This window comes from Bidens hawaiensis, unplaced genomic scaffold (assembly GCF_021521415.1).
Source record: "Bidens hawaiensis isolate Kalapana, Puna unplaced genomic scaffold, B.hawaiensis_p1.1 tig00002935_1, whole genome shotgun sequence".
Classification (NCBI taxonomy): Eukaryota; Viridiplantae; Streptophyta; class Magnoliopsida; order Asterales; family Asteraceae; genus Bidens; species Bidens hawaiensis.
The window spans coordinates 473,031-545,119 of record NW_027491158.1 but is presented as its reverse complement, the minus strand read 5'-3'; the positions used below and the strand labels follow the sequence as shown (position 1 = coordinate 545,119).

Sequence of the window (72,089 nt, the reverse complement as noted above, 5' to 3'; positions counted from 1 at the left end):
AATTCTGATAGCATCATTAAAACACGTGCTTAGTAAAACATAGTTCTGATAACATATTCTGATAAAAATCGTTCCGCGGGCTACGCGCGAACATTTCTGGGAACCGTGCTCGTCTGTGTAAGTGGCGCTGCCACTACGAGCGAAATAAGTAATACCGTCCCGCGGGTTACGCGCGGACACTTCTGAAAAACCGTGCTCGTCTGTGTAAGTGGCGCTGCCACTACGAGCGAAATAATACCGTCCCGCGGGTTACGCGCGGACGTTGTGCCGAAAAACAAGGCGCTCGTCTGCGTAAGAGGAGCGACCTCTACGAGCGGGCTCAATCCCATAGTACTGCCCCGTGACATGCTAGGCACTCGTCTGTGTAAGAGGTGCGACCCCTACGAGTGGGTGGATCAAACCAGCATTCCCTACCCTTAGAGTTCCAATGGTAAAGTGATCACTTACTCGTATCGCACTCTCATCGAAAACCATAGATAACCGTTTGCATTGCTCGTAAGTATACCATAATGAAACATTATTTAAACACATAATTGCTTGCATTGCTTGTAAGAGTATCATGATAAAACATAATTTATGTACGTGTCCCTTGCCCCGAAAACAGTTTAAAAATAGTGAAAACAGTGAAAATAGGGGCTGTGAGACTCACCTGTGGTTCTTGTTAAGGGATTAATCGAGATTCGGGTTTTCTTGGTGTTGGCCTCGGAATTGAAGGTCTAGAATACGATTAAATAACAAGTATATATATTAAGATCAAGAAATAGGTGAATATAAGGGTTGGAAAGTAGATCTCAGGGTTATAATCTCGGCTTACCTAGTAACAGGAACGGAATTGAAAATCAAACGGATGCTTGGACGATGATTAGTGCAATTTGCAGTTTGAAGTGTGTTTGGGTGATAATTTGGGGTTACATATTTATAGGCAAGATTTAGGGAACACAATCCCTTGCTTTAGGGGGTTGTAATCTTTTCATATCTAGGTATAATGATGATAAAGTATGGAAATTATTATTATTTATTTAAAAGTGGAGGAGTGGATAAAAGATTCTGATTTGATTTGGACAGGACATGCAGGTCTGTGGTTGGTGAGAGTAGGGTGGCTGACAGTTGACTTTTCATGTTACAGTAAGCTTTTTCAGGTGCTTTTGTCAGTGTACAGTTAAAAAGTAGAAATCTCTGAAACACGCAACTGTTTCCTTTTTGGGCGGGAATAATCCCCTTATATCTGGAGATTAGGCTAAGTGTTCTGCGCGTATAGCTTTGTGCGCATAGCTTTCTGCGTGAAGGACATTTCTTTGCTGCGGGTAGGTACGTAACCTTCTCGCAGTCAGGGACATTGAGTTTCATTTGTAGATTCTCCAGGTGGTCTTGGTATTTCAACATAGTGATCAGTTATGTTGAAGTCAATTCCATCTTGGAGCTTCAGACAAACTAACTCTCAATGTTCCCGCCATGCGGGGAGGTTAGTTCTCCTTCCGCACGCGCATAAACGATTTAGGATGCACCCGCCTTAGCATCATGCGGGACGGTCAACCCATTAGACAACATAAAGTTAAGTTACATGAAAACATAAAGCCAAAACATTCGCGCATGGCGCATATAACATATGCCCACGCTGGTTCTTACATCGCGCGCTCGCGCAGGGCGCACATAACGTGCCCGCGCTGATTCTAACATAGCGCGCTCGCGCAGGGCGCACATAACGTGCCCGCGCTGATTCTAATTTAGCGCGCATAATATTCACAATCACCTAATTATTAGGTTGATTACTTAGTTTATAGGATTGGGAAATTACCGGGTGTCACACCAAAGCTTAAAAGCTGCTTTATCATAAGCCAAAGCTGCTTCCTCTGGTGTATCACAAGTCCCCAACCATATTCTCTTTCGTTTCTTCACCGGGTCAGTTACTTCAGCCGCAAACCTGCCCCAAGGCCGCCGCCTCACCCCTCGGTACCTTCTCCACTCCACGGGATGGTCCGGTGCCGGTTTTTTCCTTTTGTTAGCATGTTGAAAAACCATATTTGTTGGTGAAAGAAAAGAGTGGTTTACTTTGAGATATAGGACAAAGTAGCTAGGTGTAATTAACCCAATCATAAAGTTTGATATATGATTAAATACTTAACATGATTTAAACCTCATGGTTGCATCTAATAATATTTTATGTGCTTTTAGTCATAAAATATTATAAATTTGTCACTTAGGAAGAAGGTATGATGTGGTTAAGTGTTACTAGAAGGACCACGGATAAGAACCACAATTTAAGAGATGGACCACGTACCCTTTGTCTTGTATATCGAAATAAAGCCGTAAAACGCCATACAAGGTCGTTAGAAGGGGTCTAAGGCTATGAACATCCAAACCTCGGATTCATTTGTTCCTAGGCAGTCCGCTAATGGGACAAGCGAACTTTAGCTGTATCAGATACCAGCTCAATATTAAAAAATGTGTACAAATTATTATGTTAATAATAAACGTTTATAAAATAAACATTCTTGTAGATGAGCAGATCGTACCAATTTCAATATTTATGATTTATTTACATTTTTATTGTTGTGTAAAAATTTTGATTAAATGTGGTTGATTCAATAACTTTTAGAATGTCCGGAAATTATTGAACATATACATCCTACACAACATATTTACGGACTATATTTACACAACATTCAACCCTACACAACCTACACAATATTTTACATCACATACAACACTATTTACAAACTATATATTTACACAACATTCAATCCTACACAATTTTTCAAATGTTGTGTAGGATGTATATATATGTGTAGGAAGTGCAGGATTGAATATTGTGTGAATATGTGTTTAAATATGTTGTGTATGGTTAAATGTTTTGTAAATATGTTATGTAAGATACAAAAATTCTGTGTAGAATGTAAATAGATTGATTCTAAATAATAAATGAAGGAAAGAAAAGTACTATTTATTTTAAATAATACATTATAAATTTTAAGATACCAACTCAATTTAAAAATATGTGTACAAATTATTATGTTAATAATAAACGTTTATAAATTAAACATTCTTGTAGATGAGCAGATCGTACCAATTTCAATATTTATGATTTATTCACATTTGTATTGTTGTGTAAAAATTTTGATTAAATGTGTAAGTTGATTCAATAACTTTTAGAATGTCCAAAAATTATCGACTATATATTTACATTTTACACAACATATTTACTCACTATATTTTCACAACATTCAACCCTACACAACCTAAACAATATATTTTACATCACACACAACATTATTTACAAACTATATGTTCACACAACATTCAATCCTACACAACTTTTTAAATGTTGTGTAGGATGTATATATATGTGTAGGAAGTGTATGATTGAATATTGTGTGAATATAGTGCGTAAATATGTTGTGTATGATGTAATTAAATATATTGTATAGGTTGTGTATAGTTAAATGTTTTGTAAATATGTTGTGTAGGATAAAATATTCTGTGTAGGATATAAATAGATTGATTCTAAATAATATATGTAGAAAAGAAAAGTACTATTTATTTTAAATAATACATTATAAATTTTAAGATACCAGCTCAATTTAAAATATGTGTACAAATATTATGTTAATAATAAACGTTTATAAAATAACATGCTTGTAGATAACTTGAAATAAAATAACATACAAAAATTTAATGCAATATATAATTTGACAAATTAAAATATCAACTTAAAGTTAAAAAAAGTGACGAAGCAAATAAAATAAAGTGATAAATAAGTAAAGAATGTATATATTAGAAGATTGATTTCCATTATCTCAATTAGAAAATGGGTAACTCCTGGGATGATGAGAATGTGAACTGGGCAATATTTCAACATTTAATGTATGGGTAAATTTCCAACATTACCCCTTTTTTATTGAAAACATTAAAATCATAAACCAATAATTACAATAATTGAATAATTAATTTAGTCCATAGATCAATCCAAATCAAGAGTTATATAATTTCTCGTACTTCTCGCAATAAAATGATTTCTCTCCTGAATCACCATTTATATATATATATATATATATATATATATATATATATATATATCACATATATAATATAATAATAACAATAATAAACAAAAAAAACACTCCGACAACAAAATAAGTCACCCCTCCTGTCGCCCCTATTATCGTGGGTGGGGGTGTTCCATGAAAAAATAGCCTCTCGTCGCTACTAATTGTTGCCCACTACGCATGTCCTTATGAGTAATTTTAACATCTTTACAGGAAATTAGGAGTTGCTTTTCACTATTTACAACCTTTAAAACTTAATACGGATCACCAAATCTAATTCATTACAAGTTTTATTAAAATATACTTTATTTCTGAATTTTTGGAATAATCCATTAAAAGTTGAAAGTTACGTTTATAACTTTATATGATTCATCATGGTAGGGGACTCCTTTGCGAATTATTGTTTATTTATCCATTTATCGACTATTATTAAACAATTAATTAGAAAGTTATTTATCACAAGCGTATTACTTCGAAAAATAACAATAAACTTTAGAAATATCATATTCGATCTAATATCCATGCTGCCACATGAATTAAGGATCATAACATATGTTAGGAAAAGATATAAAATATCCTTGATTCATACGAAACCAATCAACCCGCACAAGATAAGATCTATTATTTACTTAAGAAATAAATAATTGACTTAGAAAGCAACCTTCGGGCAAGACCACCAGTCAGATGTTAATTGAGTTTCAAATGGGACCCCATTAGCCCAACACTAAAAAGTAATTATCGGTCAAGTTAAAGTTGAATATATTGTTATCAACATTAAATGAAAAAAAACCTCAACAGCAGCAATATTTGACGTATTTGATGACCATCATTATGATGCTAACATAACATGATGATATATACAAGTTTAGGTTTCTCCTTAGTGTCATGTCACATGTGCTGTAAAAACAAGAATGGCAACAACTAAAACGTACGGGTCTAAATACCTAATTGTGATTTGCGACCATCAAACTGGTCCCAATTGGCTATTGGCCGCTACCGTTTCATTAGTCACTCTACATTTGTTGTTAACGAACACCAGAGAAATTGTGAATCGAATAACGAAATCAAATGATCGTTATTAAATCGAACATGAAACTTAACTACAAGGGTACTTCAGGCTTTTATTTTGCCTAATTTGTATTAATTGCTATGCAAATATTCAGTTCAGCTTCAGAGACTCGTAACACTAGGCGATGAAGAAAATGTCGTTGTGGAGTAGAGTTTGATAGATAGTAGGAATACTTTTTTGGTTTTTTCATCTTTAGAGAATGTTTAAAATACACATATAATGTGAAGAAGATCTTATGTTATTGTGTTTCCCATATCAACAATGTTTCACGGTTGTGCTGTTTCTTGGTGGCAGTATATTCTTGTTTAGAAACGTAATAAACCAATTTGATGTCTTCACTTAAGAAGTTCTCACCATCAAGTTTAACTAATTGTATGCCGACTTCTTTGGTTATGTTTGTGATGTGCACACATTCTTTATGTTGTTGTGAATGACGCATGATCTTATAGATGAAGAAGATCAAAAGGTTTTGTTATTGAGTTTTTCGGATAATCAACTTTCCATGTTTGATTACATACAGGAAGCAATAAACCTAGTTAGCCTAATGTATAGAGATTGTAAGCAATATATATATATATATATATATATAACTTAGTGTATAGGGATTGAAATAAACTATCATACACATGATAAAGAGAGAAACATAGTGAAGAAACACTAGGTGAACCCTGGACAGATTATAGATAATCTGGGGGTTAAGTAATGTTTCCCACGGATGAGATCTAGCAGAGAAGGTTGTTCTTCAGGGGACCTGCAAAACAGACACCGTAAGCTCGTCACTGAGAAGGGGGGGGGTTCCTCCTTGTGACCACCCTCCGGCGTGAGAATCAGACTAGATTGCTCTTGAATATAAGTGTATATTAAGAGATTGCTAGATAAGATTGAGATATCAGATGATGTCCTTACCATTCCAAGGTGTTGGAGTATTTATAGCCGAGGGTAGGTTTCCAAGCAGGTACAGCCGGCTGAATAGTATTCCTGTTCTACCAACAGTGGACTATGCACAGGCCATGCTGGTTGGTGGATAGGTTACGGCCAACAGTAATAAAGTCGGCTGTATACTGTTCCTTTACTGCCGGCTACGCACTGTTCCACCAACTGTAGGCTGCGCACGTCCCCTCGTAAGGGTTGGTGAGTAGGCAGCGGCTAATAGTGACAAACAGTACTAGAGGGTGCTCCTCCTCGTATTGTTGTCGGTGAGCTGTCACCCTGTGATTGGTTCATGGGCTGCTCTGGTCAATTTGTCTGTTCCGCCCATACCTTAGTAGGTATAGTACGAAAGACCTTCCAGAAGCATACGGACTGGCTCACATGGGCGGGAGTATTCCCGCCTTGCTCATTCCTTCATGTGACTACTGAAGTAGCTAACACCCTGTGCGTGTAGCCTTGCTGTTAGTGCGGGTAGCCTTCCCTGATGGCTTGCATCCGCAGCTGCGGGAACAGGCGGGGTACTTCACCATTGGGAGGCTTTCCCTGCGGGTACAGCTGGCGTACTGCGCGTAAGGTTCTTTGAGCATGGTGGGTCCTGCTGGAGCAGTTGGTCACTGCGCAGACGTCCCTGTTTTAGGTGAGTCTTGCGGGTCCAACTGGGCTCTGCTGGGACCTACCTCTTCAAGTCCCCCCAGTCCAATGTTCTTCTCATGAATTATTAATAAGTGAGGTGAACTTTTGGACTTAGCTAAGGGTTTTGAAAGGGGTTTAGTTTTTAGGTTTTCCGTGGTGATTCTTCCCGCGGTTTTCCTGATGTCACGCAGAAATTCCCGACTTTTCTGCTTAATCTTTGGGTATGAAGCGGGTAGGTTTGTAACCTCCTCGCACATCAGGAGCGTTGAGTCCCATTTGTGTGGATTCTCCATGGGGTCTTGGTAGTTTTCAACATAGTGATCAATTATGCTAAAACCACCAATTCCATCTTGGAGTTTCAAACAAAATAGTTCTCGACGTTCCCGTCATGCGGGGATGTTATTCCCGTTTCCGCAAGCATTGCCCAGAAGATCCTTCTTGGTTTGGATTCCCTGCAGAGTGCCACGTATGTGAAGGGTTTTGCCTTGACACTGTACCCCCACTTGTCTTACGGTTACTTTATTTCCAAGGTATTCCTGGCGTCAATTCCCTGCGGGTGCTAAGTATGTGAAGGGTTTTGCCTTGACACTGTACCCGCACCCGTCTTATGGTTACTTGGTTGCCAAGGTAAGGGGTATTTTCCCGCTCACTTGAATCTTTTTGAATTTTGAATTTTGAAATTCGAAGAGTTGGTGGAAAGATAGGAACAGTCCAAACATCTGAAATGTCGTGCGACGGTTTCTTCTGACTGTGTCAGGACGTGCAGGAAGTTATGGTGACGTGACAGTACATGGTCATTCCAGACGCTTTTTCAGGCGCGTGGGCGCGATTTTTCGGGCGCGTGGCCGCGAAATTAATGGTATGCGTCCTGTCAACAGCTGTTGCCAGCTTGCTTTTTGCCACGTGTCGTGGTTTCATTGCACCTTCGTTTTCTCTCTCTTCCGCATTAAATTCATCGCATTAATTGCGATTAGTATATAAAGGGGGAGAGGGCTCTTTGTAATCCACACTTTCACCCTTCTCTTCTTCTTCTTAGCGATTTCCGGCAAATACTCACCTTTTCAGGCAAGCATTTTCCCGAAATCGTTTTCTTCTTTCTGCAAGATGTCTTCACGTGATCTCGAGTCTGCAGCCGATGACAAGAGTACTGCTGGCGAGTGCCAGTGTGCTCTGCCCGGCGATCTGTACCGGTATGTTGTCAGGAAGTTCATGCTCGATCCTCTCGAGCCTGAGTTTCCTGAACCCCATCAGACTGTGTACGATGCCCCCAGAGGCAAGATCGGGGTTTATGCAGCATTCTTTGTCTATGGGAATCTTAGGTTCCCATTGACAAAGTTTGTTTACCGTGTCCTTGAGAGGCACGGTGTTCATCTGACCGAGCTGCACCCCATGGCGATCGCCAAGATTCGCCACTTCGAGTGGGTGTGCCGGATTTTGGGCATCGAGCCCCATGTTGACCGCCTGATGACCTTCTACACTTGGAGGTGCATCTAGGGGTGGTATACCCTGACAACCCGTATTAAGGGTTTAAGGATTTGCGCGACCGAACGCAGTCTTCGCGCGTGGAAGCGGGAGTTCTTCTTTATCTCCGCTCGCGCCATTCCCTTTGCCATGAAGTTTAAGAATGGGCAAGCTCTCCCAAGCCTTCACGCCTCCAACTACCAGGAGGCGGAATGGTTTTCGAGGATATCTCGGATCCAATCTCCGGTTTACCGGTTTGCGGAGTCCGGGATGGTCATGTTGGGGATGAGCCGGGTCTGGAAGGCGGCGGACGAGCAGAAGGTTCCGATCGTCCTCGAATACGGTTCGAACTCTGTTCCTTACGGTATGCTTTCTTTCCTTTTGTTGATTTTAAATTTCTTCTAACTTTTTCTCTGTTTATTTCAGAGGGGAACGACCTGAAGTCGCTCCTTAACCCGCGGGAGGCTGACGGTCCCGTACGGATGGGTACTCGCGCTCTTGACGAGAACGAGTTGCCCATCCTCGAACAAACTGCGGATCGGTTCGTGGAGGTCTATCCGCTAGGCCATGAGATTCTTAGCGCCAGGCGGCCAGGTAAGGCGCTCTTCAACCCTCGACCCCTCAATGTTGAAACCTCTGCTGGAATTCCTCTAATCGTCTGTTCTGATGAGGAATCCGCAGATGGTCCTCCGTTGGTGCGGAAGAAGAAGGCTGCCGGCGGGAAGGGAAAGGAGAAGGTGGCCTCCACTGCCGATCCGGTGCCTCTATCTGACTCGGAGACTGAGAGCGAGGAGGTGGCGGGGAATCCCGGTGGTGATAAGACCACGGCTCCGGAGGTTGCGACTGTCACCTCCGGAGAGCCCAAGAAGACGACGGTGACCGGCGCAAAGAGGCCGGCTCCATCGGGTTCATTCCCACCCGTTCGTACTTTCAGGCTCAAGAAAACCCGTAAGTACAACTTCCTTCAGCTTTTATCTTCATAGCTTTATCCTTTTTAACACTTTTCTTCTTTACGCAGGCGTGGATGTTGACGCATTCCAGGGTGGAGCGCAGAGGAGTACCTCTCCGCCGATGACGGTAGGCTTGGTCAGCCTACCTGAGGCGTCGACCCAGGCGTCTGCGCCTGCTCCCGCTGGTTCAGTTGCTCACTCCTTTGAGCCGACTGTTCCAGCCGAGATGACGTCACCGCCGGCCGTGAGTGCGATTTTTACAGCATCCTTCACCGAGCCGGCGGTTACTATAGCTGCGGATTCTGCGGCAGCGACTGCGGCGGCTGCTACCATGCCCCCGCCACCGGCAACGATGGCCGGTCCATCAGGTACGCATGGGGGTTCTCTCCAATCTTTGCCACCTTCCCATCTGCCTGACCTTTTGGATGGGTTTCCTTTGGGTTCAGGTGATGGGTTCGGCGGCTATCGGCCTGTTATAGACCCTGCAGGTGCGTAGGGTTCCTTTGGCCCTTTTTCACTTATATATTTTTATCATCTTTTCCTAACTGCTTTTTGTTTTCTGCAGTGTCGGATTCCAATGAAGTGTATGTTCCGCGATGGAACATACGCCGAGGAACAACCCTTCGTACCCCTGTGGAGTGCGTGGAATGGGCTCGTCACGCTGCTCCCAGTGGTGCGTTGGGGGAAGCCATGGCTAGCTACCAAGAGGGTAGGCTAAGCAATGAGCTTCGGGTTCTCCTCGCCCGGATGCAGCCGCGCGTCGAGCTGCTTTGTCGTGAAAACGACAAGTTAAAAGCAGCTCGCGCTAAAGAAGTAGCTCAGGCGCGGGCTATCCGGGAGGAGAACCAAAAACTCTCCGCAGCGGCTGCGGAGAAGGAGAAGGCCTTCAAGGCCCTTGAGGTTGAAGTTCAGGCTCGACTCGAGGCCCGTTCCAAGGCTGCCCAAGCTGTTAATGAACAGCTTCGGCTGGCTAAGGAAACTGCGAGGAACGCAACCGAGAGGGCCACCAAGGCTGAAGCTGTTGCTGAGCCTCTACGCGTGGAGAATGAAGAGCTTAAAGCAAAATTAGAGGCTCTCCAGCAGGCTCATGATGCCTTGGCAATGGAGGATGCTAAGAAGCTTCAAGAAATCCTGGACCAGAGGGGGGTGCTTGACCATACCGAGCGTAAGCTAAAGGGCGTCGAAGAGGCTGCGGCTAAAGAGGCGTTGCTTGCCAACCTCAACAAGAGTGAAGCCGAACGCGCCCGTAACGAAGCTCAAGCTGCCCTCCAAGAAGCTCTGGCTGCCAAGGAATGGCTTCTTCGAGAAGCGTTGTCTCAGGTATGTTTTCATGTCTTTACGCTTTTCTTTGTAAATAGAAAAGGTTTCACTTGTATATTTTCTTTTGTAGGTTGTGCATCGGGTCTTCTCAGAGACATCTTACGACGATGCTATGAGCGCAGCCCTCAACGCTTCTCACGAGGATGGGGAAAAGGCCGGCTTTCTGCTTGGTCTAGGGTTCGTTGAGAAAGGCATCCCGCCTTCCAACTTCCCTTTATTCAATGTAGATACCGAAGCTGTATACGAACAAGCAGTAAATCAATACGCCGCCTTCCCGCATCCAGTGGTGGAGAAGGTGAATGAAGTTGTTGCTGCTGATGACGGGCTAGCTATCCTCAGAGCTTTCCTTGAACTGCCACGCTCTACTGATGGGGCTGGTCCAAGTGGAAGTGGCCCTGAAGCCTGATCCTGAAGATCCCTTCCCGCTGCTAGGATAGATATAGTTGTATAGATTTACTTTCTTGTAGGCGGGTAGTTACCCGGCCATTCTTGTAACGAATATTTATGAAATATAAATCTTTTGTGCGGGTAAGACCGTTTCTTTTATTGGATTCCTTGCTTTATAAACGTTATATGACTTGCATATTTTAGTTTAAATTAGCAATTTTCCAAGTGTTTTGAATAAGTTAACCTTTGAACGTGGTAGATATGTGTGAAGTTTTGCTTCCTCTTCCGTGATTGTGCGGGTAGGACCGTCACTTGCACGTAGTAGGATGGCTAAACTTTACCATCTGACCTGCGTGTAGGTTTTCTTCATCTTTTGAGGATAAGTTAACCTTTGAACGTGGTAGATAATAGGTGTGAAGTTTTGCTTCCTCTTTCGTGATTGTGCGGGTATGACCGTCACTTGCACTTAGTAGGATGGCTAAACTTTACCCATATCTGACCTGCGTGTAGGTTTTCCTTATCCTTTTTAGGATAACCTTTGAACGTGGTAGATGATAGGTTGAAGTTTTGCTTCCTTGTTCGTGATTGTGCGGGTAGGACCGTCACTTGCACTTACAAGGATAGCTAAACTTTACTTACATCTGACCTGCGTGTAGGTTTTCCTTATTTTTAACGTTGTGTATATGCGGGTTTTGCCGCCTTCCACACGTAACGACTTACTTCTTCCCCATTCATGCGGTGAATACCGGCACCAGTGTGGGAAGTGCGTAAGTATAAAGGTAAAGTTAACACATTATGAAAGGAGAATCATTTCCATTAGAAGTGGCTCTAGGCCTTTTCTTTACAAGTTTTGGAATTGATCTACATATAACATTTGCGTAATTGAGCTCCATTCCATGTTCTTGGGATGGGAGTGCCATCGAGCCTTTCGAGCCGGTATGCGCCCTTTCCCAGGACTTCTTTGATAATGTATGGCCCTTCCCAGACCGGGGCCAGCTTTCCTGGGCGTTCTTGGTTCGAAGCCTCGTTGTTACGCAGTATGTAGTCTCCTATTTTGAAGTTGCAGAGTTTTACCCGCGTGTTGTAGTACTTTTGCATTTGTCGCTTGTAGTTCTCTTCACGCACTGCGGCTAAGTCTCTGCGTTCCTCGGTTAGCATAAGATCCAACCGTCTTTCCCCATCATTGTCTTCTGGCTGAATCAAGACCCTTGGTGAGGGTAAACCAATCTCGACCGGGACCATGGCTTCAGTGCCATAAGTGAGGCTGAACGGGGTTTCTCCCGTACTGGCTTTCTTCAGCGTTCTGTTTGCCCAAAGGACGTGCGGAAGCTCGTCCACCCAGCCGGATCTGTGTTCCAAGAGTCTTTTCTTGATGCCTTCGACGATGCTCTTGTTTGCTCTTTCCACCTCACCATTACCTTGCGGGTGTGCCACTGAGGTAAAGTTGTGGGTGATTTGAAGTTCTTTCAGCCACTGTTGTAGCTTCTTGTCAGCAAAGTTGGTGCCGTTATCGCTCACCAAATTCTGTGGAAGTCCAAAACGACAAATAATAAATTCCCAAATAAATTTTTTGATATGTTTTGCGGTTGTTTAGGCTAGAGGTTTTGCTTCTATCCACTTGGTGAAGTAGTCGATGGCTACCACAAGGAACTGAACATTTCCTGCTGCTGTAGGAAATGGGCCTGTCACATCGATGGCCCACTTCTGAAATGGCCATGAAGAAGTGACTGGAACAAGTTCATTCTTCGGGCGGTGCGTGTTGGGTGCGTAAAGCTGGCAAGACCTGCATTTTCTGATGTATGCCAGTGCATCCGTATGCATCCCCGGCCAAAAGTATCCCGCGTTGTTTAGCTTGGCTACAACAGCGCGGGGACCTGCGTGTACTCCACAGATGCCTTCGTGTACTTCCCTTAGGAGGTAGTTAGCATCTTGGTTGTCCACGCATCTTAAGAGTGGGCCAAGAAAGTTACGTCTGTAAAGGATGTCATCGATGAGTTGATAATTCAGTGCTTTACAGCGTAGTTTTCTTGCCTGTGTTTTGGACTCCGGTAGTGTACCTGCCGCAAGGTATTTTATTATTGGTGTCATCCACGTTTCCGTGCCTGTTTGGATGACACAAATTTCCTTGTGCGGGACCGATGGTGTCTCGAGGAGTTCAATGCGGATATCCTTTCCTAAGTGGGTGAAGGCTAATGATGCAAGCTTGCTTAACGCATCCGCAGATTTGTTTTCACTTCGCTTGACGTGTATGACTTTGCAGTCATTGAAATCGCGCATAAGGGATTTTGCTTGTGCGAGGTACAGGGCCATTGTGTCGTTCACGGCCGTGTACGTTCCGTTGATTTGATTGGCTACCAACATGGAATCCACGTGGGCTTCCAAGTTTTTCACCCCCATCTTACGCGCAATTCTCAGCCCAGCCAGGAATGCCTCATACTCGGCTTCGTTATTCGTACTTGGAAAATCCAATCGAATAGCGTAGGTGTATTCTTGGCCCGCTGGATTGGTTAGCTTTAGCCCTGCGCCTGAACCCTCGTTATTAGCTGCCCCATCAGTGTAGAGTCGCCAGACATCCTTGATATCTTGTGCTGGAGAGGGTTGAGCCTCTTCCTGGCACTCTTTTTCCCGCGATGCAGGCACTTCTGCAATAAAGTCGGCCAGAACCTGGCCCTTTATGGCTGGTCTTGGCTTATACTTTATCATTGTTAAACAGGATCCCCCGTTCCTTTAGTCTTTTCAACGGTACTTGAATCTTAAGTCGCGGTCATGTCTCGCTCCCTAGTATAGTGATTGGTTCCTTGTTTTACCCAAACTTCATTAGTTCCAGGCTCAAGTGCATGTTCATCCATCTTCATTCCAAAGGCGAGCATATCCATTGAGTGACTGCCTGAAACGAAGGACTAAATAGCACCAGTGATTCTCTGAGCCAGTCTGGATTTCCAACGCCTCGGGAAACTGGTCGAGATAGTTGACAACGACTTTTTCCCGTCTTCCTTAGTGGGAGGGCAATAGGAACTTAGACCACCTACGCGCTGGTGAAAACCACCTCGACTGAATCAGAGTAAACAACAATGTCGAATCAGGCCCGCCCCTCGCCTTGAAAGTATTCACACGAATTATTACTATATTATAATTAAGAAGTTTGGTGCCACAAAATGGGTTTCTTTTGTTTTTGTATATGTAATATTGGTTTTTATTTGAGCATGTATGTTTGGGTTGGTTGGATGGTTGTGTAGTTCTGTGAAGTATCTTTGCCGGCTTTGCAAGCAGGGTTTGAATCCTACTGTGATTCAACTTCGGTTTTTTAATCAAATTTGTTATTTTATGGTAACTTTTTCCAAGTTGGTGTTATTTTATGGTAACTTTTTTCAAGTTGTTTATGGTTTTGTTTTTTTAAGTGTGTTATTTATGTTCATGTATACGTGAAAATGATTGTTTTTCAATATTAACTTTGGTGTAGGGCGGATGGTTGTGTTGTTAAGTGAAACCGACCGAATTCGCGTAGATTCACCGCATTTTGTTTTAGTTTCGGTACCGTAACGAACTTAACAAAACCGACATAATGTCAATTTTGTTTTTATTTTTGTTTTTGTTTTAGTTATGGTATTTTGTTTTAGTTTCGGTACCGTAACGAACTTAACAAAACCGACATAATGCCAATTTTGTTTTTGTTTTTGTTTTAGTTCTGGTACCGTAACAACGGTAACAGTGACTGACCAAACTTGAGTAGACTCATCACCTCAACGCACGAGTTTTACTAACCGAAGCCACCCATCGGTCTACCAGCGTTTTATATTGTTTTGTTTTTGGTTTCAGTTCCGATACTATAACGAACGTAACCAAAACTCACAAGTTCGCGTCGACTTACCACTTGCTTTGATTTTACCATTGTCCGGGTTTTAGCAACCTGTATCACTCGTTAAATATATTTGTGATTGTCCTACAATGGCCAAATATGGTTGTGAATGGCAATTATTTACCATGATTGACCTAGATTGATTAAGGATTGTTACAAGTGTTTATTTTCTCCTTGAATGACCTAGTACGACTGTGGTTGAGCAATATTGACCTAATATAGTTATGACTGGTCAATATTAAGCAACTATATTTGTGACTGGCTTGAATTGGTTAAATAAAGTTGTGATTCACTAAGTTTAGCCGTACATTATCATTGTTGTTCATGATTTACCTAGATTGATTGATGTTTGTTCATATCAATCAAGTTAACGTTTTAGACCTAAATTAATAACAAAATAACTATGAATGATCAATTATTTTTTTATCAAGTATAGTCATGATGGATTTAGATATACTTAGACCATGCGTAGTCATAACTAACCACATCCGGGCATTTTACGCCATGCGGCGCATAGTAAGCTTTTGGGCGTTTTGCAAAAAGTGGACGTAGTGGGAAAAATACCCCAAAACGCCTCCCCCCCTCCCTCTCTACCTCTCACTCACAAAACCCTCAAAACTTGTGCCACACTAGTGTTATGTACATAACGCTTACCACCATAATGCCGGGGGGGGGGGGGGGGGGTCCAGGCATTATGGCTCCAAAACACCACATAATACCATACACTACGAATGGTCTTAGTATAGTTGTTATTCACCTAGATGTGATGTGCACATTCCTGTTATTAATGACCACGGTTAACCGAGATCGACAAGTGTTAACCAATGTTTATCAAGTATAGATGTGAGTGATCAGATACAGTTGTGGACTTAGTGGTTGACCTAGTTAATCAGTTCATTGGTAATTAACGACGAATATAAAAGAATATCAAGCTTAAAAAATCTCAAAAGAAGAAGATAGACCAAATGTTTAAACGGTCGTTTGTGATTTCAGACGAATTAATTAATATAAATGAATATTTGAAACTAAAAGTTTTCTTTTTTCTTTTTAGAGATTTTGTTAAGAAATTTAATTTCTTATAACTTGTAATTATTACGTTATTGATTTATGTCCTATTCTCTCAACCAAACCTAAGAAATTTCGAGTCTTTATATACGACAAAGTAACGTAATATCGATTAAATATACAAAAAGTATAGAATTATTGTAAAGATAACACTTCGCCAGATGTGTGGTTTCATCATGAAAAATTGATACAATCATCACACTTTTTAGCGCAAATAATTTATTTAACGTTATTAAATTGAAGTGCCATTGTAAAGTATTTGCGTTTTTATTAATTACTAATTTTGATATTAATGAGCCAAGATTTTGTATCGTTATTAACCTAACCGTTAACGATCAAATTAGATTTGGTTTGTAACGAATTTAACTGATACTGACCGAATTTGCAGTTGATATATTGACAAATTTATTTTTCGTGTTTAGTTTCGGTGTTGTTTGTTTGCTTGACCGTTGGTTTATATTAGGTGCATTACGAACCTAACCAATGCTGGCTAAATTAAGACCCGGTTTGTAACAAACATAATCGATATCAGCCGAATTTTCAGGGGACTTTGACGGATTTATTTTATGGGTTTAGTTCCGGGGCCGTTTATTTGATTTATCATTGAGTTTGCAACAGGCACCGTAACTAACTTAACCGATTGACATAATGCACAGATGGACGTTGACAAACATAATTTTTTTTATTGGTAATACCAACCGAATTTGTGTCGGTTCGCCACAGCAACGCACAAGTTTTTTTGCTTATGGTAACCCGATACAAACCGAATTAATGTTGACTCGTGGTCGTGACGCACAAGTTTTACCAACATAATATAAGTTGTTTTAAATGTTTTTTAATCAAAAGTTATACTAGTGTCAATGCTATACCATTTGTATCGCTTCACCGTCACAACCCAGCATGTTATCACCTCGTTGCCGTAAAAAAGAAATGGAGTAATTTGAGTGTCTATTAACATTTGATTTTAGCTTTTTATTTAGTTATTTAAATGTGGAAAACTAAAAGCCAACAAATAAATAAATTCCCATTTTGTTGTTAGTTGAAGACATAAACAAACACACTCTGTACTACTCTGCCACTCTCACCACTTCGCCGGAAACCCACCTCCGGCCACCATGGGTTGCACCGCCTCCAAGCTAGGCAACGAAGACTCAGTCCGCCGCCGCAAAGACCGCCGCCGCAAAGACCGCCGCCGTCTCTTCAAAGAAGCCGTCTACGCCCGCCACCACCTCGCCGCCGCCCACTCCGACTACCTACGCTCACTCAAATCCACCGGATCCGCCCTCTCCGGCGAACCCCTCGCCGTCGCCGACCAAACCCCCGCCGTCCTCCTCCCCACCCCTTCCTCCACTTCCACCAAACCCCCTTCATTCCACCGTCACCAACCATCACCACCACCACCACCGGCTCCGGCGACCCCATCTGTTGCTAGCTCAAAACCCAGATCGATTCCGGCAGCAATCGCCATAACCACCACCATCACCGCCGGCCAAAACCCACAATCAAACTCCCACACATTCTCTCAGACTCAAGCCAAGCTTCTTATTCCCCTAGAGAAAACCCTAATCCTAACAATAATAATAATAATAATAATAATAATAATAATAATAATAATAATAATAATAATAATAATAATTACACTTACCATGCTCAATATAACTATGCTTCAACACCCTCACAAGCTTCCTCTGTCTGGAACTGGGAGAATTTTTACCCGCCTTCGCCTCCTGATTCCGAATACTTTAACACCCGAAAGCCCAATTTCGATACCGAAGATGAAAATGACAATGACAACGACAATGACAAATCCTCAGTTTATTCGGGTTCAATGTATTCGGAAAAGACGAAAGTGGGTTCGATTTATTCGAATAATTCTCGTAGTAATAATAATATTAATAATTATCCGAAACTGAAGAAACATTTGCAAGAAGACGAGGTAGAACCGGAAGAGGTGCAATGTAGTGAATGGGGTGATCATGATCATGATCACTACAGCACCACTAGCTCGACTTCAGATGATGAGGAAATTGATAACGATTCGAGATCCGAAATTGAGAGTCGGTCGAATTTCGGGTCTTCGGTTCACAACGAGTCGGTGATTCGGCCGCCTTCGGTTCCCAAATCGAAGTTTTCGTTTAAGTCGGAGAAGTCTGAATCGTTGGGGAGCTGGAAGACGAGTCAATATGAAGATAATTCGGATATGAGGATGGTAATTAGGCATCGGGATTTAGCGGAGATTGTTGCGTCGATTAAGGAGTATTTTGATAAGGCGGCGGATTCGGGTGAACAAGTTTCAAACGGGGTAAGAATTAATAATAAACCGTGTCAAGATATTGTCCGTTTTGCCTAATGTTGTTAGAGCATTCTCATCCCATCCCTTATCCCCATCCCTTAAATTTAGCTAAAAACTCATATTCCTTAAATTTATTTCTCACTTTTAAAAAACCTTCCACATCCAATCCCCCATTTCCTATCTCTATATTATTTTTTTATTATTTGTTTCTTCTTTTTTCATTCACAACCTTAACCACTATCTATTTTGTCTTATTGTCTATTTTGTCAAACAATCAAACCCATGAAACCGACTTGCGCTACTCATAAAAAAAAGATATTATACTTGCTATTAAAATTTCTATATAAATAGGAAAACGGATCATTGAAAGGCTAATCATTCAAAACCATACAACTAAAGTAAAACTATATCACATAACGCAAACAATTAGATCATAACAAAGCATTAATACTCAAAAACTTAAATTCGACAACATATTATAACTTCACCAAAAGAAAGACTGCCTTTTTAACTTACGGTTATCTAAATTCGTCAACATCGATTAACGCTTCACTTGATGACGCTTAAAAAAACCACCAAAAAATAGTTAGCATCAAGTAATTACTAAACATTCAAAAAATAGTCTTCGGTCTTCAAAGTTGATTATCTAAATCATGGTGATGCCTCATTATGATTTCCCTTTGAAGTCCCTCAAAATATAGTCGTTGAATTTTAGACATGACACTCACATCCATCATCATAATTCTTTGATCTGAATCCTTCTTTGCAAGCTCCGCTTTCTCAGCTCCAATCCTCAACTTTTCTTTCTTTAACTTCAACCTTTCATCTTCAAGATGTAACTTTTTTTGCTCATTTGCGTTGTCATGCTCCATCTTCTCAGCCTTAAGACGATAATACTCTTTTTCTTGAGCACTCGACTCCTCTAAAAGGGTATACTTCATCTTTCTAAGTTGGATTATTTCCTCCGATTGAATGCTTTGGGCCTTTCGTTTTGCTTTTTCAGCTTTCCTACCCATTGGTCGGTCCAACTCGATAACATTCTCTGTGGGGGATGAGGTTGTGGTCGGGGTCGGGGATGGTGTCGTCTTCTTTTTAATTGTGTCATCTTTTGTGGTATATGAAATCCACTTAGGTTGGTCCTTTAATAGGTGCCAACAATGCTCGAACGGATAGATTTTTTTACGTATTGATTGGTACATAATCTTTGCCCTGTCAAACTTTCATTTAAACCAATAAAATTCATGTTAGAAAAAACAAAATATAAATTAAAATACTCTCAACACAAGTAAGAACGAAATTTCTACCTTATCATGGTCAGTCAAGCCACTTTGATTTAACCGTTCAACTTGATCTAGGTACGAACAAAAGTAATTTGTGGCCTTTTGAATACATTACCATCGATGTGTTAAAGACTTCAATGACCGCTCGGTTGTGGTTTTTTTATATTGGTCAAAGTATTCCAAGACTTTTTCCCAAAATTGAGATTGCTTTTGATCAGTACCATGAATGGCATCAACGCTACAATTTAGCCATGCAGAGACAAGCAACTTGTCTTCTTCAGAGACGAAGTTAGTACCCCTCACTGATCTCTTGACGTTGGTTGGATAAGTAAGAGGCAAGGGAGGAGAGTCATCTAGAGTCATATGAGAGTTTCCAGTAAGAAGGTTGGTGTAGTATTGGCTTTGTGAGTCCATATCTTGACTTTCCATATCTAAAAGATTCACACACAATATATATGAAATGAAAAGATAAGACTATATTGTTTAGCAGGCTACCTAATTGACATGTTTAAATTAGTTTATAGTTTATAACATGAACAGCAGACGACCATTTTATCATTTTCATGTTACTCCAACAGGTGACATATAACTATATAAGTATAATAAGGACCTATATCATTTTCATTTTCATATAATATGTTTATAAATTTGTAATTTTGGCCCATTTGTTTAATGTAAAGTGGTTTTAAAAACTATCTTTTGATGTCCGGTGTATAAATGTGGAAACTATATGAAGTTAGTTGCTATTTATTGATATTTTCCTGTAGTAAGTTTTGGATTAGTTGAAAGGTGCTTACTTGTCTTACAATTTACCAAGGATTCAGGGAATAAAGTGGAAGAGTGCAAGCTAAAAGTGGTATATCTACTTACAACTTACAAGTCCATGAACTTCATATACTGGTAAGTTAAGAAAACTTTAGTGACAGTATATTTACACATAATCATACAAGGTTCGGTTCAGTTTCAGTTAAAGTCGAGCAACGAAGACACATTAACCATAACTGAATTCACATATATTTACACTCAAGTCACAAGCATAATGAAATAATTCAACAAACATACTCATTCTTCATAATGCAATAATACAACAAACAGAATCATACTTCATGGCATGATAGTCAACAATGTTTGGTTCAGTTAACTCTTGGTTACTTTAAAGCTCAGGCATATGCAGTTGCAGCATGAATTCAAATTTGGTAAAATACAAACATATAAGATTCGGTTCAGTTTCGGTTAAAGTCGAGTAACGAAATCACATTAAGCGTAACCATAACCGAACAGTCATTTCGGTTGGTAGCGATTTGGTTTGGTTCGGTTTTACATATCAACGGTTCGGTTTTGGTTTATAATTATCAAAAACCATTACTAACGGTTTGATTCACGATTAATATATCAAACACCTGGTGGGCATCAAAGTATTATGCTATATATAATTTTCAGTGGACAACATTGCCCTATACAAAACCCTAGAAATTGTACTATAGGGCTTGCATCGAATTGGGAATATATAAACCAAGAATACGAATTAATTACAAAGGATATATGAAACTCAAGATGAATTACCCGTGAATGAAGACATTTTTTTGAGAGAGTGGACCGTTTGATCGATCACTGGCCAAAGAACGAAGGTGTGAATTCGATTAACACTATCCCATTTGGTGAAGTCCTATTAGAAGACAATTTGGTGAGGTAATGTAAAAAGATTGAGGTGGAGAAGATAAAAGAGAGGAGATAGGCGGGAAAGACGAGCGGGAGTTGGAAATAGGGCAAAGCTTTCTTGTTCCTAAATATGGGGTCAAGTTTGGTATTTTCTTAAATTTTAGAAATGGGGTAAAGGGATAGAGAATAGGATGGAGTAGCTTTTTAACTAATTTTCTTAAATTATAAGGATGGGGATGAGTTTAGGGGATGGGATAGGAATGCTCTTAGATGGGCATTTCATTAAGGGTAAAACGGACAATATGTTGTTAATTTGTTATAGATTAATATTAATTTATATTGATTTATTTGAATTTGGAATGCAGAGACAGTGTATCATTCAAGTGGTGTTTTTAGCAATTTGAGTTCAAGTTGGACATCAAAGCCACCATTGGCAATAAAGTACCGGTTTGAACCGGGTTCAATTGGTGAACCGGGTGGGTCAAAGAGTTTATGTTCAACTCTAGAGAGACTCTTGGCTTGGGAAATGAAGCTGTGCCAAGAAGTAAAGGTAATAGTATTATTATTATTATTATTAGAATTGAATATTTATGTTGACATGATTTTGAAATTGATTGCTTTTAATTTTGTTGGGCCCTTTATTATCCAGTTTTTTCAAACAAGATCTTGAAATAAAGATATGTTTTGGTGGAAAAATGTTGCCTTTATGGTGATAGTAATCTTTAGTGGGTGGTTCTTTTGTATGGCCAAAATGCCCCTGGTCAATGTCTGCCCATGGATTTTGACCATTGGTTTCTTACCATGGTGTGTTAGTTTTATCCATTGTGTTTTACAAAAGGGTATTTGAAAAAGATTATTATTTTGATATTTTCCAATCTTTATGCCTTAAAAGAAGAGACCCCATGTAAATAGGTTGATAAAAGATATCATATAACAAAATAAATTAAAAATCTTGCTGTATGTAGAGTAAATGACCAAATTGCCCTTAGTGTTAAGTGTTATCCTGTAGGTACCACCATTGAGCCATGTGAAAGGTTGTGTAGAAAAAAGCTCTTATTTTTCCAAAACTTGCTTTGTTGTGAAATGACCGTTTTGCCCCTGGAGGTTTTAGCAGGTAGTCTGATCATGTATGACACATTGTGTATTTTGAAAAAATGACGAAACTGCCCTTGGGGGGGGGGGGAGGTACTAAACGGCAGGGTTATCTTTTATGACACGTTGTGGGCCATGTGAAGCATTCCAGAATGTGAAAATGAAAACTGGTTGGGCAAAGGTTGGAAATAAGTGAGAGAAATAAAGGCTTGTCTGTCATCAAATGCATACTAGAAAACAAAACTCATTTTGGTTTACATTACTAGCAGATGTTTCTTCTTATATTTGCCAGATGTTTGTGTAACTCCATCAACATGAAATGATTGATATGTCACATTCATTTTATACTGTGTGTTATAGGATTCCAACATAATCTGCAACATCTCATTTTTTATTTTTTTAAAATTATTAATATTAATTTTTTTAGGCAAGAGAAGGTGTTAAAATTGAGCATGAAAGGAAGTTGTCATCACTGCAAAGCCAAGAATACAAAGGAGAAGACGAAAGTAAATTAAACAAAACAAAAGCTTCGATAAAGAAACTTCAGTCGCTAATCGTCGTGACATCACAGGCGGTTACGACCACCTCAACCGCCATTGTTGGTCTACGTGACGCCGAGCTGGTCCCACAACTTATCGAACTTTGTCACGGGTATGTAATAGTTCAACAACTCGGTTTCAAATTAATGAATTGGTGAATAATATTAATAATTTAATATGGCATTTATGCAGGTTAATGTACATGTGGAGATCAATGAACCAATGTCATGAAGTCCAAAGCCACGTAGTTCAACAAGTCCGGGGTCTGGTCAACCATTCAACAAAAGGCGAGTCAACATCCGACCTCCACCGCCAAGCGACTCGTGATCTCGAAGCGGCAGTGTCCGCCTGGCACGCGAGTTTCTGCCGCCTTATAAAGTTCCAAAGAGATTTCATCAGGTCCCTTCAAGGATGGTTCAAACTCACTCTTCTTCCGGTCAACACCGAAGAAGTCAGCATTAACGCCTCACAGCCGTCGTCGGATGTTTACGTAATATTTGACGAGTGGAAACTAGCCCTCGATCGATTACCCGATACCGTGGCGTCCGAATCCATTAAAAGCTTCATAAACGTCGTGCATTCGATTTCCTTAAAGCAAGCTGAAGAAATGAAGGTGAAAAAACGAACCGAATCCGCATCGAAAGAGCTTGAAAAGAAAGCATCATCTTTAAGAAGCATTGAGAAGAAATATTATCATTCTTATTCAATGGTTGGGCTTGGGCTTCCGAGCAGCGGGCAGGATGACGGGCACGGGCTGGATGCGCGGGACCCGCTTTCAGAAAAGAAGAGTGAGCTCGTGGCGTGTCAAAGACGGGTCGAGGATGAAATGGTGAGGCACTCGAAGGCGGTTGAGGTAAACTAGGTCCATGACTTTGAATAATATTCAGACGGGTTTGCCGGGTGTTTTTCAAGCTATGACAAGTTTTTCGGGGTTGATAATGGAGGCACTTGAGGATGTTTGCAACAAATCTTCTGTGGTTAAATAGAGGGTTTTGGGTCTGGTTAATTGTTTTGAAAGAAAGTGAAATAGGTTATAATTCATAGAATTATTATATGTGTTATGATGTTCTTAATGGCTAAAAGTTTAAATTTTTGAAGAGGGGTTTTGAGATGTTAAATGTATATATGTGGGGGATTTTTGGCAGGTTTTATATATTTTGTATAATATTCCGTTTTGTTATCATGTTTTGTGTTCCTAGTTATATTAAATTCGTAGTATCAACACCCTTGCGTCGTGGCAGTTGTGTAAATTCATTAAAGAAACTAATCCGTTCAACTCAGTTATGGCCTTTAACCTATTCAAGCCATTAATAAAAACCAAAGAGGTTAGATGGACGAAAATTGGATGTAAAACATAAAAGCGCACACAAACCCGTTTCTAGATGGTAATTACAATATAAGAAAAGACCTTATCAAAGTTGAAGAGTATTTAATCTTAATCGAAATAAAATATATATAAACGAAACATTTAAAAGTTCTCTGGTTGCTTTTCATATCCTTTCAAGCCCCCAGATTGTTTTATTTGTAAGTGAAAGTTTCTCATTCATTTGACCCGAATTCATGAGTATGGTTCTTACCATACTCAGATAACACTTAAACGGGTTATAACATCTCATTATATTAAAATTAATCTTACAAAATATTTGATATGATAATGCTATAAAATAGGGATATACAAAAAATTCATATCCATATTTTTTTAAATAAAAGATATTATTTATAATTAAGAAACAATTTTATATGAAAAAAATAAGCGGGTCATGAGTCTCATCAAACTCAGGTAACTTTTAAACGGCTTATAACATCTCATTTATTTGTGATATTTCATCATCAGACCTTATGTATATTATTAATTTACTTAAAATAAATAAAATTAAAATTCAAAAAAGTATAAAATTAAACGAAAATGTAAACAACTCTCGTAATACGAGATAAAAACTACTTGTATATTAATTATTTCTTTGGAAAAATGAGTTGTTTTAAAGAAAGTTTAAAAACTATTTTGAATAGCGAATAGGTACTGTTTTCTTTATCTTGTAGAATTGTAGTTCCTTAATATTTTGAATAGCGAATTCACTTGATTGAGTCTGAAAAGAATTTGCCATTTAAAATTTTTCATTTACTTTTTCTATTTTTTTAATTTGTATTAAATAATATATAAACTTATTTTATTATTTCAAAATTTTAATATTTGTCTTTGTTTAGTGTGTGTGTCTACACGAATTAAAAAACAGAGTTTTATCAATAAAATAGTTTTGCTTGATTAAATTCAGAATCTCACATATCTAATTCAATTTTTTTTTAAATAATTTGAAAATAACCAAGATCTTAAATGAAAAAACCCATGTGCAACATTATTGGAAGAATGCCCTATTTTTGTAAAATAAAATTCAAAAGTTTATTTGAAGGACCTTAGAGGATCATGTTATAATTATGGATGGTGCATAATGCATTTATATATTTAAGCCCTTATGGACCAGAGCGGGCCCACAAACAACATCTACGAGATACTTGGACCATCCGTAGTCGTTGGCGTTTTTAAGCATTTTGAGGTAAACATGTCAGAGAACACCGCCCCCCCTAAGCGTTTTAGGGTTGGTGTTTTGTTAAGGAGTTTCCTACAAAACGCTAAGAAGGCACGGATTTTGAGTATTTTGTGAGAAAGAGGTAAAGAGATGGGGAGGAGAGAGAAACGTTTTGGAGTCTTTTTCCCACTACAATCACCTTTTGCAAAATGCTAAAAAGATAACTAGGCGCTACATGGCGTAAAATGCTCGGGTGGGCCTAGTTTTGACTACGCATGGTCTTAGACTCAAGTTTTTATAATATAAAGAGTGATTTAAATTGTTAGGTGAAATAAAGAAAAATGTATCAATTTTTTTGTATAGTTGAAGTTCACACTATAATTTCTTAACTTTTTTTAAAATCGTTGACGGTTGAGAAAAGAGAAAATGTAATGATGAATATATAAAAAGTATTTAGTTCAAAGAAGATAGAATGTTTATTGATTTTTAAATGTAAATTTGAATTTTTAGATAGAGGAGGGTGAGAATGCTCTAATTGTTGGGTTCCAGTGGTGATCAGTCAACGGTTTCACTTTTAAACCCGGTTTAATAAAATTAGTTTCATAATTATTAATCATATTAATAATAGAATACGCAGCGGAATATAAAACGAGTAATCACCATTTAACGGAACTGTACAGGATCTGGTTACAAACGATACGAGTACGAGTAATAATATACGATATATTGTTAACTACCGATGAGATAAATAATACCTCGGTTAATGATTAACCGGTTGAGACACCGAGAGTTAACGAGCGAAGCTAGGTGACGATACGAAATAACCCGGTCCCGACGGTGGTGTTCAAAACAGCCGCGGCTGAACGGGATGATGACGACTGGTGGCCGGCTTTGGTTTCTTTGGCGGCTGAATTCTAAAGCCGTAAACAATAATAATATTATTGTCTTTACAAAAGGTCACGATGACAATATATATATATATATTGACTTTTGGAGGCGGCTCCAATTAATTTGGAGTGTTCTCCAAGTTTTTCTTTTTATTACTATTATTATTTATGTTAATATATATAATAATTTACTAAACATTAATCGGGCCTAAAGTCCAACTCGTTTCAACTCTTGTTTAAAGCCAGAATCAGTTTATTTATCTAATAAATAAACTTTAAGATATTATTTATATTTAGTATAAATAATAATCAGTATAGTCATTCGTCGATACCGGTTAACTAATTAAGCGGATTTTATGCTCGTTACCCAAGGTGTAACTCTCACGAGTCACAACCCGGTTGGCCACGTTGACTTACCCGAACCGGTCCATAATTCCAATAGTCTCCCACTTGGACGGTCTCTGGTTAAGTTGATCAACACTTGGACAGCCAGCGGTGCTCTAGCTACACATAGCTGCCCCCAACAGGTTATGACATTTTAAATTCATTAACCAAAAGATCTTGGAATACACTATTGCAAGATAATGAAATTATAGTAATCGTTGTCATCTATCCGTTCCGTATAAGACACCAATTGAACAACGAGACATGGATAAGATCAATCTCATATGGCGTTCAATCATTATCGTTTTCGTTTTCGAGTCAAAGTGGTCCAATCAAACACACAGTAAGTTTGGGTGAGGCCTCACACTTTACCAGTTTGAATCAACGAAGGCGCCAAGATGTCTAACTGTTACATATCATGTAAGAGTCCAGAATCCCATATTGATTACAAACAACTCCCACTGAATTTCGGAATCCCATCTCGATAATGAAATTATAGTAATCGTTGTCATCTATCCTTTCCGTATAAGACACCAATTGAACAATGAGACATGGATAAGATCAATCTCATATGGCGTTCAATCACTATCGTTTTCGTTTTCGAGTCAAAGCGGTCCAATCAAACACACAGTAAGTTTGGGTGAGGCCTCACACTTTACCAGTTTGAATCAACGAAGGCGCTAAGATGTCTAACTGTTACATATCATGTAAGAGTACAGAATCCCATCTTGATTACAAACAACTCCCACTGAACTTCGGAATATTCTCAACCAATGCCTTTATGACTGGCAGTTACTCGACAGCGGTTGACATTGATCAAAGAATACCTTTAGTAAACGAAAGTTCTAATATGTATCTCAGGCGGATACTAAATGAGCATACCAATATCAAATGCATCTTATGACTAAGATCCATGAAGATGATTTGATGCGAGTTACATCCAACGTCATTCATAATGAGGTATGTGAGTTTGGAAGTCAACCCTTTGAGTCCAAAGTCAGAATAGTCTTAATTCAGAATCGCTCCCACGAGTCTGACCGACTACGGATAATTTAGAATACAGTATTCATGGATTAAACATATTAAAATGAACACAGTTATAATATTCAACGTTTGCATTTAACTATTAAATCAAAAGTGAACTCAAAAGTATAACTGTTTAAATGTTCATACATCTAAATACTAAATCAAAACAAATTACTAGCTAATCTAAGACCAATAGCATCCCTGTGTTAGTCATGCTTGTCCTGAGTCATCGGCTTAGTGAACGGGTCTGCTAGGTTTTGATCTGTGTCTACTTTGCTTATTGTGATGTCACCTCGTTCCAGTATCTCCCGTATGAGGTGGAACTTCCTTAGAATGTGCTTGGCTCTGTGATGAGATCTGGGCTCTTTGGCCTGAGCAATAACACTTGTGTTATCACAGAACACCTCGATTGGTTTACGAATACTCGGAACCACATCGAGATCAGTGATGAACTTCTTCATCCAAGTAGCCTCTTTAGCAGCATCCGATGCAGCTATATATTCGGATTCGGTGGTAGAATCCGCCACTACACTCTGTTTGGATCTCTTCCAATAAACAGCTCCTCCATTGAGTATGAAAACGAAACCTGACTGAGAGCGAGAATCATCTCGGTCAGTTTGGAAGCTAGCATAAGTGTAACACCTTATAGTGAGCTCCTCTTCCACTCCCCCAAACATCAAGAACATATCTTTGGTCCTAATCAAGTACCTTAGAATATTCTTTACGGCAGTCCAATGGGCCATGCCAGGACTCTGTTGAAAACGACTGGTCATGCTCAAGGCATACGAGACGTCAGGTCTAATACATAACATAGCATACATGATAGAACCAACCGCAGAAGCATATGGAATTGCTTGCATATGCTTAGATTCAATGTCCGTTGCCGGAGATTGCGATTTTGCTCAACACGGTTCCTTTAGTCATCGGAACAGCTCCTTTCTTGGATTTTTCCATTGAGAAGCGTGCCATTACTTTGTCTATGTAAGTACTTTGACTTAGCCCTATAATCCGCTTAGATCTATCTCTATAGATCTTTATTCCCAGAATATATACGGCTTCTCCAAGATCTTTCATTGCAAAACAAGATTCCAACCAGTGCTTAACTTCCTTAAGCATAGGAATGTTGTTTTCAATGATCAGTATATCATCCACATACAAGATGAAAATGATATAGTGCTCCCACTAGCCTTTCTGTAAACACAAGACTCATCTTCATTTTTGAAAAAACCAAACTCTTTGATTTTCTCATCAAAGTGAAGATTCCAGCTTCGAGATGCTTGCTTAAGTCCATAAATGGACTTATTCAATTTGCAAACCCTATTAGGATATTTAGGATCGACAAAACCTTCAGGCTGAACCATATAAACATCTTCAGAAAGATGCCCGCTAAGAAAAGTGGTTTTGACATCCATTTGCCATATCTCGTAGTCATAGTACGCAGCTATGGCAAGCAATATCCTTATTGACTTAGTCATAGCAACGGGCGAGAAGGTTTCATCATAGTCAACACCTTGAGTTTGAGTAAAACCTTTCGCGACTAGCCATGCTTTATAGGTTTGCACATTTCCATGCATGTCGGTTTTTCTCTTGAAAATCCATTTGCTCCCTACTGCCCGACTATCGGGGGGTAGCTCAACCAAGTTCCAAACTTGATCATCATGCATGGATTGCATCTCGGCGTTCATGGCATCTTGCCATTTCTCATATTCCGGATCCAAGATAGCAGATTTGTAGTTAGTAGGCTCGTCGCCATACTCGGATACTAATAAGACTTCGGGACCATCTAAATGCCATAGGTATCTAGAATTTGGTACAGTAGTCCTACTACTTCTGTGAACGCTTGTGTTCCCGTCTGATGTATCAGCAACAACAACTTGTTGATCAAACGCTCCAACTTCCTCAGCGGTTGTTTGTGGTTCTTGAATTTCTTCAAGATCGACAATGTTATCTCCAGTTCCTCGATTGAGAAATTTCTTCTCAAGGAAGTGGCCTTTCCTCTTGATAGAAATCGTATTTGTATCAGGATGAAAGAAGTAACAACCGCTTTGGTTATAGTATCCGACGAAAACAACTTTTACACTGCGGGGATCAAGTTTGTCATTAGACTCACTTGAGATGTAAGCATCACATCCCCATACTCTAAGGTAAGACGATTTGGGCTTCTTTCCCTTATGCCATATCTCATATGGGGTTTTGTCTATCTTCTTGGTTGGAGCTACATTGATAATGCGGGCGGCTGTCACACCCTCAAAATCCACTAACGGAGTTTTACCGTCAGAGGGTGTGAACTAACAGGATCAGAATCATTAGTTATAATCAAACCATAAAAACGTTTAAATGAAAATAAGTGCGGAAGCGTAAAAACCAAAAGACAAAAGTTGCGTCACGAAGGACGACTTAAAACCCAAGTAATAATAGTTAAAAACATGTTTGCATATCAGAATGTTCAAAACCATGCATGATCCTATACCGCGCGCCAGCCTCGGCTACCTGAAAATAACATACTAAAAGTGTCAACACAAGGTTGGTGAGTTCACAAGTTTATATAAAATAAAGCGTTTAGCGTTTTGCGTTCAGCGTGTTGCGTTCAGCGTTTTGCGTTACCAGATAGTGTTAAATCAATTATATATCGATAGGTAGCTAGCCTATACAACAAGTATTACTAAGTGCTCGACACCGAAGCTGACTGTTTATCAAGTGCCTTGTCACCAGGTCATCCAGACCATGGTAAGTGTTAGCCAAAATTACACCCGCTCGACCTCCAGTCGAGTTTAGCGTTGGGTGGGGTTTGTCAAACCCAGTAGTACTACTCAACAGTGACTCGCTATTATCCAAATATTAACCGGTTCGATGTGTAGGACTTCAATTGTTTCGTTTGCCACTTAGCCTTTACAAGTGATATATAATTTTCTAACAAAATCTTAAATGCGTTTTCGGAGTATGTTATCTCCCCCAAGTGAAAAGCGTTTAAAACAGTTTAAAGGGGTAAGTGAAACTCAATGTTTGCGAAGAATTCCCAAAATAAATCACCAAGTGATGCGCGTCACAGAAAACTCTTTCTAGCGTTCTAAAACAACAAGGAGATTTTCTAAGTATCGGAACTAATATCGAGTCTCTAGACCCGGCACATAATTCCTAATCACAAGATACGTTTCGTGTTTGTTTGTGAATCGTGTGTGACTTAACGAGTACATTTGTGATACGATACGTGTGTGAGCAATTATTTACGTGTCATGTATTAATAATGTACATCACTAGCAATTACTCCCCGTAAGGGCAATTTGGTCACACATAACAATTAACTAGCAATTATTCCTCGCAAGGGCAATTTGGTCAAAACACGACAACTATTTAGCAAGTATTCCCCGCAGGGGCAAATTGGTCAAAACATAACAATTAACTAGCAATTATCATGTTTCATGCATTTTCACAAAATTCAGCAGCTAGTTTCACCGAGACAGAAATTCTACTTGAAAGATTGTACTATTTCACTGATCATAGCATCTCAATTAATTTACCAAAAATCATCACTAAAGCATGCATGTGTTAGGTTTCCAGAACATATTTTATTTTATTTTTATTCCACATAGATTTCTCATAATGATCAAAACACTACAGCAAGCTCATAACAGTCAAATTCATGCGCAACAGAATGTTATTTGAAATTCCCGTTAAATGAAAAATCCAAAAAATGCAAGACCACTTGGGTTAGGTTTCTAACTCAACAAGTCAACTTCCAGAAGTGGAACCAACCCAATTGGTCTTGTAGTTCATGATATATAACATTTACAAAACAACCTAACAGCAGGTCTAACAACTCAGCTTTGCACAACGTTTATGTAAAATCATAAAGGTTAACTTTTACACGTCCAAAAATTGCAAATTTATATTCTTTAGAAACTAGACTCAACCTAGTTTACTGTAGTATCAATAATCTCAACCAATTTCTACATTTACACCCAGATACAGTTAATTGAACATCAACAACACAATATGTCCAGAAACTGTTTGCGACAAAACTCAACATATTAACCATCTATAGACCATAATCCGTTCATATAACACTCTAAACACCATAATCACTATCCATGCATATCAATTACACATTACATCCATGATTAGGGTTTTACTTGAACTCAAAATCAAGAAACAAACGATTAACGTGCAATAACACCAATACTAGCTATCAATTCAACCATCAATACATCTTTCAATCAAAACAAGACACATGAACATAATCACATATAAAAATCGGACCTAGGGTTTATAATTAACCCATTAAAATCGAAATTAAGCATAGAGGATGCATAGGATAGTTGTTTATACCTTCCTAGCACCTTAATCTTCAATCAAACTTGAACAATCTTGATTGTATGTGTGTGTATGAGGGCCGATCGCAAGGGAGAAGTGGGAGAGGGGCTGCCGTCGGTTTGGGAGAGAAAGGAAGAGGGGAGTTAGGGTTTTAGGTTTATATTAATAATAATAATATAATACACTTTGGTCCCTTAACTTTCAAATGTTACTTTACTAGCTTAATTAACTAATTCTTGCACCTTGAATTAACGTTTATAACAATGTTATCACATAACACATAAGTCTAACACATAATTATCCCATAATTATTGTTTTGACGTTTTTTGTTTATTCACCAATTGTTTGTGTCAACTCGTTTGCGTTTCGGTGCAATTCCGGAAAGACTACACATGTAGTAAGTGTCAAGCGTCATTTAAACCCTAGTTTAAATGTAATGAGGTGTGCGTTATAGGTTCAGTGATCTAAAGTTTGAATTGACGGAGTTGAGTTAACGGAGTTAACCTGAAATTGACGATTGTCACAGCGGCGGTCATAAGGGTGTGACCCCAAAAGGAGTGAGGCAAGTTAGTTCTACAAATCATCGATCGAACCATGTTTAGCAAAGTTCGATTTCTCCTCTCGCTCACGCCATTATGTTGGGGTGTTCCAGGTGGAGTGAGCTGTGAAACAATTCCATGCTCTTTTAGATGAGTGATAAATTCTGAACTGAGATACTCTCCACCTCGATCTGATCGAAGCATTTTAATGGTTTTTCCAAGTTGTTTTTCCACTTCGTTTTGAAACTCTTTGAACCTTTCAAAAGTTTCGTGCTTGTGTTTCATAAGATGCACATAAGCGTATCGACTATAATCGTCGATAAAAGAAAAAAAGTATCTTTCATGGTTTCTAGTCATGGTTCTGAAAGGTCCACATACATCAGAATGTATGAGTCCTAACATATCACTTGCTCGTTCACTTTTATGAGTGAATGAGTCTTTGGCGAGTTTGCCAGCTAAGCAAGATTTGCAATCATCATACGAGTCCGGTCCTGTGGATTCAATAATCCCTTCGGATTGGAGTCTTTTAACTCTTGTCTTGCTTATGTGGCCAAGTCGGCAATGCCATAGAAAAGTATCATTGATGCTAGTCTTGATACGTTTTGAATGATGATATACGTTATTATCAGGTTGAACATCAATCTCATAAATACCATTTCGAGGTTTAGCCTCAAAATAAAAGATATCATTTAAGTAAGCAGAAATAGCCATGCCATTAAAAACGTACTTAAAACCTTGTTCAAGAAACAATGAAAATGAAATGATGTTTCTGGTCAAACCAGGAGCATACAAACAATTGTTCAAAGGAAAAACTAAGCCAGATGGACAAGTAAAATGAAAAAATCCAGTTGCCAGAACTGGTACTCTCTTCCCATCTCCAACGATGAGTTCCATGCTGCCTTTATTTAGTTTCTTCCACTTCTCATGCTCCTGCAAGACATTAACAATGTGGAAACCACATCCGGTATCAACTACTCATGTGTTGCTAGAGACAGTGAAAAGTTCAATAACGTATATGGAAGTACCTCAAGAAGAGCCTTCACCATTGGCCTTCCTCTTTGCTAGCTCAGCTAGATGCTCGGGGCAATTACGCATCCAGTGCCCCATCTTGTTGCACTTGTAGCACTGGCGCTCCTCAGGAGGCGGCGTAGGTGCCTTTGCAACTTTCTTGTTAGTGTTGGTGGCAGATTTGGCAACAACAGTAACTTTCTTCTTGCCTTTTCCCTTATAACCTTGACTCTTGGTTTTAGGCTTCTTTACACCAGCAGATCCGATCATCAAAACTTGATTGGTCCTAGAAGGAATGTTCATCTCAGCCGTTTTGAGCATGTTGTGCAGCTCCGACACTGTCTTTACCCAGCCATTCATGTTGAAATTCATTACGAACTGGTCGTAAGAGATGGGGAGAGAGTTGAGGATGAAATCCGATGCCATCTCATCAAGCATGGGATAATCAAGTTTCTTAAGCTGATCGATGTGCCCCTTCATCGTAAGAACATGCGCACTGATGGGAGACCCTTCTGCCATCTTGCAACTTATGAGTTGTTTCATGGTATCGAACCGTTTCTGACGGGCTTGTTTCTGGAACATGCCCTTGAGTTGTTCCAGCATCTCATAGGCACCAAAGTCTTCTAAGCCTTTAGCAAGCTCAGAAGTCATGGTGGCTAGCATAATACAGGAGACATCAGCCGAGTCATCCCTATGCTTGTCAAGAGCTTTTCGAGCAGCGGCTGTGTTGTTTTCAGGCTCGTTTGGAACAGGTCCATCGAGAACATACAGGCGCTTTGCCATTGTAAGAACTAGTCTTAAGTTGCGGTGCCATTCGATGAAGTTGGTACCGTTTAGCTTATCCTTCTCAAGGATTGTCTTAAGTGCGTAGGGTGTGTTATCGTTTGACGACCTCTGATTAAATAAGCAAAAGTATATTTAATTAGTATTTTCGACGTTGTAGCCCTATTATTAATGACCCAATTACATTAATGAAATAGAAGCTTGAGAATCTGGCTTCCAGTTATTAAAGGCAGCTGTAGCATACAACATTAATAAGTGGTTAGGCAGACTGACAACGATTGTCAATTGTGAATAGAGCACAACTCTCAGTTATGAGGCCTATAGAGACAACGATTGTCTGTATAGAAACGTTTAGCCTCATCTTTGCCCACTTTAAGTCTCCAGACAGCTTTAGCACGTAACAGGAGAGTAAAGTAATAGTTGTCCTAGTACAGTGACGTGTGAAAGGACCGGATGTGTCAACGAAGCGCTTTCACCTTGATGGGATAGGCTAGAAAACAAGTGCGGTGCTTTAGCTCCAAACACTCGAAATTTTGTAGTATGCCTCAAGTGTGGCTTGTAGTAGGATTGGCACAAACTATTGGTTTTATATTGGGATTAATTTTAGAATTACCAAATAGAGTAAAAATCAAATTTTACTGTATTTATTATCAGGACAATAATGATGAACCCTTTCATCTCTCAGGACGCTTAGTTTTAAATAACCTATTAAAAACTAAGTTTGTCGCGATATGTCTAACCAATTTTAAGTTAACAGAGAACTATTAAGTTATAAGGTTTTGGAAAATCAAATTTAGTTTAATTTTGCAAAAACTTTATTGGTTAATTAAAATTTATTTTAATATATTTAATATTAGGTCGGTGGTATTATAACCTATTATAATAAAGCAAGCAACCACAATAGCAAACAAGAATATGTAAATCTTAAATGGCCAAAAAGGTGATTGGTCTTGCTAGAGCCTATTAGCAAGACCAATTGGGTCAAGGGGTCACAACACAAACAATCACAAGGATGGACTCTTGGTGCATCCGGTCATGTTTGCTAACTCCCAATGACTTCAAGAAATCCACGAGCTCGTACTCGGTTTTCCTTCGGGTCTTCTTCATTACAATATTCACTAATACAAGTAATGAAAAACTAAACCCTATCTATAGGGATGGCAACGGGGCGGTTTCGGGGCGGGGAATGCCAATCCCATACCCGCCCCGGTTTATAAAACCCATTACCAAAACCGTCTAAAAACCCGCGGGGACTAAACGGGGAATCCCCATCGGGGATTCGGGGAAAACCGCGGGTATTCGGGGAACCCGTCTAGCATAAATGGTTTTTAAACCGGCTAAATTCCCCGTGGGGATCCCCATTTAACCGTCGGGTTCACCGTTTAAAACCCGATTGTAAGAAAATGATACAAAATTACAATACAATATTAATACACAAAAAGTTCAATATCCAAACACATTACACATACAAAAGACATTATTAATACATAAAAATGTTTATTTCTCCCATCACAACGGAAATTAACTTCATGATTGATCCTTCTTACACGTCCATACCGCACCCATTCAACCATTCAAACACTTGTCACGCCGGATTGCTATGATAATCAAACATTAACATATTAATTGGAAACTATATAAGAATCAATGTTAAACCATATTAAAATGTAAACGATAAACCATATATATATGTATTACCTCAATACCATCGTCACAATCATATTCAATAGTTTGGCAATATGCCTCGGATTCTTCTGAACAAGTTGCTATATTCATATCACAAAAGTCAAAAGTTTATATAGTAGCTAAGTTAAAAATAAAAAATAAAATGTTTGTTTACCTTTGATTTCATTCAACAACCAACTTTGGGCGCACATTAACGCTTCCAATGTTTTTGGATGAAGACGGCTACGATGTGGACTTACTAATCTACCACTTGTACTAAAAGCGGACTCGGAAGCAACGGTAGATATTGGAATCGCCAATATATCTCGAGCAATCTTTTGCAACCTTGGGTACTTGACACCATTTGTTTTCCACCAAGCTAAAAGGTCAATCTCAGTTTCTTTTATCCAAACTTTCTCTTGTAGATACAAATCAAGCTCCGTTGTGACACCTAATATATAAATAAAGTTAATACAATTAATGAATAAAGTTAAATTAATGTAAATAATAAGTCATACCCGAATGATTATCCTCTTCAACGAATGTGAAGTATTCGTTGAAAAATCTTCCACCCCCCGCATTGTTTTGACTTGATCTCACACCATCATCCCGTGAAGTTCCTTGACTGTAACTTTCATAATCTTGAAACAACCTATATACAAGCTCCTTAAGTTTTATTATCGCACTCTCCGACTTTTCAGAACCATATATCTTTGGAAAAGCAAACTCCATTGCTTTCAATTTGTAACGAGGATCCAAAACTGCTGCTACTCCCATTACCCCATGAATAACCGACCAATATTTATCAAACTTAACAATCATCTTCTCTGCCATCATCTTGATCATAGGGTCTCGATCTAGGGTTAGGGTAAATGGCCAAATGGGAAAGTAGGAAACTGGTTTTAAACGGGTATACGGGAAAATGGGTTAGGCAGCCTTATTGGGAAAATAAATAATAAATAATATATTATATATAAATATAAAAATTATATTTAATTAAACGGGTTTTAAACGGGTATACGGGGCGGGTACAGGCTATACCATACCCGCCCCGAACCCGATTAACTTAAACGGGGAAACCCCGAACCCGGACCCGTCCCCGATTAAGTGTCCCCGAACCCGCCCCGTTCGGGGCGGGTTTCGGTTTTCCCCATCGGGTTTGGTTTTTTTTGCCATCCCTACCTATCTATTATAATTTTGAACCAACAAAAGTGGTCAAAAACCATAAAATAAAACCGAAAAATAAATACAACTTTTGAACCATCCATATGGCCAAACACCAAAAACCATACAACCAAACAAACAAGGTTAGGCCAGATTTACATATTTGATAAAAATAAAATTGAGCAATATTTTGGTCAAATAAAATAAATAAAAATTGACCAAACCAAGATTGCTCAAAAACTTGTCTAGATCAAAAACTTCAACTGGTTTGAAGTTTATGATGTAGATCCGGTGAAAAGACCGGATTCGACTCGTATGTTGTAACCAAGGCTCTGATACCACTGTTGGGTTCCAGTGGTGATCAGTCAACGGTTTAACTTTTAAACCTGGTTTAATAAAATTAGTTTCATAATTATTAATCATATTAATAACAGAATACGCAGCGGAATATAAAACGAGTAATCACCATTTAACGGAACCGTACAGGATCCGGTTACAAACGATACGAGTACGAGTAATAATATACGATATATTGTTAACTACCGATGAGATAAATAATACCTCGGTTAATGATTAACCGGTTGAGACACCGAGAGTTAACGAACGAAGCTAGGTGACGATACGAAATAACCCGATCCCGACAGTGGTGTTCAAAACAGCAGCGGCTGAGCGGGATGATGACGACTGGTGGCCGGCTTTAGTTTCTTTGGCGGCTGAATTCAAAAGCCGTAAACAATAATAATAATATTATTGTCTTTACAAAAGGTCACGATGACAATATATATATACATTGACTTTTGGAGGCGGCTCCAACTAATTCGGAGCGTTCTTCTTTTTATTACTATTATTATTTATGTTAATATATATAATAATTTACTAAACATTAATAGGGCCTAAATTCCAACTCGTTTCAACTCTTGTTTAAAGTTAGAATCAGTTTATTTATCTAATAAATAAACTTTAAGATATTATTTATATTTAGTATAAATAATAATCAGTATAGCCATTCGTCGATACCGGTTAACTAATTAAGCGGATTTTATGCTCGTTACCCAATGTGTAACTCTCACGGGTCACAACCCGGTTGGCCACGTTGACTTACCCGAACCGGTCCATAATTCCAACACTAATACCATACTCGATTTTTATGTGCTATATAAGATTTAACAGTTGATTTTTTATGTGATATTTACTTATTTAAACCGATTAATCAAACATTATACGAGTCCATGTTACATGTGAAGTTGTAGTTTTAGTTCACAATAGGAGCTGTTATTTTCTTTTATATAGAAAAACTGTTTTTTATTTGTAAACTTATATGACACCGGGGAATGAGGATTGAGTGCCATCTTTTGTCCAAAGACCAACATGACATGGGATTTTCTTTAATATAAAATGCAATTTTTGTTGGGTTTTATTAATATATTTTGTACAGGTGGTTTATATTAAAGTACATACAGAACACCTTTTGTACTTTTGCTGTCCCAAATGGCACCAAACACCCCTAGAGAGAGGAATATGCCCTAAAATATGCTTAATTTAAAATGCCATTTTCTAATCGATTAAACTGTTACTGTTATGATTTTAAAAGGTATAACTATCAACTAATAACCGATTCATATAAATAAAATAGCAATAAAAACTTGTTCTAATTAGTTGAAAGTTAGAACAAATGTATTTTTATAATTACAACCTTTTCATTTATGTCATTTAGAAGATTGAATGTGTTTTTAAAAAATATAATTTATTTCAGTATCTAAAACATTCATAGTTCCTTTCTTTGAGAGTGATTGGATTTAAGCTATAGAAAGTTAGGAACTACTTAAATGCTCATGACACACTATCACCGTTGTATGCATAGTTTCCGTCAACTTGAACAAGGATGTAATATTCTGTTACTCAAGGCACAATCATAGCTTTTCTTTAGATGGTCGACACTAATAACACTCGACAGTCACACTTAAGACATTCTATCACTATTGTCAAACTCAAACATCTAAGTTGAATACATGTTATGAACCAAACCGAAGCCCTATTAGCCCAGTTGAGACAACCCTACATATTGAAGAAACCTCATGAATATAAACAAATAGAGAAAACAATAGGGATAACGAATATGATGAGAGTGTACAATCTTCTTCTTCCCATTACTAACATGTAATCTCTAATTTCCCATCCCCGTCTTCTCTAAAATGATACTAATTTGAATTGTCATTGTAATAAGTCCATTAATCAATTTAAACACCTTTGCTAATTACCTAAATTGATTCTCTCTCGTTGTGTCAATATGGATTCACAACAATATATTTGTATGTAGTTTGCCTTTTGAAATTCTCTTATCATTAAAATAAGATAAATGTTTTTCTTAAAACATCTCTATTTACATAACACATGTTATATGTGTTGTTTAGTTACTTAAAAGTATAATACAACATAATGTTAATAAATAGCATCTACTATTGTTATTTATAACACAACTAATAATTTATAATTACAATTTACCAAAATAACCTAAAGAGGTTAATATTACAAACTTTTAATGTACTATAAGTAATATTAAATTTGGCTTAAAGAACGTACCATACATCTGACACATTAGAGTTCATTGTTCTTGACTAACGAAAGGACTTTTTACGGGTACAAATAAATATTTTCTTTTTGTTTATTTTTAAGCCGCACACGAAAATAGTTCTCTCTCATTCTTCCTTTCTAAGTTATTCTCATAATAAAAGTCATTGCTAATTTATAAGAAAAACATCACTTAAGACTCTCTATTCGCCATTCTAATCCCAGCATCTTCTCACTCTTATCAAATTTAATATTTTTCATCTTTTAATCGCTCTCATTGTTATCATTTAGTATACTCATGACTAATTAGTCTAATGGTATGGTGTCTCTTCTCACAAATATGATCATAGATAAGGATGCAAATCCTTCGATTTGTCGTTAAAAATACAAAAAGAAGAAGAAAATTTCCGGTTAGTGTGGCCAGTAGGGTATTGTTTCCTGTTACTTGTTTTTCTTTTAAAATTTCAAGTAGGTCGTCAATATATAATATGCAATGTTTAAATAAATAAAAGGTGGCATAATGTAATGTAAGATTGTAAGGCACCACGCATGTTGTCGGAGGCAGGTTGTGTAGGCCTGATGTGGTTAGGTACCTGGTCATTCAACTTGCCTAACTAACATTTTTTTATATACAAATATAATAAAATTCACACTCTTAAATAATCCTTTTCTTTTCCATCTAAACCTGCTCTTGGATCTTGAGCCCAACCCATGTTTACCGGAGAGCATATTAGATCATCACAAGTACAATAACAATAAGTTTATACATGGAGTTACAAACAAATGGTTAAAATAAAAAGACATATTTTTGTAAGAAGAGTAGGAATAACATAAAATTTAGAGTTAGGAAACTATTTAGTCTAAATCCTTGATTCTAAGAAACTATTTGGTATTTTTAAAACTACCAATCTCAACCACTAGATCATAGATCCAAGGGCTTAGATTGATTATTACTCTTCCTAGAAAACAATTTCTTTTTATTATAACTCACCCCCGTGCCACTCAACCACAACTTTTTCTAACATATAAATATGTGAAAAGTTCTTATATTCTAGACAGAATTACAAATTTTGTCCTTTAAAATAAGTCGAATTACGGTTCGTGTCCTTTGTTAAGTTTCCTTGCAGGCGGTGTACTTTAAACTTTTTTTTCCTACAAGTTTTGTCCTTTACGCTAACTGGGTTAGAAAAAGTCAGTTAAATGCCCTCACGTGAGACGCATGTGAGGGCATTTTTGTCTTTTCGTCTACCCTGCAAACAAAACCCCTTGAAGTCAAACAAAACCCAACCCACCCCCGTCTCCCCCTTCGTCCGTTCCTCCCTTGCCTGCCACCGGATTCCCTCTTCGGCAAGCCACCGCCGCCGTCTTCTGAGGCATTAAGGCATTACAAATTTTGAAGTCACACAATCATTTCGATAACATTTAGCAATAAGATTCATATCAGAAAAGAAACAATATAAATTCTAATTGAGGTTGTTTCAGCTAAAGGATGACAGACATTATAACTTACAATTTCAGCCTGATTGATTTTGTGTTTAATAATATTACGAAAAGCCCTAAATTGAAACAGGCAGTTCACCGTGGAAGAAGAAGTGGATCCACGTCACACCCGGAAGATGAAGTATATTCCGATACTGCCGCCGATCATTCCAATGATGATGACGATACTGCCGCCGATGAGCCGCCTCGCCGGAAGATGAAGTATATTCCGGTATGGATTTGTTTTTAATTATTTTTTGGTTGACTTTGACCAGATCTGGTTTTGTTTGTGTTTAATTATTTATTTGTATACTGCCGCCGATGAGCCGCCTCGCCGGAAGATGCAGATCTGAAAAATCGAAATCGCAGATCTGAATCCATGGCCGGAGTGGTTGGTGGCGGAGCTGTGACGGAGATGGAGCGGTGGCTGGTGGAGGAGCTGTGGTGGCGGTGGTGATGGTGTTTGAGGAAATCCATGGCCGGAGTGGTTGTGGTATGGTGATGGTGGTGGCGTAGAGAGAGAAATAAGAGAGAAAGGAAGGGAAGGTAATTGGAGTTGATTGTGATATGCAAAATGAAGAAGAAGAGGACGAAGAAGAAGAAGTTGCAGGGCAGACGAAAAGACAAAAATGCCCTCACATGCGTCTCACGTGAGGGCATTTAACTGACTTTTTCTAACCCAGTTAGCGTAAAGGACAAAACTTGTAGGAAAAAAAAGTTTAAAGTACACCGCCTGCAACGAGAAACTTAACAAAGGACACGAACCGTAGTTCGACTTATTTTAAAGGACAAAATTTGTAATTCTGTCTATATTCTATTTACTCAAGACGATTTAATGTTTTTAAAGGCTTAAAGCGAAATAAAATTTTAGATAATTTCTGAATTGTATTGTTATAAACATCCTCCCCTACTTAAAAACTTTATTCATAATTTGAAGGACTAATTTAGTTCTAAGAGAACACTTTAATCATTTAAGAAACACTCAAATAGGTAGGGCGTATTTGTAAGGCCCCGTTACCGGTAACCCTACTTTCGTGTTGGATTTACTCATAAACACAGTTCTAAATATCAGAGTTAATTAAAAACTTTACGCGGAATATAAAACTTTCATAAAACATTACATATCAATTCATAATCATGTCTTAAAACATTCCTCTTGTCTTTCAAAATCAAAACATAACTTATAAAACATATCAGCTCTTCAGATGCCAGGCTTTAGTCTTCTGCCATGTGTCCTCCACTCAAGCCAGCCGTCTCATCCTACTCACCTGCGTGCATACTAAAAGTCAGCTACGCTGAGTGAGTTCTAGTTAATCATACAATACCATACGATACCTTATTACATACATACGTACTTAACCTCATAACTTTCTTTCATACACACATAAGTACTCATACCTTCACTCTTACTTATATACTTTCTTTCTTACTTACATACTTTCTTTCTTACTTACATACTTTCTTTACATTCATAATCATACGTTTTAAAGAGCCTTTCGCCCTATAACCTCACAGATATTATAAGGGTCTGGTCCCTAACATCACAGATATTATAAGGGTCTGGTCCCTATCCTCACAGATATTATAAGGGTCTGGTCCCTAACATCACAGATATTATAAGGGTCTGGTCCCTAACATCACAGATATTATAAGGGTCTGGTCCCTAACATCACAGATATTATAAGGGTCTGGTCCCTAACATCACAGATATTATAAGGGTCTGGTCCCTTGCTTTCGAATATTAGTAGGGTTCAGTTCCCTCTTCGTTACCATACAACCATGCATCATACCTCGAGTATTATTAGGGCTCGGTACCCTTTTCGTAACCATACAACCATACAACCGTCATTTCCTTCTTTTATTAACTTTATTACGTTCATACACATAAACATTCATATCATACTTGCCATATTTATAACGTTACAACCTGACAATACGTGCAATATCCGAAGATCGTTCACGAACCATCAAGCAATCATTCATACATATCACATATATCACATATGGCTTTATAACGTTACAACCTGACAGTACGTGCAATATCCGAAGATCGTTCACGAACCATCAAGCAATCATTCATACATATCACATATATCACATATGGCATACACTTATCACTTAGGATAAATGTATTAACAACACATCAAGTATGCACACAGCCTCGAAAACATAACAAGGAATGGGGCTAGAAACTCACCTGAATCCTGTTACGCTCGCCGTTGATCGTAATTCCTTTCTTTAACTGGGCTCGGCTAACTGTATAATATTTACACATATCAATTAACTACTACTACTCGTTTTGTATTTCCATCTATATATGACCCACAACGAACGGGGGTCCGGGGGCAGCGCCCCTGGCAGCGGGGTTCTAGGGGCGGCAGCCCCTAGCGGGGTTCAAGGGGCAGAGCCCCTGGCTGGGGTTAAGCTTGGAAAAATTTTATTTTCGATAACTGCCTTAACACATTTTCCATTAGGTTTTTAATTTATTTTATAAACGAACTTCACTTCAGGCGAAGTTAAACCTTAGGCGAACTTGGCTTCAGGCGAAGTTAAACCTTAGGCGAACTTGGCTTCAGGCGAAGTTAAACCTTAGGCGAACTTGGCTTCAGGCGAAGTTATACCTTAGGCGAACTTGGCTTCAGGCGAAGTTATACCTTAGGCGAACTTGGCCGTAGGCGAAGTTACGCTTGAAGGCGAAGTTACGCTTGAAGGCGAAGTTCATCAGGCGAACTTAATCTTGCAGGCGAAGTTATCGCGCTGCAGATCTGTTTGCCCATAACTCCTTCGTTTCTTAGCCAAATAACTCGATTTTGGTACCCACGGAATCGTATGATCGGCGCCTACAAATCCCAACCATCAAATCGGCCTAAAATCGACGTTTTAGGGGTCCGATTTGGGCAGTTTGGGTTTCGGGTCCGGTTAACCCATCCAATCCTAACCATTTTCAGTAATATTAACTTTGTTGGATTTGTTCTTACCTTACCAACTCAGATCTATCAACGAAATCTCGGGTCTCGGCTTCGAATCTTGATCGGTTAGAAAGCGGTGTTTTGAGGAGTGTGTGGAGTGTGTGTGGAGTTTGGTGAGAAATGAGATATTTTGGGATTTTTGGGGTATTTATATCCCTGAAATCCCATTCTCATTTATCCTATCTCAATTAATCCAAGTCCATGACCCGCTCCTACCCGATATTAATAATTAAAAACGCGAAATCACTAACATAACTTTCTTTATTCAACATTATAAATTTTAGGATGTTACAGTATTAGCGGAAGTCCGGACAGATTGAATTTCAAAAAACAAAATCGTGTGATACTTGAAATTCTAAAAAATTGAAGACGATAAAACTTTGATGGATAAAAATCATTTGTGAACATCATATTGAGAACTTGAATTCCTGAATGACTGGACTTGTTTTGAAATTTAGAGCAAAACTTATACATTTTCGGTCTCTGGATTTAAAATAGAAAAATATGGAAATGTGTACGCATGGAGGAATGATATTATGATAAGTTTGGAACCATTTATTTTATTCTTTCCAATTAAAAGTGATTTATGCCATCTAAGAATTCACAACGTGTACTTGTTTAAATGGTCCAGTTTCCAATTGAAAACGATTAACCAAATTGATGGCTTAAGAAAGTTCCAAAGACGCACATTCAAATAAATGTAATATAAAGCAAGTAGAGAGAACATGAAGCTTAGATAAATAACCTATCATACTACCACTAGTGAGAACCTGAATTCATGAATGACTGAAATACAAACATACATTCAAAGAAGTATGATCTTCAACTAAAGATTATGTGTTTTAGTCACACTATACATGGAGAGTAAAAAAATATTAGCCATTCAAACAAAAAATAAAAAATAAAAAATAAAAATAATAAACCTCCTAACCACCTATCATATCCAATGGACAATCTTATTATATTAACATAATAAATCTACAAGCCCAATTAAATTGGGCCAATTTGTTTGAATACATAAACACACAACCAGATAATAACTTGAGAGTAAAACAAGATGTATTTGACTATTAGAGTACCCATTTTAATATTAAAAATATAAAACGTGTCATTAAAATATTAAAAATGTCAAATGTGTATCATCAAAATATTAACGTACTAAATGACTAGTACAACTAGTAAATTCACCATATCCAGAAAAAAAAAAGTTAAAACAACTGATAAAGAAAAGAGAGGATAATATTACATTTCACTATGTGGGGACGTCATATCTCAATGTATTGTGTAAATACGTCATAACTCTTTAGATGAAAGCACATATATAATCTCTAACCAACGAAGAACAATGGTATCAAAACACATACATAATGAATTGCACCTCCAAAGTCGAAGATTCCATGATTTTGCCCTATGGCAATATTTTTTAGCTCGATTTAACACGAGGAAACCCAAAGCTTTGACATCTTCAATTATTTTGTGAAACGAGACACCTTTGTTGTTGAACATTATTTTATTACGCACTCTACATATGCATCAACACATGATTCTACTAATTTTAAGTACGTTGTTGTTGAAGCTTTTATATATAAAGTGTGGTGAAACATATTAAAGAGGATCATAAACATACCTACGAGGATAGAGAGCAAGGACTCAAAATCGACTTAATTTATAGTAACTCATCGCCTTTATTATCATTTGTGATACTAGTTTTGTGAGCTATTCGCATTATGCTATCTACTTTTATGTTTTTCCGAATATAACATGTGCTTAACTTTTTCAATGTAGTAAAGTTGTTGTCAACTTTATACATCGACAACGAATCCTTATACTGTTTTCCATAGAATGTGAAGTGCCATGTACCCTTTAATGAGCCATAACAAAAAATAAATAAATAATAAATAAAATAAAAATAACTGAAGAAACTCGCTAACCAGTGGTTTTGATTAATTCTTTTTTTGATAATCAACTTTTTCAGCTTGGTCTCCGTTACATACACAAACGACATTGAACCAGACTGTTTGACATATGAATAATTCTTATAATATAACATATATTGAACTGTATTATTGAAAAATAAAACTAGATATAGATAATAGTTTTTTAAGTTGGTTCGGTTTACACAACTGGTTCAAAATTTCAAACTGATCCAAACCATTAAACGACAACAATCGTCAACTAGACTGTTTGATCTCAAACAAGCCAAAATGCCTAACGAAGTAACCTACTTTGATTTGAACGGTTCAATCAGTTTTCATAGTTTTTAAATAACACTTATACCAAAGAATCATAATAATTAAATGATTGGTATATAATGAAATTAATTAAGTAAATGCCAAACTGAAGCCCAAGCCAAACTAAAAACTGTTATGTGGTAGCTGACCATTTGGTTTTTCGGGGAACGCTCAAGCTAAACTTTTGAAGTCAGCGTGGATCCAGTTAAGACAAAATAGTTTGACTAGAACAGGGCAAAATGACTGTAATTTAAAAAATACGGTGACCTAGACACAAAAAAATCATCGTTCTAAATGAAAATATACATTCCAAAGGCCACCAACCCAAGTAGCTTGGTTGAATCATAAACTTTGGCCCATTTTCAACACCCTTCATAGATTTAAAATTCTTGACCCATATTACATGGGCCAGAAAGCCCAGTCCAGTTATCCCTCAAGCAAACATCAATATTACCCTAGGGTTTTTTCATCATTAAACACTTAACAACACAAGGCGGCAGCGTTGTTTCTCTCTAGGGCTAAGCCACACAAAAATCTTGATCTTCTTTCATTCAGGCACACTTGCTCTTCACTTATATTTTATAATCAGTTTGGTTAAAACATATCATTTGTGTTTTTTGTTACTGTTTTTATGTTAAAGATTTTGTTTATGTTTTGTTTGACAGAGAAACATGTCGGTCGGAGAGATTGCTTCCACCTACGCTACTTTAATTCTTACTGATGATGGCATCTCTGTCACTGTTAGTAATTTATTACCCTTCACTTCATGTTTTTGTTTTGAGTTTTATGTGGTGGATGAAATATTGTAATTAGGAATCACACTTTGGGTTTTTTTTCATAGTTGTTGTTCCAACACAATATTTATTTGTTTAGGGTAACAAATGAAGATTGTCGAGAGGCCTCTGTGGCTTGTCTTTCCCAATAGTTAAATTTTTCCTTAAATTTTCAAGTGAAAACTGTGTTTTAGTTGTCAAAAAGTAAATCGGCTGTTTTGTGACCATGATGGATTATTTTGTTTTTAATTATGGTTATGAAAGCATAAGATTTGTATTTTGATGTTTATAATGCTGTTTTTATTTGAAAGGATGGAATAGATTAATTCATTGGGAAGTATAAGTCGTCTTGGACTCTAATCAGTCTTTATTAGTCATTCTAAACGACATCGTTTTTGTGTTAGAACCAGTTGCAATCAATACGTTACTTTTTCATTTGTTATATTACATATATGAATTACAAACAATTTTTTTTGTATGTTTTGGTGTATTTTTCAGGCTGACAAGATTGCTGCCATTTTGAAAGCGGCTAATGTTGAGGTTGAATCCTACTGGCCAAGTTTGTTTGCTAAACTTGCAGAGAAGAAAAACATCAGTGACCTTATCGCAAACGTTGGAGCTGGAGGTGGCGGTGGCGGTGCACCAGCTGCGGCTGCTCTTGCTGCTGGTGGAGGTGCGGCTGCTGCTGCTGCTCCTCCTCCGGAAGAGAAGGTAAATTCCACTTTTTTGTTTGATTTTTTTAGCTCTTGTAACTCATGCTTTGTGTCTTACTGTACACAGGAAGAGCCTAAGGAAGAGAGTGACGATGACATGGGATTCGGCTTATTTGATTAGATGTTTTTTATTTGTGTGTTTTAGTTTAAACAACGTATCTTTTGCAAGCCTTTGGGTACTTGATCTTTGTTATGCTATCTATTTGTTTTATGCTGCTAAGAAGTCTACTACTTGGTATGGTTAAAATCATTTTTGTTTCGTCTTTTTTATATGGTCTTGAGCCGACGACACAAATCAAACATTTTTGATATCTAAAGCTCATTTTAAAATTGATTTTGTTTAATTCACTTGGAATTACATTTTGAACCTTACTGTATGTTAGGTTTATTGCTCATAGTTTTGGCCTAATATTACAGATCTTTGGTTTAATGAAAACTTCATATATGTTCAGATGGTTTACCATGTTTTAAGTCTCCCATTGAGTAACTAAATACATATCACAAGCTCTGTCTTATTATTAAGAAGATGTAATGTTTTAAACATCTAGATTGGACCGGGCTTTCGACTCGTTTGACAATAGAAGCCATTAGTTTGCTTTGCTTTGACAAATCATCAAATATCACTTTAACTGGTTTTCATCTTCTATATTTTAAGATGCTGTGACTTGCACCAAACTTTATCAATGTATACTGAATTTGGCAAATACCATAAAAAATAACATTTTATTGTTTTATTCGTTAAAGTCTCTCAACAATTTTTTGCACGTTAAAGTCGTTAACATGCTAAATTTGAACAAGATTTTGAAAACTTATAAAAGTTTCTTGCATTAACTTCAACAATTGTCGCATGCTCCGGTGGTGTCTTCCTCTATTCTCCATAGCCATATTCACGAGTTACAAAACACCTTTTTTTGTCCCATAGATTAACAAATTTGAGAACCTCTATGTTCTTATTTACCATATACTTTTGCACTATTTATCACATACGTTTCAACATAATCTATGTTAATTCAACCCATTTGGGTAAGGATTAGAAAACCCACAATGATTATATGAAAAAAATCCTAGAAAACTAAGTAATTGATACACTGTAATGCTTTGAGTAGCTAGTTCTGTCACTTGTTAGCCTAGCTCAATTAGAAATGTATGACATCATCTTGTTGTGTTTTACGGGTTCCTTTCTTTTTTGACTTCCTATCCTTTTAGAATTAAAAAAAGGTTGTTTACTAGTTAAATGTAACAACTATAGAAACTTTAATAAGTTGTTTTACATTTTTGTTCAAATTTAACATGTTGAGAGATATTAACATGCAAAAAAACTGTCGACGATGGTAGGGCTTTCACTTTTACCCGAAACACAACTCGAAAAACTCGTACCCGAACCCGAACTAACCCGACTCGAAAAACCCGAACCCGAACCGAGGTAATTCGGGTTGGTTCTCGGGTTTGATTTATAAGATTTGGGTCAACCCGAATAAAATTTTAGTTTTGAATTTAAATATATTTTTATGTATAATAGGCTAAATCTTAGTCACTAAAGTTATCAGAATCTGGGTCTAACCGACTGTTGTCATTCTAAGGCTATGTGTAGTGGGCGCCAATTTGGGCGAATTTTGGGCGCGAAGGGGCGCGAACACCGCCCTCCTCCCCCCCGACGATAAGTGGGCGAAAAGGGGCGGGGTGTTTTTATCGCCTGGAAGAAGAAAAAATATTATTATTATATTATATGTATGTGTGTGTATATATATATGTATATGTATATATGTTGTGTGTGTGATATATATATATATGTATATGTAGGGGTGGGTTATAATAAAAAGAAGTATTTTTCTAGGAAGAGTAAGAATAAATCTAGGCCCTTTGATCTAAAATCTAGTGGTTGAGATTGGTAGTTTTCAAAATAACAAATAGTTTCCTAGGATTAAGGATTTAGGCTACATAGTTTCCTAACTTTAAATTTTATGTCCTTCCTACTCTTCCTACAAAACTATGTATTTTTATTTTAACATTTTTCTGTATATGTATATATGTTGTGTGTGTGTGTATATATGTATATGTATATGAATATATGTTGTTTGTGTATATATATGTATATGTATATATGTTGTGTGTGATATATATATATATATGTATATGTATATATGTTGTGTGTGTGAATATATATGTATATGCAAAATGAATCAAAACCATGGTTCGCAAAACCAGCCGAACGTGAACTTACAATGGAATCCGATGAACCTATACCCACCGAGCTATTCGTTTCAATTTCCCGACCCGAACCTAAACATGTACGCCAACCGAGCTATATGTTTTTTTTATATTTTTAGTTATGTATTTTTTTGTATTTCTTTTTAATTTTAATGCATTTTTATTTAATTATTTGAAAAAATTGGTTTTTATTTGATTAGTTTAATTATAAAAAAAATAATAAAAAAAGATATTGTGAGCCCAACTTGTAATCCCTACACCATTACACCCCAAAAACATATTTCCCCCTTTGCTGACTGGACGCCACGTGTCACAATTCGCCCCCATTTGTAACCCCTTCACGCCCAACTCTTAGGCTATGTTTAGTGGAGGGGCTACAATTGGGTGCGAATTGTGACACGTGGCGCCCAGTCAGCAAAGGGGGCAAATTTATTTTTGGGGTGTAATAGTGTAGGGGCTACAAGTTGGGCCCACGGTATCTTTTTTTATTATTTTTTTTTATAATTAAACTAATCAAATAAAACCAATTTCTTCAAATAATTAAATAAAAATGCATTAAAATTAAAAAGAAATACAAAAAAATACATAACTAAAAAAATACATAACTAAAAATATAAAAAAAAACATATAGCTCGGTTGGCGTACATGTTTAGGTTCAGGTCGGGAAATTGAAACGGATAGCTCGGTTGGTTTAGGTTCATCGGGTTCCATTGTAGGTTCATATGGGTAACATGCATCTTTGATCACTAACAATAATAATAATACTCGTTGATGATGCTAGCTAGCCCTTTTACTTTTGTATATGGCCATATGGGTAACATGACAAAGTGTATTCAACTTTTTTCTTTACATCAAATATAAATGCACATACCAAATTAATTCTACATCATAATTTTGTACTCATTGATCTTTTATTTGTACATCCGTATACCGTCCGTCCCATACTCACATCGATCCAACTACACATACATACACACACACTTCGATAAGTTGCGAGTTAAGTCTCTGATTGTATATTGAACGATCATCGAAATGAAGAAGGGGGTGTCACTTCTCTTGAAGACCATAATATCCCAATTAAGCTCAATCACAAAATCAAAATCATTAGCTATCAAAAGCAAGGTCGAGTCCATGAAAGCGAGAGCTATAGTTTTCTCGTTATTGAAGCACAAGAAGCTTCCCTTGGCGGGTTCAATCTCTCGTAAAGTTCATGCATTACTACTTGGGGGCAAGGAAGAAGACAACAATGATAAAGTTGATGACCTTCAACTAGTTTTGCATGAGGCCAACAATTTGGGGGATGACGACGACGACAAGTATCCAGATCTAAGGCATTCGCTCTTTGACGAAGAGGAGGACGACCCCAATGCTTCTGTGATTGATTTGGTGAAGAATTCCAAGGAAGATGAAGGTGAAGATTTTAGCCTGGAGGACGAGATTGATCACGTGGCGGATCTCTTCATAATGAAGTTCCATAAACGGATAAGACTCCAGAAGCTTGAATCTTTCAAAAGGTATCAGGATATGCTTGAGAGAAGCTCATAAATATATATATATGGCTCGAGATATTCATGCATTGAATATTATTGTCTTTAATTCTTTTGAGTGTGGTTTTAAATCACTTTTCCAGACTTCTTTAGAAGATGTAATATGTTTGGAGCTGACTATATATAGTTAGCCTTTATTATTTTTATTTTATTATGTTTTAAAACAAAAGTAGTGTTGCATCCAAGATCCTAGATGTATTGCATGCACCTTGTGCGTCAACTTTAATACGTTTTTATTTTTAATCTCATTTCTTGATTGCGGATAGAAATACATGTAATGTTCATCTCTAATTAGAGTCACAATTATCTTAGTTGTTTTGAGTTATTTACTTATTTGTTATCGTTATTTTGCATGTTAATTTTAGATTAAAAGCACCAATTTTAAGTCGAGAGGTTAAACGGTTACAATGGTTTAGTATCGTGACTCGTGAGCCATTGTGTCCATGAGTTGATATCCATTTCTTGTCCCTGTATTACACCTGATAGGTACAATTGCCTTTGTGTGTAGTTTAGTTTAGCATAAAAGCATTTTCTAATACCTGATTTTGTGACAATGTTGATTCGAAAGCAAAATGAGTAGATGATAACAGTTAAATCTATAAGATTTAAAAAAGCAATAACCGATATCGTCCAATTACATGTCGTGACCAATCTCCTTGCTAGAGTATGTAAGGAATATTACATATATGCTAGAGTACGTAAGTTGATATATTCAAGTCCTAGCATTCAAATTAAAACAAAAATTATTAAAATCTTGATCTAAACCATCTCCTAATTTGTATACCTAATTCTTGGGCTTGATACATTGAAAATTTAATTTAACTAAAACAAATCAAATTGCAAGCAACATAAGTCTAAACAACCTAAGTCAGTATGCTTATGTTGAACAAAAACAGTCAAGTACAAATAGTATAAGCAACACATTGTCTTCTTCTAGTTAACTATCGGGACCAACCAACTCGAATTCATCGATGTGACCATCCAATTTGGAAAGTGAGAGATGAAGCACGTACTTGACTTCAACGATTGTACATGTTGACATAGCTAAATCAGATGCAACTGTTTTTATCTATGTTCGGAGTTGAAGCACCTACTTGACTTCAACGCTTATACATGATGACATGGTCAAATCGGATGCCCGTATGAACAACATCCAATTTTAATATAGTATACAATATAGCATGTATAACACACTAAAATTAAATGGCTCATTGCATTAAACTGACCCCGACCATCATTTTCCATAAGAACGAAAAATATGAACTTAGGGACAGATTCACAACCATCTCACCTCGCACAATCTTCTGACATAAAAAATAAATTTAGGTTTAAAAACGAAGGCCCTTAATTCTTTTTCTTTTACATGTCCCATATTCAAATAACATTTTTTACATCTTATATATACATCTACATACATCTAACGCTCTACACATGAATACACATAATTACATACACGTAGACATATACATATGCTTGTCTATGCTTTCAATCTATGATTTCGTTGTTAAACCGCTTTTTTGTGATAGTTGCATAACTAACTTTCATTACCATAAAATAAATTCTTAATCTGACATTTTATTTTAATTAAAAGGAGCAGGATTTTTCTGTTATAACCACGTTACCCCGTTATAACCTACATGTTTTTCCTATTATAACCAACCCCCTTAACTCGTTAGAATGACCCATTTTCACAAGTTATAAACCGATCAATTAAATAATTAAATGAATATGAAGTCATGTAGACGGGTAAGTGTTATTCAGGTTAAATTTTCGAGTCGGGTTATTTGAGTTTTCTTTAGAGAAAAAGTGACCCGATAACCAAACCATTTTAAAATCGTGTTATTCAAGTTCGAACGGTTAAAAAAAACACACTTGGTCCGTGGTCATCAATCATCATCTTCCCGATAACATAATAATAAACCCACACGCGCACACACACACACACACACACACACACACACACACGCTTCATTCTTCGTAATCCATGGGGATACTTACACTGCCACTGGTAACCTCTCTTCTGAAACCCCATAATAAGCTCCAATTATCTCTTCTATTCACCACCACTATCCGCCATCACCACCGCCGTACACTCTCTCACCACCACCGTATCCCTCTATGTTGTTCTTTCTCTAATTCCGCAGCAGCACCTCAATTCACAACAACGCCAGATGCAAACAATTCAAACGCCGACCAACGGCCGGTTAAAGTTTCCATACCTACTTTTCAACAAGCTATTCAACGGCTCCAGGTTATTTTTACTTTTCAATTTGTATGTTAATCATTCAATTAGGATATAAGGAGTCACTAGTTGTTGTTTAACTACCCAGTTAGGTTAATTTTAACTTAACAATTCATCCTCTTGTTATTAGCTCGGCTTTCGGTTAACTTATGCTCATTGTCCAATGAAGTTTTTTTACTTTTATTATTTTTCTTTGTCAAAATGGTTCGGTTATGGTGTTCGAACCTCAATTGTGAAGTTACGAAGCTGAAATATGCCGGTTCCAAGCTCAGTTAGTCGGTTATAGACGGTCGCAACATGAATTTTATTGTATACAATTTGGAAAAAAACACGCACACATGGTTAGGTTGGGTTAGGTTCCGTGTCATTTAAGTCAGTTAATCAGATCACTTAACTATAACCGATTGATTTTGCCGGCTATGGTTAGTTTCATTTACGATTCGGTTTTCAGTTATGGTTTGTTTTTTGCTCACCCCTACTTATTATGTTAGAGTTTCAGTCATTATCATTATTACTACTGTTTCTTAACAATATATTATCTTCAAAATGTCAATAAATAGCTATTAGTTACATTTTATTGCATTGTCAGGGCTTTTTGTAATGCATATTTGTTTCTAATGATGCAGGAGTATTGGGCATCTGTTGGATGTACCATAATGCAATGCAGCAACACTGAGGTACTCATAAAGCCGCTTAAGTTTTGAATTTATAGATAAGTATAGCATCAGTTTATTAGATCATGGTTATGGAAAGTTAGAAACCGATTATATATATAGGTTCTGGTGCTTATTATTGCTTTGTTTGTATTGGTCAGGTTGGAGCTGGAACTATGAATCCCTTAACATTTTTGAGGGTTCTTGGTCCAGAACCATGGAATGTCGCGTAAGTGAGCTTTCAATGTTAATATATATGTCAATATGACCTTAGTTATATCATATACATTGTGTATGCATGCCATATTTTCTATTGATTGATGTGATTGCTGATTTGGTAGCTTCTGGTGGAAGGTATGCAGAGCCAAGTATCCGGCCTGATGATAGTCGTTATGGTGAAAACCCTAACCGGCTTCAACGTCATACTCAGTTCCAGGTTAATATCACTATATCAGTTTCATTTTTTTTGTTTTAATCATAAAATTATCCAAACAGTTGTATTAACTTCACCTGAAATCTCTCTCATAGGTTATATTAAAGCCTGATCCTGGAAACTCACAAGACCTCTTCATCAGGAGTCTATCGGCCCTAGGTTTTTTCATATTTTAAGATAATTACATAGTTTTTAAAAAGAATTAAAATTCTATTGATTTACAAAAGGAAAAATCAAAAACTGGTTGTTTTGCAGGAAAGAAATGAGTGCATATTATCTAGAGCATGCAAGTGTGGATCATATTCAGAAACACTTTGATTTTTTTGAGGCTGAAGCACGTGCTTTGCTGGATTTAGGCCTTGCAATACCTGCGTATGCTATTATGCCTTTTTTTTGCTTTATTAAGCATACATGTTTATACATTCTTTTATATTTTATAAAAACATGTTTTTTGACAAAATCTTTCAGGTACGATCAGCTTCTCAAGACTTCTCATGCTTTTAATATCCTAGACTCTAGAGGCTTTGTTGGGGTAACCGAACGTGCACGTTATTTTGGGCGAATGCGCAGGTAGCCTTTTCTTTTGAGTAGTTAGCGTGCCAGCAATAATATAAATGGATATTACAAATTTTCCTTAATATGTCACATTTGTTGACTTTATATTACATCTCTTATCAGTTTAGCTCGACAATGTGCTCTGCTTTGGTCAAATACAAGAGAGTCACTTGGAGATCCGTTAGGCGTTATTTCTCAATCTAGCAACCATGTTGTTCCAAACGAGCTTCTAGAAGCAGAATCCACAAAGGTACTTATTTGTTACTTTTCTTTCTTTCTTTCTTTAATTTTAGCTTAGTTAATTTGAACATATTGTATTACTCCCTCCGTCCCATTAAAAGTGTCATGGTTTGAAAAACACAAAGTTTAAGGTATATTGAATGATTACCCTTTTTGCTTACCAAATGACAATAATGCCCTTGGAAATTGGGTCTATCAATATTGTTTATTAATGTTAGTTGTGTGTGTTTAAGGGTAAACTTGGAAATTGACTAATAAATTTTGAAAGTGGACATTTGTAATGGTCAATGGGACAAACAAAAAAGGAATTATGGGCACTTTTAATGGGATGGAGGGAGTAATATTTAATGAGGTATAGGTGTCTGCTGAACCAAGTTGTATTGATATATATATGAGGTATAGGTGTCTGCTGAACCAAGATTGTTTCTTCTTGAAATCGGGACAGAAGAATTACCACCAAATGATGTTGCTAGTGCAGGCCAACAAGTATGTACATTATGGCCTAATTAGATCATTTCTTGTTCTCATATTATACAAGTATAATTGATAATGGCTATACTAATTGGTGTATTTGTTTCAGTTAAAAGATCTAATTGTGCAATTACTTGGAAAACAAAGATTGACTCATGGTGAAGTTCATGTATTTGTCACCCCGAGGAGACTAGTGGTATGGTTTTTTCTTTCTTTCTTTGAATAGTTAAAATAATGTTCTTATGGTTTTTTATGATCATAATTTGTTTTGTGTTTGCAGATTAGTGTTGAGAATCTATGCTCTAAGCAATCAGCTAACGAAGTTGAGGTTAAAGGGCCTCCAGCTTCAAAAGCTTTTGATAATCTTGGAAATCCAACTAAGGTATTTTTGTCATGTAAAGTTTTCACTCTTTAATATTTCTTCTTTACATGCAGATTTATTTTATATATATTCGTTATTTTTTTACCCTTTGTTAGGCAGCTGAAGGTTTTTGTCGAAGAAATTCTGTACCAGTGGACTCATTGTATAGGAAAACTGAAGGTAATACCTAATAATAATCATCCCTAAATCTGCTTGTATTTAATAGTTAAAGTATATTTTTTATGCTTCATTCTTTTTATTGAACTTATAGTAAATTTTAGACATTTTGATGATATTCTGTATATATGCTGTTGACATCAAGCTGAAATTTATTAAATGTTAAGCTATGATGTGACATGCTTATATGATCATCAATCAATTTCCCAAAATAACTAAGTGGTAACTTTTCTTTTATTATTATAGGTAAGACAGAGTATATCTATGTTCGTTTGATGGAGTCTGCACAGCTTGCTGTCGAGGTACAATATGCCAAAATAAATTGCTTGATATTGTTAATAGTATATCATAACTAGCAATTGTTTCCTTCTTCCGTGTTATTGATGTTCATATCAGTTTAAGAAATTTTGTCTTGTATTTGTTTGTATAGGTTTTATCAAAGGAGTTGCCAGGTTTGATTGCTAAAGTGTCATTTCCAAAGTCAATGCGTTGGAATTCTGAGGTGTGTCCTCTATAACTACCTATCTGAAAACATTAAATGACTAATCGCTATATATAAGTGTTATGTTGTAACTACGTCTTTCAACAAAATGCGCCACATTTTTAAATGGATTCTACTATCATCTAGGTCATCTTTAGCCGACCTATTCGTTGGATTTTGGCACTTCATGGGGATGCAATTGTTCCTTTTGTTTTTGCTGGTGTTTTAAGGCAAGTGGTCACTTCATGAATTTACTTAAAATTATATTCAGCTTTTTGTTTTTTTTGTTATGATTTTTAAAAGATGTTGATTGCAAAAATAAAGGTTTACACATTTTTTGTAAGACAAAGAGTCTATTTTAATAAACCTATAAACCTCTAGTGTATGGATTCCACATGAACACCTAATAAGGTAGCAAATTCTCATTATGATGATAATTTCTCAATTGACATAGCAGTATTTTATTATTTATGTCACTTTACATATCGTTTTTTATTGCAGTGGTAATGTTTCTCATGGTCTTCGGAATACAGCATCGGCTACAACCATGGTATGTGTGATGCATTAACTTCAATCAGTAGTATTTTAAGTTGCTAATTCAAACATACTTTTTTCATTTTATTATATTTGGAATTTTGTGCAGGTTGATAGTGCAGAATCTTATGCTAAAGTAATGCAACAAGCTGGAATATCTGTTGACACTGAGGTGACTTGAGTGTATATATTGTTTATTAAATTATTATTAATAATGCATAGAAAATGGCATGTTAAAAGTTATTTTCTTGTCGCAGCAACGAAAGAAAATAATTCTAGAACGATCCAATGATTTAGCAAAAGGTGTTGATGGATGTCTTGTGATGCAAAGCAACTTACTTGACGAGGTAACTGATTTTAATATTATTTTCCTTAATTTCTGTTTTTTTCCCAATAATTGAACTGATTATTTGTCTTAATGTTATTAGGTTGTTAACCTTGTTGAGGCACCTGTTCCTGTGCTCGGGAAATTCTCAGAGTCCTTTTTAGTGCTCCCAAAAGATCTGTTAGTAATGGTACGGTGTTTTTTTAACCATGTTAGAAAATGCTCCATATAAACAAACATGTGTTAATAATGAACTCATGATGTATCTAATTGATCGTTTAACTACGCATGCACGGTCAATGAGGTCAAATGTATTCGTGCTACTTCATGCATTAGGAATCAAGACCTTGTGCTGATTTATAATATAACCAAAAACAAAAATTTACACTTTTGGGTTAATTGTTGAGTTAAATTTATTCTGCAGGTTATGCAAAAGCATCAGAAGTACTTTGCATTGACAGACAATCATGGAAATCTGTTGCCATATTTCATTGCTGTAAGTTTTTTTATTTTTTAAAAATCTTAATCGAGTCAACTCATTCATGATCAAAAGGGGTCTATATTGGCACCTATGTATATTCATGTTGATGATGAATATGAGTGGCTTCTCTGATTGGTTTCTGTTCAGGTTGCAAATGGAGCAATTAATGAATCAGTTGTTAGGAAAGGAAATGAAGCTGTACTCAGGTACACATAGTCAATAATTTTCCTTTCAATTTCTTATTGTGTAGTATACGACTACAAGTATATACTTAACTGAAATACTCGAGTCAACTTCTTTAATGTAGAGCTCGATATGAAGATGCTAAGTTCTTTTATGAATTAGACACCAGTAAAAGGTTTTCGGAGTTCCGGGGTCAACTGAATGGAATTCTTTTTCATGTAAGTTTTTTCTAAACGTTTTGACCCATGTGACCAGCACATTTCTCAGCCTCTACTCCAAATTTGCAGGAGAAACTTGGAACAATGGAGGATAAAATGATACGGGTGGAGAGTACTGTTAATGAACTCGGGTTGGCCCTAGGGTTAAGTGAAGATAAGCTCCAGATCGCACGTGAAGCTGCATCACTCGCAATGTCTGACCTCTCGACTGCTGTTGTTACAGAATTTACTTCTTTATCGGGAATAATGGCTCGTCGCTATGCTCTTCGTGAAGGATACTCACAACAGGTCATCATTTTGACCTGGTCAATAATATATAGATTTAGAGTTTTGTACGAATAGTAAAAGTTTTGATTGTTGTTGCTCATGTGACTTTTTGATATATCAGGTTTCTGAAGCATTGTTTGAGATTACACTCCCTCGGTTTTCTGGTGATATCCTCCCAGAAACTGATGCAGGAATTGTATTGTCAATTGCAGACAGGTAAAATGCTATTACTTTTCAGCCCTGAAAGTTTAAGAATTTGTCTTATTTTGAAGTTGAAATAAGCTCATTTGACTACAAGTGTCAATGAGTACATCTGTTCTTGATACAGGATTATATTTAATTGTTTTTTCAATTTGGCAGGCTAGATAGTCTAGTTGGCTTATTTGGAGCCGGTTGTCAACCAAGCTCGACTAACGACCCATTTGGTCTTCGAAGAATCTCTTATGGTCTTGTAAGTTATTTGACTCATGCATAAGTCAACTCCTGTTTGTTGAGTTTTGGATTGATTCTAATTATTGATTCTCTCCAGGTTCAAGTGTTAGTGGAAAAAGATAGAAACTTGGACTTAAAACATGCTTTGGAAGTCGCTGCTTCCGTTCAATCCTTAAAAATAGATCCGGCAACACTCGATGAGGTAGCATATTTTACAGTTCTTACTGGAAACAAATACACTAATATTAATTAATACTTAAAAACCTTTGTATTCAATTGTAGTTCAAAATTAGTGATTTAAAATAGCTTAAAACATTATGTTTCAGCTAAATGAAAATGGGTTATACATATTATTATGTTATTCACATATTCATTCAAAAATAATCATATTGGCAAATAACAGTCACATATTAATTAAATATCCTAAAACAAAATAAAATAAAAAGAACCTTAATTTAAAATTACAAGAGGCGGCGGTGGTGCGGCAAGAGAATGACGGCGGCGATGTTCGCCGGAGTGGACAGAAGAGGAGGCCGGTGATGAGAAGAACAGTGAGAGGGTAAGGGGACAGGGGGTTTTAGGATATGGGCCTAAGGTGGCTGGCTACATTTGGTAGTAGTGTTTATTAATATGGGCCTAAGGTGACATGGTTTTGGACTTTTTTCATGTGTATAGCAGTATGCCCTATAATATAATTGCGTATGATTATACAAAGTATAATAAAAATGAGAAATGTGAAAAGAAATTTAATTCATTAATATTAAATTTGGATTGTTGAGATTAATTTAAGAATAAAAATTGATGAGAAGGACATGAATGTAATAATCATTTATGATGACTTTCTCTTTTCACATATAAGTCACATGTCAATTCATTCATCATTTTAAAACGTCTAGAATCTTTTCATACGACATTTTTTAGATTTTTTTATCGTAATAATAAACGCTTTTTTATCTTTAATATGAATATCATATTGTTATATATAAAAAATTAGTGGGCTATTTTATATTGTGTTATTTGGTTGTTCATCGAGTTTTTTCATTGGGTTTTTCTATGCATTGTGTTATAGATTTTGGTCATTGTGTTTTTCAGTTGGTACTCATATTAAAGATAAAGATAAAACTAAAACAAAGATTATGTCATTGTGTCTTTGTGCTCAACATTTGTTTTTTGACCTATCATTGTGTTTTAGTCATTTTGCTTAACATTCACTTAATTTGAGAAAAATAGTATTATATCATTGTGTATTACGTTCAAGTCATTGTGTAATATGTAGTTTCCATTGTGTTTTACGTTTCAGATCATTGTGTTATATGCATTTTACCATTGTGTCTTACGTTTCAGGTCATTGTGTTATACGTATTCATTATTGTGTTTTATGTTTCAGGTTACCGTGTAATATCCATTCGTCATTGTGTTTATGTATTAGATAACTTGTTTGTATTTTTTATTATATTTACATATTATTATTACACAACAGTGTTATTGGTATTAAAAAAAAACACAATGATGAGTTGAAAAACTCAATGGCGAAAAATACACAATAACAAAAAGAAAGATACAATGACGAAAAAAGACACAATGGTAAGCCCAAAGACACAATAACGTAATTTATATATATATATATATATATATATATAACAAAATCATACTAATATTAAAGATAAAAAACGCTTGTTATTATGGTAATTTTTTTTATTAAAAATATCATATGAAAAAATTATAGACGTTTAAATTGATTAGAGAATTAACATGTGGCTTGTATGTGGAGAGATAATATGTATATTGTTACTTGATACTTGTTAATTAGTTATGACTTTTCACACTTCTTATTTTTTGTGGCCTTTGTAGAATAACTCAACCCTAATATACTGATATACTATACAACCATACTTTCTATAACTGTAATAAAGAGACTCAAGTGCTTATTGTAAAGTAATGCCTCGTTGCCTTCTTCTCATTCACAATTCCCTTTATATAGTTACAATGATATATCCTATAGTTGAGATATTATCTCAACAATAAATGCCAAATATATGGAGATCACATAACTAAATACAAGATAAATACGGTTCCTATTATACCCCGCAGTCGAAGCGGGAGGTGAACGGATGCTGAGACTGGATCGAAAATCTTCAAATAGTGCTTGAGGTAGGCCCTTGGTGAAGATGTCCGCGACCTGATGACGCGTGGGCATATGGAGCACACGAACTTGACCCCTCTGAACTTGTTCACATACAAAGTGAATATCCAACTCAATATGTTTCGTGCGCTGGTGTTGAACCGGGTTATTGGAGAGATAAATGGCACTGACATTATCGCAGTATACCAGGGTGGCACGAGACAAGGGACGACGAAGCTCGAGTAGAAGATTACGTAACCAACATATTTCGGCGACAACATTTGCAACCCCGCGGTATTCAGCTTCGGCACTCGAACGAGAGATAGTGGGTTGGCGTTTTGAAGACCATGAAATTAAATTGTTACCCAAGTACACACAATAGCCCGAAGTAGAGCGGCGGGTGTCCGGACATCCCGCCCAATCAGCATCGGTATAAGCTATTAGTGAGAGGTTCGGTGGACATCCGAGAGTGAGACCGAGATCGGACGTGCCCTGAATATACCGTATTATTCTCTTCAGAGCCTCCCAATGTGCCGTGTAGGGAGCATGCATGTGCATGCAAATTTGTTGAACCGCATAAGTTATATCGGGTCGCGTAAAAGTAAGATATTGTAACGCCCCGACGAGGCTTTTATATAGAGTCGGGTTGTCAAAAACGTCACCAGATGTTGCTCCAAGTTTCGGGTTCGTGTCTACGAGGGTAGATACGGGCTTGCACGTGTGCATGCCAGCACGTTTAATTATATCTTTCGCGTAAGCCTGTTGTGTCAAAAACATGGTGTCGCCTTGTCGTGAAACCGAAATACCCAAGAAGTAGCTTAACGGGCCTAGATCTTTCATGGCAAACTCTTTAGAAAGCCCCCCCGGTAAGTGGTGTCTAAGAGTGTCGGTTGAGGTTACCAAAAGAATGTCGTCGACATATAAAAGTAGGTAGGCCGCTTCTTTACCATTGTGAAGTGTAAAGAGGGAAGAATCACACTTGCTTTGAGAAAAGCCCAAAGTAAGAACATAGTCAGTAAACCGTTGATACCACGCCCTTGGCGCCTGTTTTAGACCGTATAAGGATTTCTTGAGTAAACAAATATTATTTGGAAATTCCTTATTTAGAAACCCCACTGGTTGATTACATATAAACGGTTTCGGTTAACTTACCGTGTAGGAAAGCGTTTGTGACATCAAGTTGGTGAACTGGCCATGACTGTGAAAGAGCTATCATTAAAACGGTTCGAATAGTGGCGGGTTTGACCACTGGACTTAATGTGTCACCACAGTCTACCCCAACCTGTTGCAATCTTCCATCACATACCAATCTAGCTTTATATCGTTCCAATGAACCATCTGAATTGAATTTATGTTTGAACAACCACATACTTCTAATAACATTAGTGTGGTTGTCTCGGGACCAATTCCCATGTCTCATTTTTAATAAGTGCATTAAATTCGTTGGCCATGACATTGGACCATTCATTTGTGGATAAGGCATGGATGGGGTTTTTTTTGGGACTGGGACAAGTTTGGTAGAATGAAGATTGAATATTTGTTTTGCCTTGGTGATGCCATCCATAGCTCGAGTACGCATGGTCCGAGTGGGTGGTGGTGTTTGTGTAGGAACTGTAGCAGTGTTGGTTTCTGTGATGGAAGGTTGGGTCGTAGGTTGATGAACGTTAGGTAGGGTGGTGGAATGGGTTATGGGCTGTGGAGGTTGTGGCAATGGGTTTAAGTTTTAAGGTTGGGTCGTAGGTTTAAGTTTTAAGTTTTTTTTTTTTTTCACTCTGATCTCCCTCTTCTCTTCTCTATATAATTCCCATGGATACCAAACTACACCCGGCGGTTACCGTCTCAAACATCAAACACTGTATTCCAATCACCCTAGAGATGGAATCGGCTATGTATACTTCTTGGTCTGAGTTGTTTAAAATCCATTGCAAAGCTTTCATGGTTTTCAATCACTTGTCCAACAAACAGCCGCCTGCACCTTCTAAACCCGAAGCCGCTGAACAAGAACGCGAACAATGGGAGCGCATCGATTCCATTGTTCTTCAATGGATATACGGTACAATAAGTCGAGATCTCTTACATACCATTCTAAAGAAAAACACAACCGCATGTGATGCATGGGAAGCCCTCGCTGCCATCTTTCAAGATAAATACGGTTCCTATTACTTATCATCCTTGAAAGTTTAAGTTCATGTTAAGCATCTTAGCTTTTTGATTGATGGTCATACAACTATGCTTAGTCTTATGTTACATTTCCTGATTTCCTAGATATGGATTGAATACGTGATATCGATCATAGTATTATGTACTTACTGCTTTGCTTAAATTTATTTGTATTTTTATTATTTGAAGCATCTAGTGTATTACACGGGTTGTAAAACTACTATGTATATATGGGTGAGTTCATTGAGGAACTTCAAAAAGTGAGGAAATGGGAACAGTCTTCCCAACCCTTTGATCATTTCCTCATCCTTATAGTGCACTGTCAATCACCTACTTCACATCATTTTTGTAATGGAAAAAACCCGTTCAAAAAATCATTAAAAAATTATAAAGCGAATAAATAAAAAAAGTAAAAAAAAAATGTTTATCTATTTTCCCCGTTCCAAAAAAGAAATTAATAAATCTTGGTTTAGCTTTCGAAAAATAATTAAAAAACTATAAAACTAGAAATCGAAAAAAAATATATAAGTAAACAAACCAAAATGTGTATCTAGCATTCCCGGTTCCAAAAAAAAAACTCAGTTTAGTCTTCGGGTTTAGTTTAACATTTAGGGACATGTTTTTAGGGGGTTTAGGTTTTTTTAGGCACCGGGGGGGGGGGGGGGGGGGGCTTTTCTTGTACACGTGACGGTGGAAAGATAACATGAAAAGAAAAGTGTATAAATATATTATAACTGTGTACACGCGTAAAAACATAACTTGTTAATTTTCATGAACACTACATTCTGTGAGATAACCATAGGTTGTTTTTAATATATATATATATATATATATATATATATATATATATATATATATATAGGGGATGGATCATGCGAGAAGTAAACTTATAGTGAGAAGTGCGAGAAATAAATCTTAACCGTTAGTTATGTGTAATCAATGGTATAGATTAGAAGTGGCATAGTTGTAATTACCAACACAATATTTTAACATGATTTTAAGTAAAAAGGGTAGAGTAGTCTTTTAGGTGTAGGCTTTTATTTTAAAACGTACAATATCTGCTCCTCCTTTTATGCCCTAATTAAAACTCTCTTTATCATCCCTGATTTCCCCCTGAACGATTTCCACATTAATTCTCCCATCATCATCGATAATATTTAAATTCCACAATTTTCAATCACTAATCCATTCTATTTCCAAAATCTCTAGTATCTCAATCTCCAATCCACTGATCGAGTATGTATATGAAGGCTAGTATTGTATATTTTATTTTATTTTAGTTTTTTTCTTTTTTTAATAACTCAATACATATATGTTTTTGGAATTAAGAAACCAAATTTATAATCAAACTATAATTTTGTTGTATTTATTGATTTAGGGGAAAACTAGGGATTTAGAAAAAAAAGAATTGGGGGATACTGTAAGGTTTTCATCTAATTACACTTGTAATCATTTATGGTATTGTAATCATATATGTGTAGGGTGTGTAGGATTATTTGCAAATTTTTCATGATGTGTAAGATCATTTGCAAGAGTCATATAATTTACGGTTAGTGTAATGATATGTATGTGTGTTGACTGTGCAGGGATTATTTGCAAACTGAGTACATATGATGTGTAGGTATATTAAGGTTGTGTAAGTGTTGTAATATGTGTTGGTGTATCGTTGTGTAGGTGTTGTGTATATGTGTAGGAATATTACAATTTTGTATATGACCACTAATGATCTAAAAGATGAGATTGGTTGTGATTCTCATGTGTAGGTATATTAATGTTGTGTAGGTGTTGTAATATACATGATGTGTAGGTATATTAAGGTTGTGTAAGTGTTGTAATATGTGTCGGTGTATCGTTGTGTAGGTGCTGTGTATATGTGTAGGAATATTACAATTTTGTATATGACCACTAATGATCTAAAAGATGAGATTGGTTGTGATTCTGATGTTCTGTCCATGTGTAGGGATGTTAAAATTGGTTGTGTAGGTGTTGTAAAAAATTGATTTTATAATGTATATATATATATATATATGATGGCATGATGTGTAGGTATATTAAGGTAGTGTAGGTGTTGTAAATACATGTAGGTATATGGCTGTGTAGGTGTTGTGTATATGTGTAGGCATATTAGAGTTTTGTATATAACCACTAATGATCTATTGTTGGTTGTGTAGCTATGTGCAGGATTTGTATTGTGGATTTGTGGAAGACTTAACAAAAGCAAGAGCAACAACTATTCAGTTTAAGAAAAAAATTTGTGGCCAAAATTCTGCATTCAAGTATAAACAAGAAAAGATCCTATATTTTGAAGGTTCTGATTTCTGAGTGGCAATATCTTTTATGAATAATTACTTTAAGAGGACTAGTTTGTTGATTGGTTTTAACCACTTTATGAAACATAATGTTTGGTTATGATAACCTATAGGGAACCTAATGTTATTGTTATTTGGTTTGAACTTGTTTATAGGATTTAGTAAATTGTTTTTAGTTTGGATAAACTGAAGAAATTTTATATAATGATTGATTTTTTATCTGTATATGAGATTTAATAAAGGTATTTGAACTCTTAAATACTTGTTTATGGTGTTTGCATTTTTTTAAATCTGGTATATTCACTTTATAGATATAAAGGATTCGCATTATATTATGTTGTGCATTCGTTTAGAACGTCTTAGTGTATGTAGATATATTAACCTAAAATAACCATTATAATGTTGTTTCATTGGCTATGAAGTAAACATGTCAAAATAAAAGAACAAAAAAGTAAGTCAAAAAAGGAGAATAAGTTGAATAAGAAAACAACTGGATTAATATAAAACGAAAACATATTGTGCATTATTAAAAAAGTTGGTTAAAGAAGAAATAAGTCATCAAATGTTTATTATGTTGATTTAATTAAAGAAGAAATAAATAAAAAGTTAATTATTAAAAAAATGTTTTAATTGTAACTTACATTGAATGGGTTACCAAAAATAAAAATTTTCCATTTTACAATTGTACCCATGTATTTAAATAATTCAAAAATAATAAGAAATGATATGATTGGTTAGAATCTCTTCTCGCACTTCTCGCGCTAAGAATCATTTCTGAAATGATCCAAAACATATATATATATATATATATATATATATATAATTACTGAATTTACATTAAAATTATAACGAAACATGTTGTTTTACTTGTAAAATCTTAAAGAATTTTTGTTTTACATGTAAAATGTTAATGATATTTGTTGTTTTACGTGTAAATGTTAACAAAAAGTGTTATTTTACATGTAAACTATTAATTTTACATGTAAAATCTTAAATAACTGTAGTTTACATGTAAAATGTTAATGAGATTTGTTACTTTACGTACAAAATGTTAATGAAAAGTGGTATTTTATAAAGTGTTAAAGAAAAGTGTTATTTTACATGTAAAATATTAATTTTTTCATGTAAAATTTTAAAGAACAGTTCTTTACATATAAAATGTTAATGAGATTTATTGTTTTACGTATAAAATGATAATGAAAATTGTTATTACATGTAAAATCTTAAAGAACTATTGTTTTACATGTAAAATGTTAATGATATTTGTTGTTTATGTGTAAAATGTTAATGAAAAGTGTTATTTTGTGTCACACCCCGACCAAATCTATCACACCCCGACCAAAGGCGGCGGAACATGCCGGGGTGCAACGATTGCCCATAAGCGCATGACACTATTTAAAGCGACAATATTTAACAAACTCGTTTCATTTCATAACATCGAAAATGTCACATAACCAAATAATCATAAGTCAAATACAACAAAACATAGCAAAATATAGCAAATCAAATATTGTTCATTTTTGCTAATATCCTAACGGTATTTGTGACGTTTTCTTCACCGAACTCTATAATCAACCTAGATGCAAACCTGTAACATTTCATAAAATAAAGTTTGTCAACACAAAGGTTGGTGAGCAATTCATAAGTTTGAACAATATGTATATAGTAAGAAACGCCACAATCTTGTATACAAAACCACAAATAAATAACAATAATTTGGATAATATGAGGTCGCTAATAAGAATACATTAGCGGCACCTCTATAAGAGAATACCAAATAGATTTGGATTTCATGAGGTCGTTAATAAGAATACATTAACGGCACCGTGCTATGAGAGAATACCAAATAGTTCACGGATTTATGAATCAACCTTCCAAAAGCGGTAAACACATAAGCATATAATCATGTAAGCATAGAACACCAAATCGAGCATTTATTTAAGTAAAGTATACAATAATGTTTGTGGTTTAAGACTCAAGTATAAAGCATTTGATTTGAATAAGTATGAAATGTCACCCCAAAACAAAAGATAGAAAACGGGGTATGAAGTTACTCACGCTCAAGTAATAACTTGAAAGATTGATTATTTGGAGATTTGCCGGAAAGACGAGTTAACGTATGAAGCCTAAAATAAAAGAAGTCTTGTATTTAGAAGGGTTGCCTTGAAGATCTTTAAATAAAATAATTGTTGCAAAAAGTAAACAATTTAAAGTTCAAGGTTTAACATGTAACTATTTAAGAATTTATAATAATAACCCTTTAAAAATGTGAGTTTGCTCAAAACCGGGTTAAAGTATCTAACCTTAATATTTACTTGACCAATGTTAAGTAATAAGGTGGGAAAAATGCTAGAATTCAAGTTCCTTTGGGACAAAGATACTAAAACGGGTTTTTAACGAGTGTTCGGGTTGTCGGTTCGGGTCTTGACAAATGGTCAAACCCAAAGTCAACTTTCCAAAATATTAATTTTCATGAGATAATTCATTAAAATATAATAACACTTAACCAAGTATGTAGATCTATTGTTTAGAACTAACAACGCACGTTAAGCGGGTGTTCGGTTTTGTCGGTCCAAACTATGTTATGAAATCAAGTTGGATCCAACAATTCCAAGTACTTAAGATAATAATTAAAATCAGTTTGTAAACTATTTATAAAGAAATATACAAGTCTTGATAGCTAAAAACACACTTGTGTGTCTTAAGCGAGTAAAAGTCGGATTGGTTCGGTTTCCATCTCACAACAAGTTCATAGATGGATTCTACATACCCATATATCATAGATCTTGTATAAAAATGTACAAATGAAAATATTTAAGTTCTACAACTAAAAAGGTCAACAACAAGTCTTTTTAACAAAAGTTCGGTTTGGTTCGGTTTCCATCTCATAATGAGTTCATAGACGGATTCCACATACCCAAGACTTGTAAATGTGACTAACAAACTAAAATGAGCAGAAGTTAGGCATAAATAATATGTATAATAAGTTTTGTGTGTGTATGTATATATCAAGAACACGAAGTCCTCCATGAAGCCTTGCCTTATGACATTCGAAACTTAACCAACCGGAGTCGGTGAAGTAACAAATAAAGGAAACAAGGGGTGTGTATTATATATATGTTGTACCACCATATTCAAGAGTTAGTAATGTTAGATGAACAAGTTAGAATTAAAGAGAAAACTCAGTTTGACTTTTAGAGGTCAAACCTTTAAGAACACAATGAAAATAACCTTTAAATCTTTGAATTTGAGAGAGAATTTGGAGTTGTAGCAGAGATTAATGGATGGAAAGGGTGGTGTATATATAGGGTAAGTTGAAATGGTCAAGCATAAAGGGTCTTGCATGAAAATGGGGTGTTTTGGTCACATGTATGCATAAAAATAACCAAAAAAACGTGCAGCTGCAGACCTGCCTTCGCGCCCCGCGAAGGAGTTATTTCCTGATTTTTCAAAAATGGCAGTTTTGGTCCCCGTAGTTCGTTTTAAGTGATTTTTAAGCGTTTTAAAGACCAAATTGAATGTTTTCAAGACCCAACAAGTGTAAAACAATATCGTAACATAAAATTCATCATTTTGATTATTTCCAAAGTGTCCATTTACAAAACGGGTCGGTTTACATAATAAAAGTTTACAAAACGAACTCTATTCGGACCCGAAATTGACGAATGTCACAGTATCTACTACTTTAGGAAATTTCGTCCCGAAATTAAGATGAAGACGATGATGCAAACAAATGTGGATACTTATCTTTCATTGTGTCTTCTCGTTCCCAAGTAAACTCCGCGCCGTGCCGTGATTGCCAACGAACTTTTACTAACCGAATTCGACTACGCTTGATTTTCTTCTCCTTGCGATCCATAATCTCAACGGGTCGTTCAACTATAATCATAGACTCATCAACATGAAATTCGTCGAGAGGTATATGGAGATTACCCTCGGCTAGGCACTTTTTGAGATTCGAAACATGAAATGTCGGATGAACACCGGCAAGTTCTTGCGGTAGTTCGAATCGATATGCTACTTTCCCAACACGCTCAAGAATTTTAAAAGGACCAACGAAACGAGGAGCTAGTTTACCCTTCTTTCCAAAACGGACTACCCCCTTCCAAGGAGATACTTTTAGAAGGACAAAATCGTCAACATTAAATTCGATCGGTTTTCGCCGTTTGTCGGCGTAACTCTTTTGACGATTTCTAGCGGCTAGGAGATTCTTACTGATTTGATTAATGATATCGGTGGCTTCTTGGACCATTTCGGGCCCCGTGATTTGAGCTTCACCGATTTTGTTCCAACAAATCGGTGAACGACATTTACGACCGTAAAGAGCTTGAAAAGGAGCCACATCAATGCTAGAGTGGTAGCTATAGTTGTAGAAGAACTCGATGAACGGAAGATGAGAATCCCAATTCCCACCGAAATCAAGAACACATGCTCGTAGCATATCCTCGAGTGTTTGGATTGTTTGTTCGGATTGACCATCCGTTTGAGGATGATAAGCGGTGCTAAGATCGAGACGTGTTCCTAAAGCTTCTTGAAGAGATCACCAAAAATGAGAGGTAAAATGGGCATCACGATCGGAGATGATAGACAATGCAAACCGTGTCGGCACACGATTTCTCGAACATAGATTTGAGCAAGCTGCTCGATGATGTGTAGTAAAACATACTTACTTTCCTTATGATTTTATCATGGTTTTTGTGCTTAATTGTTTATTTTATGAAAGTATTGGGGGTTAAGTGCAATAATTTACAAAGTTTATATGTTAATTGTAGGTTTATGAAAGATGGTGAAAAAAGAGTTAATTTGGAAGATTCTAGAGGCCTTGTTGGTCAAGTTTTAAAGCCACAACTCAAGGCCCAACCCAAGCCCACAAGTTAGAAGCCTTACATAATATTATATTAAGATAATTAATTGAGTTTTTAGCTAGAATGCAGCCAAGAAACCCGAAATCAAAAAGAACCCTAACTTCTTCACTAGTTCCGATCGGAACTGCAGCAAGGAAAAAGAAAGAAAAAAAGCTAAGTGGTGGCTGTGACGGCTGGAGAGGAAGAAGAACACCAAGGAGACTCTTGTGCAGCTGCTAGGCATCAAATACATCCATAAACTCAGCCATATAACCCTAAGTAATCATTCATAAACTTTGTTTCTTGTTCAAGAACCCTAACTAGTTGAATTGATCTTATTCTTTGGATTGTTTTGCAAGTAATTGATTGTTTGACTTTGATTTAGTTATTCTTGGATCTTGAATGAGTTTGATTATGTTTATGATGTTTTACTTGAATGTTAATGGCTGTCCAAAATTAATGAGTAGCTAATCTTGTTTGTTCTACCTAGGTTTGATGAGTATTGTTAGGTTTTGACTAGTAATATGGATTGTTAGTGATCATGGCTTAAATTGTTAATGTAAAGTTTGATTTAATAGTAAATTAGATTGTGTTTAGTGGCTGTGTTTTGTTTGATTATACCTAATAACCTCGTGCTTTAATTAATTGAATCGGTTTTGATTAGTTGTTGCATGTTTAAGGCTCTTTACTTTGTGTTTAGGGTTTGTTTGCGGGGTGTACAACCGTAGGGATAAGTGGGTAAATTAATTAGATAAAATCAGTTGTGAAACACCTTCTTAGAGACCGAGAGGTGATAAGAAGTAAACTCGTCTCATTACTTTTACTTGTTAGAATTAAGATCGCGCGAGAGCGGGTTTTGTTCTTGTCGGGTTTGGGTGTTTGAGCGATTAGTTGGTCTAGTTTAAGTTAAGTTGAATTGTTCCTCTATCCTTGGTTGCGTAGTATTCATTTCCATTAGGCTAGTGTGTCGGTGAGACAGAGAGGTGAGTCGGCATTAGAACACGTTATTAATTTTTTTCCCGGTTTGTTCTTAAAATCAACTAAAATAAGTTAGAGTTTGTTAGTGAGACCGAGAGGTGATCTGACCTTCTTGAGCGAACCTTAGTTGTGTCATCCTTTAGAACCGGTGTCGTGAGAGTTTTCAATCCATTGTCTTGTCATCTCCTTCAATATGATTCTTACCTAGGTAGACGTTTTTATCACTGCAGTCAAAGTTTTCGAAGTTTTGTCAAAAGTTTTCATTT

At 36.7% G+C, this 72,089-nt stretch overlaps 4 protein-coding genes and 1 pseudogene across 5 annotated transcripts; 4 read left to right on the top strand and 1 right to left on the bottom strand.

Moving 5' to 3' along the window:
- The first annotated feature begins 16,795 nt into the window (after positions 1 to 16,795).
- Positions 16,796 to 23,699, top strand: LOC143621685 (nitrate regulatory gene2 protein-like; annotated as a pseudogene). The gene is made up of 4 exons (XR_013151579.1): positions 16,796 to 18,016; positions 21,302 to 21,496; positions 22,466 to 22,689; positions 22,770 to 23,699. The product of XR_013151579.1 is annotated as a nitrate regulatory gene2 protein-like (transcript).
- Positions 23,700 to 25,905: 2,206 nt separating this feature from the next.
- LOC143621683 (zinc finger BED domain-containing protein DAYSLEEPER-like) lies at positions 25,906 to 36,539 on the bottom strand. Its single transcript, XM_077093031.1, has 3 exons — positions 36,224 to 36,539; positions 35,966 to 36,156; positions 25,906 to 26,016 (listed from the first exon to the last, which is right to left on the bottom strand). The coding sequence occupies exons 1-3, from the start codon at positions 36,537 to 36,539 to the stop codon at positions 25,906 to 25,908; spliced, it is 618 nt and encodes a 205-aa protein (XP_076949146.1).
- A 10,043-nt stretch (positions 36,540 to 46,582) lies between these two features.
- LOC143621682 (large ribosomal subunit protein P1w-like) lies at positions 46,583 to 47,723 on the top strand. The gene is made up of 4 exons (XM_077093030.1): positions 46,583 to 46,671; positions 46,778 to 46,856; positions 47,388 to 47,600; positions 47,670 to 47,723. Exons 2-4 carry the CDS (start codon positions 46,788 to 46,790, stop codon positions 47,721 to 47,723), a joined length of 336 nt encoding a protein of 111 aa, XP_076949145.1. The 5' UTR covers positions 46,583 to 46,671; positions 46,778 to 46,787.
- Positions 47,724 to 50,842: 3,119 nt separating this feature from the next.
- LOC143621715 (uncharacterized) lies at positions 50,843 to 51,355 on the top strand. Its single transcript, XM_077093050.1, has one exon. It carries the CDS (start codon positions 50,843 to 50,845, stop codon positions 51,353 to 51,355), a length of 513 nt encoding a protein of 170 aa, XP_076949165.1.
- Positions 51,356 to 53,325: 1,970 nt separating this feature from the next.
- On the top strand, positions 53,326 to 60,809 carry LOC143621681 (glycine--tRNA ligase, chloroplastic/mitochondrial 2-like). The gene is made up of 27 exons (XM_077093029.1): positions 53,326 to 53,608; positions 54,226 to 54,276; positions 54,414 to 54,481; positions 54,607 to 54,688; positions 54,781 to 54,844; positions 54,913 to 55,057; positions 55,154 to 55,255; positions 55,364 to 55,490; positions 55,883 to 55,966; positions 56,061 to 56,147; positions 56,232 to 56,333; positions 56,429 to 56,492; positions 56,736 to 56,791; positions 56,920 to 56,991; positions 57,118 to 57,200; positions 57,472 to 57,520; positions 57,614 to 57,676; positions 57,762 to 57,851; positions 57,933 to 58,019; positions 58,254 to 58,325; positions 58,458 to 58,516; positions 58,618 to 58,711; positions 58,781 to 58,999; positions 59,100 to 59,194; positions 59,339 to 59,429; positions 59,508 to 59,612; positions 60,798 to 60,809. The coding sequence occupies exons 1-27, from the start codon at positions 53,342 to 53,344 to the stop codon at positions 60,807 to 60,809; spliced, it is 2,490 nt and encodes an 829-aa protein (XP_076949144.1). The 5' UTR covers positions 53,326 to 53,341.
- The last annotated feature ends 11,280 nt before the right edge of the window (positions 60,810 to 72,089 follow it).

Excerpts from the sequence above, each read along its gene's own strand:
- LOC143621715 (XM_077093050.1), top strand. The coding sequence starts at position 50,843 with ATGAAGAAGGGGGTGTCACTTCTCTTGAAGACCATAATATCCCAATTA.
- LOC143621682 (XM_077093030.1), top strand. The coding sequence starts at position 46,788 with ATGTCGGTCGGAGAGATTGCTTCCACCTACGCTACTTTAATTCTTACT. Across the intron at positions 46,857-47,387 it reads ATGATGGCATCTCTGTCACT|GCTGACAAGATTGCTGCCAT; the intron begins GTTAGTAATTTA and ends TGTATTTTTCAG. Across the intron at positions 47,601-47,669 it reads CTCCTCCTCCGGAAGAGAAG|GAAGAGCCTAAGGAAGAGAG; the intron begins GTAAATTCCACT and ends TACTGTACACAG.
- LOC143621681 (XM_077093029.1), top strand. The coding sequence starts at position 53,342 with ATGGGGATACTTACACTGCCACTGGTAACCTCTCTTCTGAAACCCCAT. Across the intron at positions 58,326-58,457 it reads TGTTGCCATATTTCATTGCT|GTTGCAAATGGAGCAATTAA; the intron begins GTAAGTTTTTTT and ends GTTTCTGTTCAG. Across the intron at positions 59,000-59,099 it reads GTGAAGGATACTCACAACAG|GTTTCTGAAGCATTGTTTGA; the intron begins GTCATCATTTTG and ends TTGATATATCAG.
- LOC143621683 (XM_077093031.1), bottom strand. The coding sequence starts at position 36,539 with ATGGCAGAGAAGATGATTGTTAAGTTTGATAAATATTGGTCGGTTATT. Across the intron at positions 36,157-36,223 it reads TGAAGAGGATAATCATTCGG|GTGTCACAACGGAGCTTGAT; the intron begins GTATGACTTATT and ends TTTATATATTAG. Across the intron at positions 26,017-35,965 it reads TTAGTACAAGTGGTAGATTA|AATTCAGCCGCCAAAGAAAC; the intron begins GTAAGTCCACAT and ends TTACGGCTTTAG.